Below are 60,948 nucleotides of genomic sequence, written 5' to 3'. Positions count from 1 at the left end.
AGTAAATAAAAACACTCTTAAATATTACACTTCCGTAAATTTATTTCTTATACGTAAGTGTGAAAACTTGGAGTATTTGTTAATTTTTGTATGAAAAATGTCACGTTATCTCATAAATATCAATACAAGTGTTTGCAGAAATATGAAAGAAATTGTTTCATTAATAAGGAATTGACGTGAAATTGTTTTTCTCTTCCTTCTTAGCTGATATCCACTACATAGTTTTCTTCCATGTTTCTGAATTATTTTCATCTGCTTGATTTTACTGATTTTTCTTCTTTCTCATTTATTTTGGTTGGATATGCTCATGTTTTTTTTTTGTTGTAATTATTGGTACTTTTGTTTAGAAATTTGTCATTTGTTTTGGTTAGCTTTGTACAAATTGATTTTTTAGTCTTCATCATATTCTTTGTAGAGTAGGGATTTTTGGATAAGTGGAAAAAGGGGAGTTATAGGAAGAGAATTGATAACTGTATTTAGTTAGAAAAAGAAAAGAAAAAAGAGGACTTATGAGGTTTTGTTCTTTGCCTCTTTTTTTATTTGATTTGTTGGATATATTGAAGCTATTTAATCATAGATGAAATCAACACGGATAACACTGATAACTATACATTTTATTTCTACCTTTAGAGTGTTGGAATTCTCTTCTCAAGATTATTTCGAAGTGACATTGGATAATCCGGGATTGAGATTGTGACTTTGTAGATAAAAAATTATGGTGACTTTAATGTATTTTAAAGTGTTTTATAAGAGAGAAAAATGAAAGAGAAATGATAAGAAAGATGAGAGAGAGAGTAATATAGAAGAGGGACAAGGTTTGTCTTTATTTTGGGTGACTGTTTTTCCACAAAATCACACAATCCCAATCCTTATAGAGATTAGAGAAATATGTTTGTTTAGTTTCCTTATCTAGAAAATGTTGGTGTTTGGCTTTGATATGTGTTGGGAGTTGGCGAGTGGTGATAATATCGACCGGGTTTATGATGTTCTTTTCAACTCTATAGATTAATTGAAAGCCTAAGTGCAATGTTTGTAAATGTAACTTCATTAAGAATTTGCTATCTATAACTTGCATTTCTTTGCTTTAAGACTTACATTTTTTTTACCGTGTATCGAAAATTTGAAAGAGTATTCGCTTACATTCTTCCTCCATTTTTGATGCACTATATACTAGTTCTTTGTGTATGTTGATGTCTAATTTAAGATATAATTCATTACGAGTCATTCAGACTTATGATTTATTTTGATGTTTGTAATAAACATGTATTAGACTTCTCTATTAAATAAGTATGGCATACTGAGACTGCATAATGCATCTTTTTATACCCAAGAATCTAATACAATGCCTTCCCGTTGATGTAAAACAATAAAAACATTCAACCAACATTCATTCTAAAAAAGGAAAAATTGGTTGCTTCAATCTAATGTAATTGTAAGTTGAAATATATTGAAGCTTTAACTCATGACACCTATACACCAGTATGCATTATAGGACATTGGCACAATCAAGAACTTGGTAAAAATTTCCAGTAAATCTCCATTGAGTCAGTTCAAAAAGAGATATCACCTCGCCCAGTTCCAAGTTCCATACTTTCATTCGTCTTGGCATCAGATCCTTGCTAGCAAGACCCTTTCCTAGGTATTCATTCTGCAGCGGTGTTTTGACAAATTGGACCATTAAGAGGTTCGATCGCTTCTATGTTGAGTTGCTATAACATGGATGATAGTATTTGTGAAAATGCATACCTTTTGCAGTAAACATACAATAATGCAACTCTTCCATGCGAACGAAACTCGAATTGCTGTCAGACTGGTGACCTAGTTTGATACGAATTGTGAAATTCAGCTCAAATACAACTTCAGATAAGGGATTGTATGTCATCTTTATGTGTACATTTATTTTGAAATGTGACGCTAGTAATGCTAGATGTTATGTGGAATCGAATACCTTGTCATGTTAAAGTCACTGATGTTGACTGCCTAATCTAAGCCAATTTGGTGAATGTGTCGTCGAGTTGTTTGATATAAAATTATTGGCTCACAGTATATTCTGCATTCAACCGTGTGATGCAGTTACAACAGTGAATCTGGATATTTTATTGTAAGCAATCAACACTACAAAAGTACAAATACTTGATTATTTATGCTAATTATTATTCTGAATCTTCCCAATAAGAGGTATTGTAAATTGAATTCTATTATAGCTAGGTAGGTAACAATGAAATTGAAATACACAAACTTCCCAAATCTAATTGTTATGCAAATAAATGTCCTAAAGAATTCTACAACAGTGGCATTTGTGGCAATATAGATTCAGCTTTCTAATATATTTCTACATAAAGTGGAAGGGAATTATCAACCGTTGCTGTAGGAAAGGGGCTATGCCTTACGCTCCTTTTGGTCTGGCAGATCAATCTGAGTACATCCTGCCATCTCTCTGTTAGAATTTTAGGATAGATTTGTGTAAAGTTGCTACAAATATTTAATCCTACGTTTACGTCCTCTGGTTTTTTTGAAAGCTAAAACTTTTGGTGTAAATACGCACAAGTTTGCTTGTTTGAACTTTGGATATGCTAAATTGTTATAACTATTTAGGATGCCATTTAGAATAGGAAAGTTACAGCTCTTCCACCATGCTCGAAATCATCTTGTAGCCATTGATTCACTACTACATATATAAGATTTAGTAACACTTCAAAATTGTAACTAAATCAAAAACAACTGTTACTATTTAGATCTTGTAACATTTGACAAATGTTAGGTAAAGCCCGTGTTACTAAATGATTTCAGTAACATTTGAGAGTAAAACTTGCAGCACCTAAAAATTGTTACTCATTTAGTAGCTAATTAGTAGCAAATTTGTAGCCAATCTATAGCTAACAGTTTAGGTTGCAATTGCAGAAATTCTGTTACATAAATGTTACTAATTTGAAGCTAATTGGTAGCCAATCTGTAGCTAACAGTTTTAATTGGAATCGCTGAAAATTCTGTTGCATAAATGTTACTTAATAGTGAAGACTGGGTAGATCAATCAGTAAAACACAAACAATTGATTCAATCTCAAATTCTTATTAATATTAAGATCACTATACATAAATTGAAATCAATTCCTAATATAGACAAACTGTAGTTAAAAGCACCAAAAGTATCAAGGAGAAATTCATCTATCAAATCATCTGCAGCAACAAGCACATCTTTGAGCCTTGTAACCCAGTTTTGTACACAAAGACTTTTCTCTTGTTTGTTCTCAGCATCAAGGAGCGCAGCTCTGATGGATTCAACTGTCTTCGTAAGACTTTCTAATTCATCTTTCACATTATTAATCCTTCCAAATTCACGTAAGGCAACAGAAGCCAACCTATGAAAAGAAAAATGTCAGCAAACAAGCTTGTATTATATATATCATTGGTTTAACTAGTTTAACTTTAAAAGAAGAAAAAAATTGATAAAGGGTTGAAAATGAATTAACCCGTTAATGAGGCTTTGAGCAACACCGTGTGGAATTTGTTCAGCCATCCTTCAAAAACGTAACACAAGGAAATTAGGCTCAAAAGCCAGCAATGCAAGACATTTTTTATTCTAGTAACTAATTGAATCAATATCATATTTTTTATTCTAGTAACTAATTGAATCAATATCATGGTTATTACCCCACTAAGCAACTTTGAAATAATGAGCTCTATAGCTGTCAGCTCTTAGTACTTCATTTGATTGCACCAGATACCATGATAATCCGATCGATGGTTCCAGGGAAGAATACATATTCTGATATTGTGCTATGTTAATTAATGCTCACAAAATAAGTATAGACAGACTATGAAAAATTACAGATATAGATATATCAAATCATGAACTCGGGAAACAGTCTAAATGGTTCTACAAATTCAGAAAACCAATAATTTTTGTAGCAGGAATGTTATAAAAGTTTACCTCCAAATCGCCAATGTTCAGCTCATCAACTAATTAAGTCAAAATTCTAACAACCTCAAAATCCTTAATGGCAGTCTGGCTTAAAAAGCAGAAATCTAGATTCATGAACAACTTGTTTCACTTATAGAGAAAAAAATGTTGAAAAATTTCATTTATTTGAATGCTGTAAAAAAATATTTCTCCCAAATATTCTTAAAACAACTTAAGTAGTTAAGAAGTAAATAACCGATAAAACCTTATCAGCAATATCATAAACCAACTTTATTTCTCCATATTTTCCTATGAGAGCTTCTCTCAATTCAAAGACAGGTGTATGCAAGGTTGTGGCGCCATGTCTCTCAAAAACTTCTACCATTACTGAAAATGCTTTCTTTCTAATAGTCATTTGTTCTTTAGCGAAATCATGTGTCCCCTAAATAATTAGAACTTACAATGATCTATGTTACTGTGAAGTGTCAAGCAAGCTATTTTCTTGTAATAGACTCAAGCTGATAAATAGAATAAACTCATTAATAATTATTCATGTGACAGAGTGGATCAAATATAATACTCACAAGTAACTTTGATGGTAGGAATAGGGAAACATCTATTGATATATCTTCCCAACGCAGGACATGCCAAAATCACATATACTTTCACCAAATAGATGACTTGTACCTCTTTTTCTGAATCCTGCAAAAAACTAGCAGACATATTAGTAAGTAATAGCAATATATTAAACTAAAGCATAGGAAAACTCAAGAAAAACAACATGTAAAAATTAATGAACTAAGGGAGGGAGAGAAAAATGTCATGACAGTTGTAGTCTAAGGAAGGGAAGAATGGTACCTCTAGGCTACAAAACAAGTCCCTGGCAGAAAGGACTCAAACAAGCATTGATTCACAAAGAATGCAGTATCTCATTTCATTGGCTTAGCGACACCAAGACTGAGATTGAAATTGAACTGTTTTATCAATCACTTCATGACAATGGAACATTAACATTTGCAATATTTGCAAATAACTTGGAAAGAAAGATGAGCATTGGACCATGCACATAGTAAAAGGAATCATTTTAAAACCAATCAAAGTGGAAGTTTATACCTCAGATGCCACTGTTCCCATCTTGGTGCAAGCCATCAATCACGCTTGAAGTCATTGGCAGATCTGCAAATAATTCAAAAACAAAGATTAAGCCACCTAATATGGTAGATTAAATGGTAAACAACAAAACACAATAGTCTCAAAAGGCAAAACATAATTTAGGAACAAATAGCTTCCTTAGGCATCATAATCCCAATTGAGAAATCTATAAATAAGTAAATAAGCATATGTTTTTACAAAAAGTTCTACTTCTACCATCCAGTCCTCTTTCCTAAATAAGCACACAATTGCAAAACATAGTCAAATTTCATTGCGTCAAATTATCGAACACCTGATAGGCAGCACAATAATACCTTGCTAAAGAATAATGAACAAGCTTCAACTGCAATTGGAAGTTCAATGTCGCTGCATTCTTGATGCTCTGATGGCGGTGGTTACCGAATTCGATAAAATCTCAATTACATCAAAAATCAGAATCAACTTAACTTAGAAAATGTCAACTGCATCAAATCAGAATCAACTTAACCTAGAAAAGTAAATTTCTTAACCAAAGTTAATAATCAACTTAAAATCAAATCAAATCAAATAAACCTAGAAATATCAAGTTATAAATTGGATTTATTATCACATCACCTTAACTTAAACATCAAAAATTACCTCATCAAATCAGAAGAATTAACCCAAAAAATCCAAATTCTTACTCAGCGATTGGAACAGAATGAGATTGCGATGAAGAAGTTAACCAGAACAATTTCGATGAAGGGATTGCGAAGAGGAGCGATTGTGATGAAGATGTGAGTGTGATTGAAATGAAACTGATGAGGAGATGTCATGAAGAGATTTTGATTAAGCAATTTTGACAAAGCGATTTTGGGATAAAGTGATTCTATGAGAGAGATATCTGAAATGAAAAATAAAGTTCTATAAATCTATAAAAGTTAAACTAATTAAATAGTATTAAAAAACCTTTTTCGGGTGAAATAAATCTGAAGTTTAAATGTTATTTTTATAATATTGAAAAATAATTGTTGTAGTGATGTAACACTTTTTAAAAAATGTCACATATAAGATGTTGCAAAAGGTCATATGTGTAGTAGTGATTATGGGAACTCGTCCTCATCTCATTTGTCCTTCTTTAGAATTTGATTAGGAAAATGGCTCAGGCATAGGATGCATGTTTGTGAGTGTGTATTCTACTTTGATTAGGGACCGAGGGAGTAATTAATCTGGTCTCTTGTTCGTCCACCGGCACATGTTCATTGTGGACAGAAACGATCATAAAAACCCTTTGATTACCAAGCTTATCCTCATCTATGTTTTTCTTTTGAATTTGAATTAGCACATGGAACATGGCATTGGATGCTTGTTTGTGAGTATGGTGCACATTCTATTTTTGATCCAGTCTCACTCACATTACCCAAAAAAAAAAATCATACATATCAATTTTGTTATGCTTGCTACAAAACAAACAAAAAATCAAAATCTCATTTTCTTCTCCATTCTCACCTAATCTCTGCCTCTCTTCTACTAACTTCTTCACCAAAAAGTGGTCTATAGTGTGAATAAGGAGTTGATTTGATATATTTGTTAGTTTGTTCCTAGAAATAAGGACATAAATCAAAAATTGATTTGTTTCCATTATATGTAATTATGTAGTGTAATTATATGTATAGCCTTGTAACCTCTATATATACACAAGGAATAACAATGAGAAAGGCATCAAGCCATTATTTGTGACATATAGCCTATAATTCTACTAGTATAAAAACACTTGTTCCTCTCAATACACCACCATATCAATAAAAGAACTCCACCACTTCAGCCAAAATAAAATCTTCATTCTATCTCTTCCTTCTTTGTTAGAAGATCAAAATATTTCTGTTTGCGGAGTGCATCATACTTCATTACTTTTCTCTTTGCTTAGTTACCAACTCAATTGTTCTAATAAAATCGTAATTTGTATTCCCATTTTTAGATCGGAAAATGTTGCAACTTCTGGACTCGTAGGGTTTCAAAATTTCTCCTTCGCAAATTTCAAACCTATGCATGCTTCTTTGGTCAAACAGAAAAGGACCTATACATGATGTAAAATGTTGTTGGCGGAGCCCAGACTCAACATGATAAAATTATTTTTTGAAAAACACCCTAAATGATAATTTGTTATGTTTGTTTCTTGACGTTCATATCAACTTTTTAGTGTTATTTATTGACTTTGAGAAACATTGGATTTGGATTAATAATTTTTTTTTTTGCACTGTTTATTACTCAACAATAACTTTAGTGAAAAGCTAAAATCCACTTTCGTGTGTGGGTTTTACTCACATTTTTAGAAGCTTCTAACTTTTAGAAATGTAAACTAACTTTTTTCCTACGTGAGGTGAGAATTGAGAATGGCATGACCAAAAATTATTCCACATAGGAATTGAACTCGGGTTCTCTTAAACGATTTATCCTTAATGAATTATCTCATTAACCACATGAGCTCATTCGCTTGGTTTGCAATGCAAACTATCTTTGGTTGCCTTGTGCTGTGTTGTTTTCTTGTTGTGCATTTTTTTATGGTTGATGCGTGAAGGATTTCTTTGGTGAAACATATTTGTCAAATACAATTAACTTTGATATGCATAGTCTACTTAGTGGAGTGTATGGGCAAGGTTTCCTCGATAAGCCTGAAAGAGATATAACTTTACAATACTACATTCGTCAACAAAAAATTTCACAATGTGCGACCGCTCATTCACGGTTAAAGCAGGTCGAAGATATTTTAGATGGACATAATGAGTGACTTTAATAATACTATACTTTCCAAAGTTGAAAAATTCTAGCTCTTCGAAGTTGAGAAAGCAAACAAAGCTTAGAATCTTATCCACATTGTCAACTATGTATTTCGTTGTTGAATTATCCTGATACAAAAGTGGTTGTTTTTCGTGCGGGCTCATGATTTATCGTGATTAGAGTAGTTCTAGCAACACTCTATTTTCAACACTTTCTCTACCACTCACTTTTTTAATGGCTTAAATCATGACGAGTCGCATGCTTTGGGAATGGATTCCACTCAAAGTGGTGGGTCATACAATGGTTTCATGCAATAAGAGAATGAATGTTGAAGAGAGTGTTCCTATCATTCCTCTTTTGATTAAGTGAAAAGAGGGAAGTTATAGGAAGACAATTGAGAATTGGATTTAGTTAGAAAATTAATGCATATTGAGACACCATAATGTTTCTTTCAATACTAAGAATCTAATGCATTGCGTCCCCATTCATGTAACAAATAAAATACTAAAGAAATTATAAACCATTCTTCGGTCAAATGAGCATTACTCAACCAAATACATTGTGCATTGGAGTATATTGAAGCTTCAACTAATGACATTTTTACACTAGTATGTCTACAATTAAATTTCTCCAACATAATTCTTTATCTATCTACTGCTATCATAAGAAATGTAATGCTATAAGCTTAGACTCGCATCCAATTATTGATTTTAGTAAATATCTAATGTCAAGTTTGAAATTTTTGAAGAATGATTGGGAGTTTAGAAGGGAGGAGAAGAAATGGCTTTGGGGGACTTAAATATTTTGGTGGACACAATTTCATTGTGGACTGAAGCTATCACAATAACCCTTTGATTAGGAAAACTCATTCTCATCTCATTTGTCCTTCTTTTTAATTTCATTAGGCACATGTATGACTCATGACATTGGATGCTTGTTTATGAGTATGCAAATTCTATTTTTGAACCGTTTTTCTTATACTTTCCCTCACACTCATATATTACCAAAGAAAATCATGCCTATCACATGTGTTCTGCTCGCAACCAAACAAACACTTCATAAAAAAAAAAACTCATTTTTTTGTTCCCAGTACAGTTAGTTGGCATTTTCTTCATAAAAATGTGGCATATAAACTCTAGACTTCTACATCTACTGATATAAAAATAGGAGAGGGAAGGAAGGGTAGAGAAGAATAGTAGCAAAAAGAACAACAGTTGTTCATCTAAAACACCACATCGATAAAAAAAAAAAAACAGAGACTCCACCGCTTAAATTGTGGATCCTCCTTGTTTAGCCGCACACCGCCACCGTCAAAGAATCCAACGACCTCCATGTCCATTGTCTTTCTTTTTCCTTCGTTCTCCAGTTTGCTTTCTCTACATCTTGGGTTTTATTTCTTACCTTTTCTCTTTGACAAAATTACACAATTTGTATTTTAATTTAGTTGCAATAACCCTGTATAAAATGTCAACAACAATATCCTTCTTTATAATTTTTTTATAAAATTAAATAAAATAAAAAATCATCAAACTCATAAACACACTCAACTATTCATCTTGCAAACATAGGAACTCATGTTTTATTGAAAAAATCACATAAAAAATGATACAATATCGACATTTTATAATACAAGAAATAAAAAAAAACATATATTTTCATTACGAGCATTAAAGTTAGTTAGCACACTTTTGATACCCTTTTTTTTTTTTTTTTTTTTTTTTAAAGTTTTTGTATCTCTATTTTAATATTTATCTTTGTAATCTTCTATTTCATCCTTTTCTAACTCTTGATCATCGCTACATTTTATAGTCAACTTTAATTATGTCTCTAAATTATTAATGATGTGTTAGAGCATATGTAGACAAGTCACTAATTTAATATGTCCACATGTTTTCTGTCACACCATTAATAATTTAGACACATGATCAAAATTGACCTTTCTATGGAGTGTGAATCAAAAGTTAAAAAAGATTGAAATAGGAGATGAAAAAGCTAAACTCTTATATGGGAATCAAAACTTCATAAAGACTAATAAAAGACTGTTGCATAACATTACATGAATTATATAAAAAAATAAATACATTTATAATGTTGTGAAATGTTTAAATATATTAAATAAAATATATCAACATTAATGTAGTATTTTTATTAAATATTTGTTTATTTTATATGCATAAACCCGTTATATATTTACATCGCGCCACCTGTGGAATTTAAGTATTTATATATGCGGAAACAAATTTTTATACCACAATTTGAGAAAGTCGATAATATGAAATTTTGAAAACTCATGAGTATTTTTTATCTCTCTACAACAACTTTCTCTTTCCCTTGTCTCATTTTTTATATTTTACTTCTTTGAAGAAATTAAAAGAAAAAAAAATCAACTTTTCTTCAAAATGTATGTAAGCATATAGTCAACATTTCATTTTTTTTTTATTATAAAATAACAATTACCAATTAACATATTATTTTCCTTAAAAAAAATTTAACATATTATTTAACAATTACAAATTGATATAATGATGCGATTTTTGATTTTTGTTCACCAAGAATGGTAGTTATTTCCAAATAACAAAGGGATACAAGAATAACACCTATATTCTCTTGTGGATGCATGAAATATGAACTTAGAGTATCAGTTTGGTAACCTTTATTCTTGGCAATAGAAACAACGTATCCACCATTAATGCTTTCAAAAGAACTTGCAATGGACATGTTGATTCAAAAAAGATGAAATTGTTGGATTATGTGGCTCTCATTCAATTACTTCATCTATAAGCTACTTGTAGTCAAGTCCTTAATTGTGAAGTTTCCTTTTGTGTCTTTACGGCTCCTTATCCCTTAGTGGTTAAGGTTTGTCTCCAAGCTTTACATGTCACATATGTTGCATGCTTCACACCTCCTACTTACTTGCATATGCTTTACACCTCCTACTTGCTTGCATATGCTACTTGCTTCACCATTAAGAATTGTGGAATGGAGGCTATATATACAGCAATCACATGTCGTGAATGATCATGAAAAAACCAATTACAAACACACTTTGTAACATACACTTGGGTGTATTTTTTGTGAGAATTCTTGTTCCATTTTAGAGAGTATTTTAGGAAATATTGAGTGAAAATATTATCCTTTGTCCTCATCACTATAAGAGGACTTGTTGTACTCTTTTCTTTTACATAGTGGAACTTTATTCGTGACCGTCCATGGTTTTTTACTTCTCATATTGAGGAGTTTTCAACGTAAATCTTGTGTGTTAATTTCTCTTGTTATTTTACTTACTTCTCTTTAATTCTCAATAGCATCGATCTTGTGCTTCCGCATTGCGTTGATACCTTAACAGAAATAACACAACCAGAAAAGAAAATTGGTGGAAGGAAGAAAAAACCATTAGAAAACACGTTTCTAACAGAAAATCAGAGAGAAAAGAAAATTAAGGATAAGAATAATAGAAAAACGAATTAATTGATAAATGAATTTGATAGAAATATAAAGAAAAAAGAGAAATTATGGAGATGATATACCATATCCGACTGGTATAGAATGTTAAGATGTAATCTCAAACAGTAAAAACTAAGATTGCAATGTGCATAGATTTAAAGAAGACAAAGAAAGTGTGAACAAGGAATTTCATTATTCAGAAAATGTAAGTATTATAAATTTACAATGAAACACCAGCTTTATATAGTGTAATCAAAAACTCTAACTAAATTACTGTTGCTAACTAACTAGACCTAAAAAATGAAACTAACTAATTATGTTACAACGATTAAGCTAGTTATGTTCTACAGTTACTTGCTACACAAGTAACAATTACATCTTTTTTTTTTTTTTTTTATAGTCTAGTAGTCCAGTGGCTAGAGCTCACACAATTAAAATGTGGAGAAATGGGATGTCCGAGGTTCGAACTCTGACCCCTGTATAAATTATGCAATGTCCATGCCAATTGAGCTAAACTCACGGGGACTCATCTCAAGTTAATTATCCTTTAAGAAAACTATTTGTTGCACTCTTATTGATGGATATTGAAATCATACAATACTTCGATATTACTTGACCCTTTTACCTGAAAACTCATTTTTTTTTCAAAAAAAAGAAATCTTGTCTATTGTCTATATCCCATGTGTTTTGTTCGCTAGCAGACAAACACTACATCAAAGACTCATTTTCTGTTTTGGTTTCGAAGTTAGCTCTACCTCTACCAAATACACGATACACATTTTATTTTGGCATTTTCTTCATTAAAAAGTGGTGTTCAACCTAGATATGTATATATTTATTAGTGAATGTCCATCTAACTTCCACTTCCACTAGTGAGTGGATTGTAATATGATCATTCATTTATATATATGTGTCCTATAAATAGAACCTATATTACAATGTAATGACACACTTATTAAGTAATAAAATATGCTATAATATTCTCTCTTTATTCCTTTCTCTGTATTCTTATATATTTTACAATATCTTGCAATACTTTAGATCAATTTCATAACACTAGATATTATTTACTAGTATAATAAAAGGTGCAATAAAATTTTGTATTGGGATTACTAGCCTATCTGATTGCATACATGACTGTTGCGTTTCCTGGCATGTTCCCTGCTTTCCAAGATTCTTTTTAGAATGTAAGTTATTGTTCCACAAATCGAGTGTTAACTTGTAAACTCGCACGAGTTTACGTTTTTAGATGACAAAAACGTGTTAACTCGGAGATAAACTCGGTTTTTGATGAAATCGGAAAGTTTGACGAGTTTGACCGAGTTAACACGTGTTAAACTCGTGTAAACTCGGAGTAAACTCGTCCGAGTTTACTTTTGAATTTTTTTACTTTTTATTTTGGTTATTTTTTTTGTCTCGTTTTCTTTCAAAATCTAATTCTTTTTTCAATGTCAAGGTGCTTGGTTATTTTGGTTAAAATAACTCATTTTTTCCATGCTTGTTATGTACAGAAGGTACGCCAATGCGTAACAATGACATACATTGAATTTTAGGGAATGCATTCAGAAGCTTGTTATTATTGATTGATTTGAAATCATTCAAACATATTACTTGCTCAAGTATTTAAATGAGAAAATGGAACAATTGAAGTTAAAAGTTACAACTGAAGATGAAACAGAGTTTAAATGTACAATAATTTTTATTTTTTATTGTTAGAGTTTATTATTTAAATGTGGTTCATTGATTATGTTTTGTTTAAAGGGTTAATTAAGTTTTTAGTCCCTATAAATATTCAGAATTTTGTTTTTAGTCCCCACAAAATAAAATCACACTTTTTAGTCCTTATAAAATTTTCCATCAATATTTTTAGTCCTTATAAAATTTTTCATAAGCATTTTTAGTCCCTATAAAATTTTTCCATCAGCATTTTTAGTCCCTAAAATGCTTAAGGAAAATGTCACAGGAACTAAAAAGTGTGATTTTATTTTATAAGGACTAAAAACAAAACTGTGAATATTTATAGGGACTAAAAACTTAATTAACCCTTGTTTAAATATTAGCTTACATATAATATATATATATATAATAAATTTTATATAATTTTAATTTTAGGTAAACTCGTACGAGTTTACGATTCGAGTTTACATAGCTAAAACGAGTTGAGGTAAACTCTCGAATTGGAAAAGTTTGGGAAATGCTTTGAAGCCTCTCAAAATCTGAAAGAAGCAGGTTATGATTTTATTAGTTTATTTGTCAATTTCAGCTAAACATGATTGAATCTCAAGATATCTGTGACCTTACTCCCCTTCATCATCCCCTCTGGAAAAAAAAGTAATATCAGCAAATTATTTTGAAACGGGACACTAGTAATGCTAGATGTTTTCTGGAAATGGATACACCGCAGTAATTGCATTTTTGACCGCCTGATCTTACTGATTTGGCAAAGGTGTAATCTAAGTTGTCTGATATCAAATCATTGATTATCTGATGGAGTTACAATAGTGAATTTAGATCATGTTATGTTAAGCAATCAACACTTAAAATATTTGATTATTTGTATTTGTTAATGCGACAACGGAGGGTTAGTACTTGTTAATTCATCATCACAAATATCAAAGCGAAGCATCGAAAGAAGAAGTTTTTATATTGGAACAAGTGAAATTAGACAAGGATTGCGAAACATGATAATAGTCTAGCAAACCTTGAGACAATAAAATTTCGTTCTTCAAGGATTCCAATAGCAATCAACCATGAGAATAGGCGTGGTTGCTAGAGGAAAACACTCACTGAAACCGAAAGGAGATGTGATAGGCTAAAGAGAAACTTGTCTTTAGAAAATAGGTCCAACATAAAATTCTAGGTTTAGGGTTTGGATTGTGAAGGATTTGTCACCATGACGAACCAATAATCTCAAGGCACCTTTTTATTATTATTGTTATTTCCCATTTAAAACAAAATCCAAACTTTTCAACTCAAACTCTTTTCTAATCATTGTTGAAAGTTAATTGAATTCATAACTCCATGTCGGAACGATATCTTTATTACTACATCAGTAAACCGTGCACTTGCGGATTTACTACATCACTATCATCCATGTTATAGCAACTCAACATAGAAGCGATCGAACCTCTTAATGGTCCGATTTGTCAAAACACCGCTGCAGAATGAATACCTAGGAAAGGGTCTTGCTAGCAAGGATCTGATGCCAAGACGAATGAAAGTATGGAACTTGGAACTGGGCGAGGTGATATCTCTTTTTGAACTGACTCAATGGAGATTTACTGGAAATTTTTACCAAGTTCTTGATTGTGCCAATGTCCTATAATTAGGCATACTGGTGTATAAGTGTCATGAGAATAATTCAGAAAGATGGAAGAAAACTATGTAGTGGATAAACTGGATATCAGCTAAGAAGGAAGAGAAAAACAATTTCACGTCAATTCCTTATTAGTGAAACAATTTCTTTCATATTTCTGCAAACACTTTTATTGATATTTATGAGATAACGTGACATTTTTTTATTCAAATTTTAACAAAATACTCCAAGTTTTCACACTTGCGTAAAGAAATACATTTACGGAAGAGTAAAATCTTATAGCATTTTTATTTACTGTGTTGATATTTATTACATGTCATCTATAAAACATTAAGAAATGATTCAAAAAAAATGAATACAGAAATTGTCGCCTTAAGAGAATTAGGATGATTTTATATGCGCACCTTGAAACAATATTTTGTAAGTTCTTGTCAAATAGTTCAAGGGTTTCTATGCAGTAGTTATAACATATTAGCTACCTATGAAAAACTGAATTCAAAACTTGTATGCAAGAAGAACGAAAACCATTAATTGCAGTAAATATTTAAAGCAAATAACTTTATTCATTATAACTTAATGTAACGTTGAAATTAAATCAAATTATTTTTTGTTGGAGACTGACTCTAAGCTAGTGGTGATGGTGGCATTTTCTAATGATTCTTTTGAACAAGCATTTTCTAACGATTCTATTGTACCTTACAATTTAAGTAACTGATAGTTTAATTGTAAAAAGTTACTTTTTTTTTTTTTGGTTTCCCATATCTATAGAAAGGGAAATCAACGTGCTGATTCCTTGCAAACATACTCCCTCCGTTTTTTAATATAACTAAAATTGACTTTTTAAGTTCATTCATTTAATGATGTATGTAGTCAATATTATGAACCACACATCATTAAATGAATAAACCTAAAAAATTAATTTTGCTTATATTTAAAAACGAAGGGAGTAAGTTTGTCATTGCAAACCATTTTGCTTATATTTAAAAACGAAGGGAGTAAGTTTGTCATTGCAAGGTTTGTTTGTTTGGGAAACAGTGCCTCATTTTCTTTCCAGTCAAGTTGTTAAGGAAAAGCTTAGTATGCCAAGCTTTAGGTTTGTTTTCTTATGAGAGTTTTAATAGGTTTAAAATCTCATCATACTTGTTTTATGAATGGTGTTGGAACCCAAGAAAGTGCTTGTGTAGGTAGTTTTTTGTAGGGTGTTGTGGTTGGGTTGTAGGCGTGTTAGCAGGCCCTGTAGGTGTGTTGCCTTCTGTTTTTGTTTTGCCTTGCCTCTTTGGTTTAAGGAATAGGTATTGGGAAAAGTCCAAGTCCCACATCGGATAGATAAGACTCTTGATAAGAGTTTATATCGAGGAGGCAATCCTCACTTTAGAAGCCGGTTTTGTAAGGATGAGTTAGACCCCAAATTTCAACAATAGGTGTTGCTTAGCTTGTCTTATGTATTTAGGTGGCTTTGCTGCCTGCTCCTGTTATGTTTTAATAGGTTTCTTGTACTGGTTTTAATATATTGGTTGTTCAGAAGAAGAAAAAAAATCTCGGGGCAAGTCTCACCTTACAAGCCGATTTTGTAAGGATGAGTTAATTAGACCCCAAATTTCAACAATAGGTGTTGTTTAGCTTGTCTTATGTCTTTAGGTGGCTTTGCTTCCTGCTCCTGTTATGTTTTAATAGGTTTTTTGTACTTGTTTTAATATATTGGTTGTTCAGAAGAAAAAAATAATCTCGGGGCAAGTCTCACACTAGTATGAAAAACTTGGAAGTCTCACCAGAAAACTGACGTGAAAAGAATTTCTCATAAACTAAATATTTTGATCACGTTAATTAAAACCACAAAAGATAAATCTCAAGGATATATATATTTTTATTACATCTCAACCGATCTTTTTTTATTACACCTCAACGGATCTTTTTAATCACAAGGAGCTTTTCACGTAATTGTACTTGACGGGCAAGAAAATAAAGGCCAAAAGATTAAATCTTAACGAGATCTTTGTGTTATATATACTAGCATGTTAGTTATTTGATTATATATATGTATCTTCCTCGTAAGTCTTAAATATCCTCTTACAAGACTTTGATCTTGTGTAGCTGGAAAAAAAAATCATCTTGTTCACTTTTTTTCTTCTTCCAGTTGCAAGTTTTTCTTTTTGTGTTAGAATTTTAAATTATTAGAGTTTGTTTCTACCGTTGACTTCAAACATTTTAGTGTGGAATATAAAAGGAATTTGTGGTGAAGGCAAATCCTCTATGATTAAAAATGTTCTCAAAGATACTAAATCGATTATCGTTGGTTTAGTCGAAACAAAATGTGGTCAAGACAACTTTGCTGAAACAAAACTTTATGAATGGTTGAAAAATTCTACCTCCATGGGATGTGAACATTTTCCAGCGACAATATCAGAAGTTAAGGGCCAAGGAAGAAGTGGAGGTTTTTGATATTAGCTTTGGACACTCGTTATTTCAAGAAATCAAAGTGCTTTATGGATGATAGGAGATATATCTTGGTTGATGGAGAGTTGTTTCTTGAAAAAAGTACAACGCCTATTCCTATATCTTTTTTGTTGATTTATGGATCAATGACTGTCGAGGAAACACAAATATTACGCAGCTTAAGAAGACAATTTCATCTCCTTTGATAATGTTCGATGATTTTAATGAAATTTTAAAACCCGAACAAAGAAAGAATAATAATGAAGGGATTACGATGAAAGATTTCAATTGTAAGCCCCCTCTTCTTGTATGTTTTTGTCTTTTAATTGAAGTTTAAAGGTCTATAGCCCCCTGTTACCTCTTTCTGTAAACAAAATGTGACGTTGAAATTCAACAAAAGAAATAGAATTTGAGAAATGCTAATTAGTACCCACTATACTCTTTAAAACATGTAATAATAAATTTTTATGAAAATTCGTGTATTCGATGCATTGTTAGTAGTAATATTTGACTATTTGAATGAATTTTTTTTAAATTTGGCATAATGCTATGAAGCACTCAGACCCATAAAATGTTATACAAAAATGAAGGCAATATTAAGCTATGAAAAATTAAAAATAGAGAGGGTAACAACAATAACATAGAATGAAACTATTTTAAATTATCAATAACGTGTGTGTATATATATATATATATAAATAAAAATGATAATTTCATTTTTACAATATAATTTAAATTATCAATAAATTAGTTAAATGTTATTAAAATAAGAAAAATCTGAATAATAGGAACAATATTAAACATTATGAAAATCCATTTTTGACTTTATATAAAAACATAGAAAAATGCTTGATAGCACGACAGAATAACATGCATGAATGCACACGACATATTTCAAACCATTTGATGAAATGTTTTTCATTTTATTAATTATTTATTCTATGCCATTTTGTTTGCCTTCCGCATGATTTGTGTGTCGTGTATTGTCGTGGGGATAAAGAGTCGTGTTGTATAGCACTTCTCAAAAACATATTGTATTTTAGTGTAACATTATTTTCCTTCCAATTTAACCATACTTTTATTTATGTTATCAATTATTATTATTTGTTAATAAAAACAATAAATTTGTTATGTCAACATTCGTCTTAACGCTAGTTCTAGGCTATTATTTTTCCAAAAAGTAAAGCTAGCATGTTATTTTTATTTTCCGATTTAATCATTTTTGTTCTAAAATGTCTATATTGTATCATTTTTTATAGTATTTTTTTCAATGAATCTGAGTTTTTAAGTGTGTATGATGAAGATTTGAGTTTGTTGATTTTTTTATTATTTTAGTTTTTTATTTTTTTTTTATAAAAAGGGATAACGATGTTTACATTTTATAACATAAGGATTGAATCGAAATAAACAAAAAAAGAACATAAGTGTGACATGCCATTATGTTAAACGACGAATTGTGTAATTTTGCCAAAAGGAAGAGGTAAGAAATAAAACTCAAAATGTACGTAGAGAAAGCAAACGTAAGAAAACAAAGGAAAAAGAAAGACAGTGGACGTGAAGATCGCTGGATCTTTGACTGTGGTGGTGCGCGGCTAAACAAGGAGGATTGGCAGTTTAAGTGGTAGAGTTTTTTTTTTTTTATTGATGTGGTGTTTGAGAGGAATAAGTGTGATTCTTTTTGCTACTCTTCTTCTCTACCCTTCCTTGCCTCTCCTATTTTTATATATATCAGTAGAATTCTAGAGTTTATGCCACATATTTATGAAGAAAATGCCAACTAACTGTGTTTGTTTGGTTGCGAGCAGAAGACATGTGATAGGCATTATTTTCTTGGGTGAGAAATGAGACGTAAGGGGAAGTATGAGAAAAACGGTTCAAAAATAGAATGCAATACTCACAAACAAGCCTCCAATGTCATGAGTCATGTGCCTATTCAAATTCAAAAGAAGGATAAATGAGATGAGAATGAGTTTTGCTAATCAAAGATTTATTGTGATAGCTCCAATCCACAGTTGACACGTGTTAATGGAAGGACTAATTTGAGACCTGTTAATTCCTTGGTTGCTAATTATAAATATTATTATTATTATTTCATCTATTTCAAAATAAGTGTTACTTGGAGATTAAGTCGGGTGCGAGCCCAAAACCTCACCTAAACCAAACCGCGGATGCTAGCATAAGGTCCAATTTCGTCGTCTTTACAAAATCAGTTTAATAATCAAGTGGTTTGTATGGCACACAACATAAACATAGCTTGATAAATAGATGGGATTAAAATTTGATAAATTATACTCCCTCCGTCCCAAATTGTATCAACTATCTTAATAATTACTATGTACTACTAAGTTCAATAGTACCATACACAAATCAACTTTGGATAGCTTATGATATTCCCATAATTCAGATTACACATAACCAATCAACCTGGTCATGGATAGAACTTCAAAGTTCAAACATGAAAAATTGTGGTTATTTTTTAATTTAAAATCATTTTTTGTTAATAAAAAAAATCAACATGAAGAGTATATGGTCAACATTCAGTCAATATTTGTTTGGGGACTACAAAATTAAAAACCGGGTAAATTAAGAGGGTCAAAATCACACATTTGAAACAATGAGGCTTAAAATTGCACCATTGGTAAACTAAGGGGTTAAAATGTATTTAAGTCTATTATTTTTGTAATATTATTTAAATTATTAATAAATTGGATAAACCTCATTAAAATAGAAAAAATCAGAACAATAGGAACAATATTAAGAATTATGAAAAACCTTTTTTGACCTCATATAAAAACATATTGTTTTTTAGCGTAACATTTTTTCTTTCAATTTAACCACACATTTCTTTAATTATTTTTGTTATCATATTGTACTTATTTGTTATTTAAAGGCTTGTCTTAATGCTAGTCCTATGTTATATCCGTTGCTCTTTATATTTTAATAATAATACATAAAAATATATTAAATTAATAACATCAAATCCTTATATTATAAACACTTAAATATAAATTAATATAAATTTTGCTATAAATTATGGCCCCACACCCGACTGAATGTCCAAGTTACACTTATTTTAAAATAGATGAAATAATAATAACATTTATAATTATCAATCGAGGAATTAAGGGGTGTCCTTCCATTAACACGTGTCCACTGTGGATTGGAGCTATCACAATAACCCTTTGATTAGCAAAACTCATTCTCATCTCATTTGTCCTTCATTTGAATTTGAATAGGCACATGACTCATGACATTGGAGGCTTGTTTGTCCTTCATTTTGAACCGTTTTTCTCATACTTCCCCTTACGTCTCATTTCTCACCCAAGAATATCATGCCTATCACATGTCTTCTGCTCGCAACCAAACAAACACATTTTTTGTTCTCAGCACACAGTTAGTTGGCATCTATATATACTACTATTAAAGTTGATGCCCTATAAATTTCCCATTTTGTCCCTAGGAGGGGTATTTTTGTAATTTTTTAATTGGTGGAATTGTGTTGTTGCCACCTCACCATTATATGGGTGCATTTCCCATTTTGCCCCTCACAATTTTTTAATTATTTTATAATTTTATATTTTTGATAACTTTAACTATTTTTCAATTTTTTATCCCAAATTCAGTTGCTTCTACATTGTCGTTGTAGAAGATTAAGGTATCGCTTGACCCGGTTTTTTTTTCAACTTTTCTACATTTTTAAGGAGAAGTTAGGTCAAACATAGTATCAATTAATTACTTACTAAAAAAAAGTAATTTTTTTGAATGCATAAAATTGAATGGAATGAGCTTTGGCCAAAAATTGTTGAATGTTACTTTAAAAACTACTTCTCGATAATTTATTTCACAAGCACCTCTTTTTAACTCACGCTGTTTACTTACTAAAAAAAAGTAATTTTTTTTGAATGCATAAAATTGAATTGAATGAGCTTTGGCCAAAAGTTGTTGAATGTTACTTTAAAAAAACTACTTCTCGACAATTTATTTCACAAACACCTCTTTTTAACTCACGCTGGGAACCTTTTCTTTTATTGTTTAATATTATATTTCAATATGTTTTTTTCCTTCCATTTAACTTTTTTTTGAACCGTTCAATTTAATTTTTTAAGGATGTTCCATTTAATTTTATTATCTTTTTATCGCTTATATATTTAATTTCAATATTGTTTAATCATCACAACTCTACAAATATTTTTATTCACGTTGTCATTAAATGATACCAAATATTTTATTTCCAATTTTTATGTTTTTAACTATTTTTCAATTTTTTGTCCCAAATTCAGTTGCTTCTACATTGCCGTTGTAGGAGAATAAGGTATCGTTTGACCCGGCTTTTTTCCAACTTTTCTACATTTTTAAGGAGAAGTTAGGTCAAACACAAACACAATATCAATTAAGTACTTACTACAAAAAGTAATTTTTTTTAATGCATAAAATTGAATGGAATGAGCTTTGACGAAAAGTTGTTGAATGTTACTTTAAAAAACTACTTCTCGACAATTTATTTCAAAAGCACATCTTTTCAACTCACACTGGGAACCTTTTCTTTTATTTTTTAATATTATATTTCAATATGATTTTTCGTTCCATTTAATTTTTTTTAAGGAGGTCCCATTTAATTTTATTACCCTTTTTTCAAAGGAATTTTATTATCTTTTTATCACTTATACATTTAAATTCAATATCGTTTAATCATCACAACCTCACAAATATTTTTATTCACGCTGTCATTTAATGATACCAAATATTTTTATTTTCTTTCTTCAACCTCGCAAATATATACGAACACACATATTAGCGCTTAGAGTAATACGTTATATGTGTCTGTTTTTTTGTTATGCTACTGCGTATAATTTTTTTTTGACGTTGCATAATGCGTATGATTATTTTTATTCTTATCTTCAAAAAAGGTCTAGATGCCTAGAAAAATTATACTTATATACATAGTTTTAAAACTCGGACCGGACCGGCCGGTTCGACCGGTTGAATCAGGAACCGGACCCCTAACCGGTCCGGTCTGAGTTTTGGATCGGTTGTGCAGGTAGCCCGGTGTGAACCGGTGCGACTCGGCCAGAACCGGTGAAAACCGGCGACCCAGCGGTTCTGTGAATCGGACCGGTTTCATTATCAAACAAATATTTTATTAAACAAGTTTTGTTAAAAAAGTGGCGCTTGTGAGGATCGAACAGGCAACCTTACATTTGATTCCCACATGCTTAACCACTGTAGCAGGCGCTTCATGTTGTTTAATTTTTCTTCTAAACATTCATATATGATAATCATATCATCTAATTAAAAGGTGGGTTGAACACATTAAATAGCAAAACGTTTTAGAGAAAACAAAATCTCATGTCATTTATATATCCCAAAAAAAAGTGTCATTTATATATCTCAGGAGGTTTTTTACTCCTTTAAAAAAATTAAATTTTTTAAGACATTTTTAATACTTATATAAAGTCGATAACCGGTCCGAATTTTAAAACTATGTTTACAGGGGTCATTATTTTAGTTTATAAAGTGACCGAGTCACCGATTCAATCCGAGTTAATCCGGTTAAATAACTATATAAATTTAATCTAAGGACCGAGTTATCTAACCGAGTCATCCGAGTGGTTCCGGTTCAGTCATGCGGTTCGACCAATGACTCAGTGGTTCGACCATTGACCCATTGACCCAGTACCCCCGCCGAGTCGATGACCGAGCCGAGTTTTAAAACTATGCTTATATATATATTTTGCACCCTTATATTGTAACAAACTATGCATATCTTTTTCTTATTCGAAAAAACTAAACATATAGGTTTCCATGGCACCAACAATGTAATAAATATAATATCATATAATATAAATTCTTATCTGTTTGAAAGACACCAAAATGTACACTAATAAGTAACATTGATAAATCATGATGATTGAATTTTAGCTCATGATAAGGTTTTGACACAATTGTTATTTTAGCTTCTGGTACTGTGGTTGAAAAAAAATTGATGTATGTGGGTTATTTTAGTTTTTGTGAGTAATCATAAAGCCATAACAATTTTCATATTTGATTTATTCTTTCCTATATGATTGAGCCGTACAAAAGTTGATTGGTGAAATTTGTTTTGGTCATATCATTGACGTCCAAAAAGTTGATGATTCAGAAATTTGTGCATTTAAGATCAGGTTGATTTGATGATACAAAAATTGATCACATAGGAATATGTTAGCTTCTTTCGATATCAGAATGAACAAAGGGAATAAAATTAAATGATGTATTATTGTATCTTTATATAGGACTTTCGATGTCGAGGGATTATGACTACATTAAGGATCTAAAAAATGATTTGGACATTTGGAAAATAGGATTTGGAGTGCTGGATTCTTGGATTGTAAATGGTAGTAATGAGAATCAACATATGAAGCTCATTATTTGTGATGCAAAGATTAGATGAGTTAGTTAAGATTTGTTGTAATTTCCTTTATGATTTATCAATGTTACTTATTAGTGTACATTTTGATTTATTTACATTTTTTGGTTTCTTTCTCGAATTTAGGGTGATCGAGTTCATGTAATAACTCGGTATAGAGAATTGGAGCATTGAAAGGCTTTGCTCGAGGAAAACAAGACTTATACTTTGTATAATTGTCATGTGTTTGATAATGACATTGTATTTAATCTCTTTAGGGTTGTTTTTGGTTCTTATACAAAGGTGCAGAAGTATGACAAGTTAACTAACGTTCTTACTCATAAATTTCGTTTTAAGTCATTTAAGAAAATTCAAGATGGAAAATTCAAATATGACATTTTATATGATATAGTTATGTGCTTTAATTTATTTCTTTGTTTTCTCCGATTATAATATTATTATAGATGTAATATTTTTTTTAAGAAATCATCGGGCTTCTTCATGAGATTGTCAAGACAACACCAATTGGGACTAGAAAGAAACCGTGTACGAACATTGTGTTGAAAGATAAAATGTATTATTTTTTAATTTGTCAACATCAGATGATAGAATTTTGTATAAGTTTGATAATGACCTGAAAGATGTCTTTCCTTATGCAGTGAGAATATAGTTGATGTAACACTATGGGAAAAATACTTCGTAGCTTGATCATTTACCATCTATTTACCTTGAGTTCTTCCATTTTATAGTCATTGACAACCCAAATATATGTAACAATTGGTCAGGTTCGAGGCTGCTCATCAACCTACATTATCCGGTTGTTGAGAAGTTTAAGACTTAGTAAGTTTGCATTATGATTTTAAAATATAGTATTAGAGTAACTTATTATTTCACAATCTGATTTGATTGTTTTTTGACCATGTTTCTTGAATTGTTGTCGTGACCTTAACACTTCTCAAGCTCAGAGTCAAAGTATCAGTCATAACTTAAGTTAGAGTTCGGCTTCTTCTCAACGTACTTTGCACAACGATTTTTTCAATCTGCCTCAGGTTAGGCCAATTACTGAATTTATAAACTTAGTCATGGTCTACTTTTTTTATGCACGAACATGCTTTGAGTTTTTTGATGCACAAGTTAAAAATACATATTGCATTATTCTTTATTTCATGTGCATAATTTGGGTTAGGAGACATACTTCATCACTATTTGGAAAACAACTAAATTCAATCCTAACCAGTTTGGATGGTATTATAAGAGTTGCACCAAATGTTCGAAGACATCAATGTTAAATGGTGCTGGCTATAGATGCACATGCAGGAGTGATGCTTAATTTCCATTTGTTTCAACAATGTTAATTGGTCAACGGGGTTCATATAATGCACATACATGTATTTATCTAGACTTTATAGGAAGATAATAGGAAGATAAATTAGAAGTCATGATACATTTTCTTTAGCTTAAATCAGTTAAGCTACCTTTATTTTATAAATTATATGTAACTATATTCGCATACAGAGAAAGTATAAGTGTCGCCTCATTATCGCCGAAAGAGCAAGCTATGAAAAATACTTGGGTGGGCTATGGATCAATTTCTGCAGAGAACGTGTGATGATAGAAGGTGGTAAGCTCATATTTGGTCTCGAAAAGTCACCGAAGAACTTGCACGTTCGAGTTGTTCTAAAGTAGATATTTGCTGCTGAACTATTTGAACTTCTACTATTTTGACGTATCGCTTTGGACTGTAATCGTAAACTATTTTGACTTTGGGATGTCATTTGTTCTTTTCATTTTGTCTGATGTAAATATTGACAAAAATCTATTTTTAGTTAGTCTTTGACACTTGGAGTCTCTTTTATAAACCTAACTATTATGTAACGTTAATCTGCACATTGTTGATTCCTTCATTGGTTCAAATTAGTATCATGTTAATTATAATGTTGTTTTCCTAATCTTTTGAACAAAATAGAACATGCCCTTTTTCTACAGCAGATCTTTATAATGCTTTGGAACCAGCCCATACATATTTTATGATGAATCATAATGTTCCGTCGTTTTAACATATCTTCTTTCGATTTTTTTTTTGTTTATCAAAAACGTTATTGAACCCGTGCGAAGCACGGGTTTGTAACTAGTTTTCTTCATAAAAATGTGGCATAAACTCTAGACTTCTACTGATATATAAAAATAGGATAGGCAAGATCGGGTAGAGAAGAAGAGTAACAAAATGAATAACACTTGTTCCTCTCAAACACCACATCAATAAAAAAAAAAACGCTACCACTTAAACTGCCAATCCTCCTAGTTGAGGTGCACACCACCACCGTCAAAGATCCAGTGATCTCCACGTCCACGATCTTTCTTTTTCCTTCGTTCTCTTAAGTTTGCTTTCACTACATAGGGTTTTTTTTCTTATCTTTTTTTTTTTTTGGCAAAATTACACAATTCATCTTTTAACATAATTGTAAATAACACTTACGTCCTTTATTTTATTTTATTTTTTCGATTTAATCCTTATGTTAAAAAATTTCAACATCATTATCCATTTTTATAAAAAAAAAAACTCAAAAAATAAAATAAACATATTCAATTCTTCATCCTACAAACTTAGAAACTCAAATTTCATTGAAAAATCCTTTAAAAAAGAATACAATATAGACATTTTATATCATGAATGATTAAATCGGGGTAAAAAATATAAAGGACAAAAAAACCTATTTTTATTTTGAACATTAAAGTTGGTTAGTAAATTTTTTATACCCTATTTTTATTTTATATTTTATAGTTTTTGTATCTCTATTTTAAAATTCACCTTAACAATCTGAGTTTCAATTTTCTCTAACTTTTGATAATCACTCTAATGTGGAGTCAACTTTGATCACGCGTCCAATTTATTGATGACATGACAGATCACATGTGGACAAGTCACTAATTTAATATGCTTACATGTTCTCTCTACATCATTAGTAACTTGGACACATCATTAAAGTTGACTTTAACAAGGATTAGAGATTAAAAAAATAAGAAAAATTTGGAATAAGAGGTTGAAAAGATAAATTTTAAAATAAAAAACTTCATAAAAATGAAAATAGTGTAGAAAAAAAATGCAAAGAGTGACTTGTATTGTATACGGCTGAGTTTTTCAAATTAATTAACTGCAAGTTGGTCGTGGTATATCTGCTCAAAGGGATCCACATTGTGAAGTTCTGATCAAGGTTTGAGCTAAGGGATAACGTATTGTTGGTTGATAGCTTCAAATCTGATCGACTGAGTTTTTTTTTTTTTTAAGGAAACCTGACAGACCGATTGGGTAAATAATAATCCTTTGGAACTAGTCTTTCCACCCGTGCTACCGCACGGGTCATATATAGTTGAGAACACTATTACTTGAAGAAATAAATAATCATCCCTTATTTAAAGTGGTATAAAGATCATCATAAATAAACAATAACCAATATGTTTATTGTGAAGCTAACACGGTATATTTAACGTAACCGTATATATTTATTGAGAAGCTAAAAGTATATATTTAAAATACGTTCAATAACTACGTAGATTAAACCACGAAATTGGATACAAAACTTGTCAATATTGCACGTGAATAATTACAATAACTAAATACGGCGATTAATAATTGTAATTACAATAATTACAATATACATTTCCATCATCCAATGCCTATGCACATTTCATGTTCACTACCATTTGACAGATTACAATTTCATAATATCTGCTTCCTCTACTTCTAACAATGATGATCAAATTAAAGTCATGTAAATAACTTTCCAATTCATCTGCAATACAACAGCAACAAAAGCAAAACCCAATTAGAGGCAATTCAGACTGCAAAAACATACTTAATTAACCGTTGACAGTAACATGCTATCGTATGCAATCTGACGGTTATCCTTGAAACCAACAATAAGTAATATGACACTCAATATCTAATATTAGACTTGGCATAAGGTACCGTACATAACTGATTCTGAATGACGCACAAATAGCCAATAGCCTTCTGCTGCATATTGAACTTAACCTTCACAAACATATCAGATGCTAAAGTTATTATCTGCAGGATTGATCAAAAACATTAAAAATGTCAAAAGAGGCAGTTGCATCGATTCTTGACAATTACCTATCAAAGTAGCATCACAATCATACAGCAGGATTGACTACAGATTACGGAATACTTCTTTATACACAACATTTGATGTAGTATTCATACAGTTACCATCTTCATGTGCCAATAGAATTTTCAATCCTTTTCTTGAGGTAACTCTAGAAACCGCAACATAAAGTTTTCCATTGGAAAAAAACTGATTGCAAATACCATGAAACAGATTGCAAATTCATTTGAAAAACACACAAAAATACAGATAAGTGAATTCATAATGCATTTTCAATACCATGAAACAGATTGCAAATACATATATTGTGGGAACTGTCTTGTAACAACAATAGCATGAAAGTCCTGTTAATTAGTTTCCAATTCACCTGCAATCCAACAAAAACACAAACAGTAAGAGAGGTTAGAGTGTCTACTCCTACTAACCATTAAAATGTTCTCAACTATATATGACCCGTGCGGTAGCAACTTGTTTTAACGACTGCCCTTGACTTTTTGTTGATCGATTTACATCGAAAAAACTGACCATTTACATCAAAAAAAAATCAGCGCTTTAAAGATCAATGATTCTCCATAAATTAATGTCAAAAAATCAGATGCAAACTTTAAAGGACCCTTAATCAACTTATAACTAAAAAAGAACATTCAATAGATATCGTTTAGTAGATACAAATATAATATGGAAATCATTTAGTAGATACAAATAGATATCAAAAGCTTCTCCTTCATCAATCAGATGAACTTAAAATTCATTCAAAAAATAGAAATCACTCAAATGTAATGGAGAGCATCTAGCTTCACCACAGGCTCATCTTTAGTTAAAGGCCATTGAAGATCTTCTCCTACTTTTATAACTGTAGCAAGAGACACATATTCCTCCAAGGTTTTGATGACCATGAAATGGCATTGAGCTAGTTCAAAAGCTTCTCCTTCATCCATCAGATAACTTAAAATTCATTCAACACATAGAAATCACTCAAACGAATAGCACAAATTGAGAATGGCAATATTCAACTTGAACAATGGAGAATGACAATTATTGAACTTGAACAATCAAAAAAATAAATTAGCTCAAATTGAAAGGGCATAAAGTAGGAGATGATGCAAAGTGCAGCATACCTTCATGAATCAAAACTAATATCATATATTTCCTCCCGCAAATCAAAGTCTCTTCAACTAAGCAAGTAACAACCTACAAAATAGAAACAATACAGATTAAACTTTGGCAGCAAAAGTGAAAGATTGAGAAAGAAATAGAGACTTGTAATATTGGAAACAATACTTACACATGACTTTAAGAGAAAATGATCCAATCATAGTAAAAAATAAAGAAATTGGTAATTTTATAAAACTAATGTACCAATTTAATTAGATCTTATCACTCAAAACCAAATACAATATATGTATAGAGAAAAAGGGCTTGAGGAAACTCCTAGCACAAATTGGGACAACAACGGGGAGTAAACAGTGACAAAATTCATATGGTAGTTGTTATACCCTGTTTTTGGACCTAAAAATACTGGGCCCAATTTCATTTCAAACTTTGTCAATTATCAAATTTCAACTGCACAGTTCAAATTGTCTCTGCCTCGCAGTATTTTCAATCACAATTTTACCTATGTTTTTCTTGCATAAAACCTTTCGAAATCTCTTTACTTGTCTTGTAAGTCATTCAAAAGTGTCTCTGAATCATTACATTGATTTTTCTACAGTTTATTTCAAAATTTGCAAAAAGTCGTACAGAAGGGTATTTTGGTCATTTCCTGCAGTGGGACCCATTTTCATCCTTGTGACTGTCTCTGAGTCTTTTCAGATTGATTTTTAACATTTCATCAGTAAACCTTGTTAAATTCATTTCAAACTTGCATCTGAATCAGTGTCGAGTCAATTTGAATATGTTTAGGTCATTTTTAGCCCTAGGGGCATTTTGGTCATTTCACACAAAATTTTGGCATAGAGAGGTTACTTTGAAGTACCTCATTTAAGCCATTGGTTCGTTTTAGTCCGTTTTGTCAATTTTATTTTTGTTTCGCTTTACGTTTTGTCAGGTTACCAATTTTATTTTCAATTTTATTTTTATTTTTTGCATTTTGGTCCTCAAAGGGGTCCAAAATTGCTTTTCAGTCCAGAACCTTTTATTTTTTACATTTCAGTCCTTTTGGGTTAATTGCAGTTTAGTCCTTAAAGTTTTTGTTTTTGCAGAAAAGTCCAAAATTCATTTCAGGTCCAAGGCCGTGCCATTTTCTTTCCAAGTCCAGGTGTCATTTTCTCATTGGTTCAGAAGCACACATGGCAGCCTATAAAAGGCGCATTTACTGTACAAGTCAGGATCAGAAGCAATAATCACACGCCAACTCATAAACACAAAACCAATTCTTTCTCTCTCAGCAATTGAATCTAAACAGAAATTTCCCCAGAATTCCTCAAGAACACCAAGAACACAAAACCCTAACTGTTTCCAGAAATCAAAAAGTTCATCAGAAATTAACGAATCTCACATCAATCCTCAGAGATTCGTGTGAATCTTCATCACTGGATTGAAGAATTCTCCTACAATTCAAAGTGCGAGCTCACATTGAAGCAAGCTCAAGCACTGATCATAGGGATTTTCTCACGCAGATCTAAGAAGCATTGAAGCAAGCTCAAGCACGTAATCACAGAGAGAGAAGTAGAGAAAGAATCGGAGAAGATGAAGAAACAGAACCGGTAAACCGATTTATTTTCGGTCCAAGAAGATCAAAGATTCATCAAAGAACATTCAAGTTTTTCCGAAGATTTTCTCTATCAAAAGTTTCAACCAAAACTTCAGGTAAAACTCAGAATTTCTTTTCAAAAAACAATATCATAGTTTAACCTGCAAAATCACATGAATAAACAAAAAAAATTTCCAGAATCACAAAGAAAACCATAACCGTAAACACAAAACCTAGATCCATAAGGATCCAAGTTTTGAAAGCAAGAACAAGCACCAGAGAAGTAATAAACGACGAAACGATGTAGATCCTTAAAGATCTAAAAGTTTTCTTTCAAAAATCAAAAAAATCAGTTTCAAAACCGTACGAAGTTTTTTCAGATCTACGTCGTTTCAAGCTGTGTTTGAAAAAACCTTTGCTGGATTCGTGTTTAGGGTTAAAGGACGAATCAAGAGATGTAAAAATCTTTGAATTCTGGAAAGTTAGGTCACCGGAAGTTCATAGGCTCGCCGGAGAAGATGAAGTTTTCGGCGGACCTTCAAGGTCTCCGCCGTAGCTTCATCCTCACCGGCGGTGAGTTTAGAGAGAGGTGAGAGATGAGAGAAGAGAGAAGAGTTTAGAGAGAGAAAGGAGAGTGACAAATGAGTAAACCGGCGCACTAGGGTTTTATATAGGGCGCTAGACCGGACCGGTTCAAGACCGGTCCAATCCCCTGCGTTGTGAGCCCTTAGATCTAGGGTTTGGGACCTTGGATCAATCCAACGGTCCCTGAGTATCCCTGTGAGATCCGTTTCCTTTGGTTTTGGGCTGGGCCTTCTTCTGTACGTTTTCTTTTTTTTTGTGTGCTATTTACACCGTTTTTTTGCTATCTGAACCTGTTGCTTGCTCACTTTTTTTTTTCACAAAAAAATCCTAAAAATCCTAGTTGTTTCTTGATATGTTTTTGGTATTTCTATGGTGTTTTGCATAAAAAAAAATTGGTAAAATGGCATGAATTGATTTCTATGTGTTTTTACATTTTTTGGTATTCTTTTGGTTATGTTTTTGTTCTTGACACTTTGATATGTGACATGGATAAATGATGCCTAATATTGTGATGAATATGCCTCTGATCATGTGCCTTTTTTGCTGTTTTTGGATATGATTTTGTGAATTTCTTGTTTTGCAAGCAACAAGTGTTGGTCTTAAGGAATAAAGTGTCAAATTTCTCTATGAATTTGGTGTGATACTCTGCTTGCATGTGTCTCTATTAATTTCATGTCATGGCTTGAAACAAAATCTCTTACAAAATTGCCATGATGTGATAATATGGGTCACAAGCACCTTTAGGTATCATATCAAATTTTTTAGGTTTTACCACTTTATTACCTTCTTTTTGCCATTCTTATGCTTTCCTTTTTGTTTATTTCCTACTATTTCGTGCTTTATGATTACTAACCATTTCATCTCATGTGACATACATTTCATAGCATTCCACTATCTCCTCCACTTTCTTTAGCTTAGCATTTTTTTTTTTTTTGCAAGTTTTAATTCATTTTGTGATGTAATTTGTTATCATCGGTTTGTAGCTTGGCAAAGAGGCCATAGAATGTATTTAGGCAATTTTTGTAATATGGACTATGGACACTATGACGCACCGGCACGCACACACTCACCCTAGATGTATGCCTAGGATTGCATGTGTAGATGTATGGCTAGGATTGCATGGTTAGATGAATGCTTAGGTTTAAACACTTAGAGAAAATCCAATTTTTTTTCCAAAAAATATGCAAACAAATTCGCTTCAAATATTTTTCATAAAAATGGAGTCAAAACTCCAACAATTTTTCACCTTTTATTTTCTTAAAATTCTCAAATAAATCTAATCATTTAGACTTTTTTGCAAAATCACTAAACAAACCCCCACTTTTTCATACTCTAATGCTCATGAAGCCTCTCAATCCCCTTCTTCAAAATCATTTTCAAAATTTAAAATCAAACAATTAAAACAAAAAAAACAACAAGTCTTTTTAGCAAGAACTACGCCGGTTTTGATCCCGTAAAACGGTACGTAGGCAAGGGACTTTAACCCCTCCAAGCCGAAATAAAATCAAATTCTACTTCTTCTCACCCCCATTCTTCACTAATCACACCTTCTTTTTTTACAAATAGTCTCTAAAAGTAAAGCGTAGAAATAAGCTTAGGAGAACGGTTCTTATGGAATACCATAATCGCTCCGGGTGCCTAACACCTTCCCGTAGCGAAAACGACCCCCGAATTCGGAAAATTAAGGGTTTTTTCTCAATTTTGCCCTTCCCAAGAAAAAATAGAGAATATCAAAGATTGAAAGGTTCAAGCCAAATTAATGACTTGACACTCGAAAATCACGATGACAGTAGTCTCATAAGAAGCAGTTCTGCAGTCATTAATGTGATCACTAAACATAAAACATAAAATTAAACAATTTCAAAATTCAAAATCAATTAACTATTCAGTAACCCAGTTAGAGAAAGTAGTGAAAAAGAAATTTTGGACTTTGGTTGAGAGGGAGGCCACAACAGGGGAAACCCAAATATATCAAACATTTATTTTTCAAAATTTCGAAGTACCAAAAATGTGCTTATAGGCAATGTCACCATACTCAATATTTTTGGATAAAAATGTGCTTATGGAAACAGCTTATGATAAATTATGTTCTGTTTAGATAAATTGCTTAATTAGGTTTGAACAATCAATTCAATTAAGAGAATGCAAATTAAAAGTTCAAAGGATAAACAATTAAAAACTAAAACTTTACTTGTGAAAATTAGAGTCTATAAGGAAAAAGTAAAGTATCATCACCAAAGAGGATGAAAGTTTAGACCTGGCATATTCAACGACCGGACCTGGCATATTCAACGACCGGACCTCATACATTCATCCACAAAGATGCATATAGCTGCACCACCGTTAGAATTTCAATTGCAAAAGTTACGGGGCCACTGAGCCATCACTTGAAAAAAGAAAAATTACTTTGATTTAGTAAATCCCTAACATAATAATCCCTAAATTGACAAAAAAAAAAAAACCAAACTCCAACAATTAGTTTCTCTCAAATTCACACAGAATGATATAATACCATATGATATGCACATCTAATAATTACCTCAACGGTGGAAATTGAATCGTCACCGGAATGCTTCCCAAGTCGTAAAAGAATTGTGTGTCGTATTTGGTTGCCTCACTGTGACTGTCGCGCTCAGAGCCATTGATCGACCACCGGGAAACGGAAGAGGCAACTGGACGGAGAGAGCTAGAGAGGAGGCCGCAGGAGAAAATCCACCGCTGACGGTGGTGGTCGAGTCGACGACGGCGAAAGATGAGAAGAGAAATACGACTGTGAAAGTGGAAAAGACATGGAAGAGAGTGAAGAGAGAAAGCGTAGGAGCAAGCGGGGTGGACTGAGGGAGAGTAAGTGTGGAAGAGAGAAAGCTGGACAAAAAGATATGAACTAATAATAAAAAAAAGGGCCCATGCAAATCTTTAGTGAAGGTAGTTAAATGACTCATGGAAAACATAATACAATTAATTGTGGATGGGAAGTTCAATAATCATTTTAAACCAATGTCCTTTAATCAAGGTAGTCTAGGAGGGAATAGAGGATTTCAAATTTCAAATTAAAATGATCTAACGGTTGATGTGCTAATTTTCCTAATTACAATGATCTAACGGCCAGGATAAAATGGAGCCAAAAAAGTAAGGTTAGAGGTTGGCAATTAGGGTTTGCATGTTTGCAACCATTAGATATAAAGGATATGATTAGGAACATGAGTCATGCATATGATGCTTGTTTGTGAGTGTGTATACTCTTTTTTGACTAGGGATCGAGGAAGTAATTAATTATATGGTCTCTTGTCCTTCCATTGGCACATGTTACATGTTCATTGTGGACCGAAACTATCACCATAACCCTTTGATTACCAACCTTAACTGGATGCTTGTTTGGGAATATGTTTTTTTATTCTCGCTATAAAACAAACACTAAATAAAATCTCATTTTCGTATCTCTGTTCTCACCTAATCTCTGCCTCTCCTCTACTAATATGTGAGAAGTATGATTCTTCATTTACACAATACTCATTTAATTTTGGCATTTTCTTTATCAAAAAGTGTCTATATAACCTAGAGTTCTACTAGTATACAAACAGGGTATAGAGGAGAAGAAGAGTAGCAAAAAAACACTTGTTCCTATCAATACACCACCATATCAATTAAAAACTCCACCACATCAACCAAAAATAAAAACTTCATTCTATCTTGTCCTTCTTCAACCGTTGCCCTCGCATACACACACCCACTTTTACTCTTTCTTTGTTAGAATATCAAGATATCCCGCTTTTTCATTTTATTATTTTTCCCATATTTTTAAGATATTTCACTTTCTTTGTTTTTATTAATTACATCCTAAGTTCCTAAGTACTTACTTTTTCTTCTAGCCTAAATGTTTTCTATGGTGGTCGACTTCGCCACTTTCTTCTGTTTGGAGTGTGCGTTATAATTCATTACTTTTCTCTTTTGTCTTTGCTCAGTGCTTAGTTACCAACTCAATTGTTCTAATAAATTCCTAATTTGTGTTCTCATTTGTAGATTGGAAATTGTTGCAACTCTATAGTTTTTGACTCATATGTTTGCAAATTTTCTCCCTTTTATTCAGTGTTGTTGGGGGAGCCCAGACAGACCCGGCTTGATAATTTGTTATGTTTTTTTTTTTAGGAAAGAATTTGTTATGTTTGTTTATTGACATTCATATCAATTTTTTAGTGTTATTTATTGACTTTCGAAAACATTAGATTTGGATTAATAAATTTGTTTTGCGTTGTTTTCTCAGCAATAACTTTAGGTTGTGACTAACTGAATGTTAATTAGGGAAAAAGATCAAATCCACTTTCGTGTGAGTTTTAATCAATACAGTGTTTCTCACATGTTTTAGAAGCTTATAACTTTTATTTCCTTGTTTTTTCTTTTGATTTACTTGTTAGCAATGCAAACTATCTTTGGTTGCTTGTGCTGTGTTGTTTTCATGTTGAGCATTTTTTTTTATTGTTGATGCCAATTGAATGGTAAGGGATTTCCTTTGTCAAATACAATTAACATTGACATGCATAGTCTACATAGTGGAGTGCAATATGGGGTTTCCTTTATAAACTTGAAAGAGCTAGAACTTCACATTGTTGATTATTTGCACCAGATATACCATAACACGGTTGGAAATAGTTGATTACGAAAGCACAAAATTATTAAAAAGTCACTTTTTTCTTCATTTAAAATTTATTATATCTGCTTTAGTGCTGAAATGACTTTCGAAACATGTTGAGATTTCTGTTTTTAGATGTGGTTTTATGAGAAATAATATATTAAGGTACAACAATTCAAATACACACAATGACATGACTAATTAAAAATTTGATTTAACTTTTTATAAAGATTTTGAAGTTTTATCCATTTGTATGCACCTTGCAATTTCTGCTCTTATGATCTAGCATTAGAGTAGAAATTGTGAAGTGTGTGAAAACGGTATAATGTCAAAGTCTTTAAAGAAATAAATTCAAGAATTTTGTTGGGCATGTCACATTGTGAACTATTGTCTCTTAGCACAATTTCTTTGATAGTACCACATTTGTCAACATAAATTTTCACAATGTACGAAAGTCCGTACATATATAAGATTATTTTAGTTGGACATAATTAGTGACTTTAATAATACTAAGCTTTCCAAATGAAATAACCGCAGCGGACATGTCATACCTACTAAAATTTAATATTGAAAAATTCTAACTTTTAAAAGTTGAGAATGCAAACAAAGCTTAGAATCTTATCAACATTGTCAACTATGTATTTCATTGTTGAATTATCTTTGATATAAAAGTGTGTGCGCTCTTCGCGCGGGCGTGCATTTGCCTTTGCTAAGCCTTGTATGTCGCTTGTCCTTGATCCGTTCAGTCACGTCTTTTTAGGTACATTGTTGTTTTTCTTTTTTCTTAGTATATAAGCACACCATATTTTCTACCATGTTTCTCAATTAACTTCTGCTTGATTTTACAAATTTTTCTTCCTTTTCTTGCACTTTGGTTGGATATGCTCATGATTTATTGTGATTATTGGACTTTTGTGTTAGAAATTTGTGCATCTTTTTTCTTAACTTTGTACAAATTGGTTTTTTAATCTTCATTAAGTTTTATGTAGAATGTTATTTTTTTCTTACAATCCTAGTGATTTAAACGAGTCCAGGTATGCTCCATTTAGTATTAGCTCCATTTAGTCCATTTAGGGTTTGGATGCAAGACATGTGTCAAAAAAATAATGAAGGGCTGAGATTTCAAATTTTAAAAAGTATAATTTTAATAAAAAAAATATACAATTTCTCTTCATTCAGCTCCCCCCCTCTTCCCGTTACTGCGTTCTTCTTCTCCTCTCCACAAAGAAAAGCATCACCGCTGCATGTTATGGGAAGGTATTATCGGTGAACTATTTCATTTATGAAATTTCTGTTTACAGTTTGAAAACAATAACCAAAAGGAAACCACAAGATGAGAAAAAAATCCAGGTTTTGAAGAAATTAAGCACTCTTGTAGCTTCATTGTTCACTTAATAACATCATGATTGATTGAGAAGAGGCGGCGGACGTCGGAGGGGGATGACGGTGGGCGGTGATGAGAGAAGAGGAGAAAGAGATAGAGATCTGGTAACAAGAGGGAGGGGAAGGTGAATGAGCTAGGTGAGAGAATTTTTTATTTTTATTGAATAAATACTTTTTTTTTTTAATTTAAAATCTCAGCCCTTCATTATTTTTTTGAGACATGTCTTGCATCCAATCCTTAAATTGACTAAATGGAGCATACCCGAAATCGATTTAAACGTGAAGGGATTTTCAGTTAAGTCAAGTGGAAAGAGGGAAGTTATAGGAAGACAATTGAGAATTGAATTTAGTTAGAAAATTAATGCATATTAAGACTCCATAATGTTTCTTTCGATACCCAAGAATCTAATGCATTGCCTTCCCATGTAAAACAAATAAATAAACAAAATACTCAAAAAATAAACCATTCTTGGGATCAAATGAGCATTACCTTTGGTTTACTTGTTAGCAATGCAAACTATCATTGGGTTCTTGTGCTGTGTTGTTATCTTGTTGAACATTTTTTTTTATTGTTGATGCCCATTGAATGGCAAAGGATTTCCTTTGATGAAGATTTAAATTTGATTTAGCTCTTACAATTACTTGAAAGAGCTAGAACTTGACATTATTGATTATTTGCAATACAAGCCTTGTGAATCTTCTGAAAAGGTGTTCATTATATCTATATATATTGTGAATAATGAAGGAAAAGAATTTACATTTTTATGTAAATTGCATTTCCTGACATGTTCCCTGCTTTTCAAGATGCTTTTTAAAATGCAAGTTTTTCTTCCAATGGAAATGCTTTGAAGCCTCTCAAAATATGAAACAAGCAGGTTATGATTGTATATGTACATTTGTCAATTTCAGTTAAACTTGATGGCCAAGTTATATACATTGAAACACAATTGTAATATCAGCAAATTATTTTGAAATGGGACACTTGTAATGCTAGATGTTATGTGGAATTGGATACATTGTGGTAATTGCTAAGTTGTGAAGATTTTTGCGAATATGATGCTTCCTCGAATCAGCAACTAAATTTTGGTTTGGTCCGTCGGAGCAATCTGACGCTCTAGAAGGAGTAATAGACCTATCTTGAAATCTCTGTGTGTGAGTACGTTTTTCTCTCTCTGTTGGAATCAAGGAAATATTTGTGTAAAATTACATGAATTATTGCTTCCTATTCCTTTGGTTTATTTGAACAGATTGCTATGACTATTGAAAGTTGTATGTATGCACAATTTTTCATGTTTGAGACCATAGTACCTTTTTGGTATAATGTCCATTCAGAATTAAGAATGGTTTTAAGAGCATAATCTCTTCGATATTTTTATGTCCTTTAAGAATAAATAATATTTTAAGATCATAGTCCCATTTTCGGTATGATGTCCCTTTTATGTTATTTTCAATTTTGTCATTTCTATATATTGTTCATTTATATTTCTATACCATATTTTGATATATCTTAATTGAGTCTTTTAATCAAATTTAATGAATTAATCATTTATCTTTCTATTATATTATTTTCATAATCTGTTAAATAATTAAACTGATGTCTTCATTTAGAATCATAAATGACAACCACATAACAAAATTAATTATTACAATCAAACTTATTAGATTATTGATTTATCTTTCTATTGTATTATTTAAATCGACATGTTAACAATTTAAACCTTAATTTTCGTTCATAATCATAAATGCGTATGTAATAAACGAAGTGCCTCATAAACCTCTTCATAACCGCGCAGCGCAGCTGCGCAACCCGTGCTCAGCACTGGTCTCACAACTAGTTTTCACAATAAACCACCAAAAAGAAAATGAAAATTATATAAAATTTATTTTATTTATTTTAGTTCCATGATACAATAGAACTCATTAGCCAGAACAACAACAATTCTCCCTCTTAAGAGTAAAAACAACAACAAATCCCCCTCTTAACATAAGTATCCACGCATCGACCTCTCTTAAATCCTTTATCACGACAATCTTTAGTGCAATTTTTATCGCAAGGTATGGTACATACAGTACTTGGAGGGTTCACCACACTAGTAGCCAATCCTATATAATTTCAAAGTCAAAATTAGATATAATACATATGTATCGTTAATTCTATTTTCAAAATATAATTTATATCCAATATTATTTGTGATCATGATCTGACTAAACAACTTACTATGATCCACATAAAAACTTTTTTCTTTTGAAATCAAGATTCACATAAAATAATTACTATTTAATTTTTAAAATATTCAAATAAACAATACAACTTCATTTGAGTGTTTGAGTGATACCGATTTAATAAACCGATTTTTTTTTAATCTGCAGACTATGAACACAATATAATAATTTGAGAAGTAATTTGTATATCAAAAATACAGTTCAAAAGTTAAAATAATTTTTGTCATTACCTGAACTGATGATAAAAAAAATGCAAAAAATACCAAATAGATAAGATTGATTGGTGTAAGAGGCCATTTTGTACGATATCACCTTATATTTTATTTCTTGTAATATCTAACACTAACATCCTTCTATTATATACACATTGAAAATGTATTATAAAATAATTTTAGTTTTACTATTTTTTTCTATGAAAATTTTTTCTTTATTAAATATCATTAATTTTCATTTGACTGTTAATTATATATATGAACACGTTTATATTCTATATATATATATATATTGATTATACTATTATTATCATATGAAAACATTAATAATAGGTCAGATTCAAAAAGTTAAAGTAATCAATAGCGTAAATACTATAAATATAAAATGATATTTCCTTTAAAAAAAAATAGAATTTCACTTTAAAATTTAAAATTAAATGTATGATTTTTAAAATATTAAAAGACAATAACAATATGAAATTGAGAAAAAGACATTATTTCACTTTATTGAATATTAGTGGAAAGACGACTACTAATATGATTTTCTAATTATATATATGAACATGTTTATATTCCATATATATATTGATTTTACTATTATTATCATATGAAAACATTAATAATTGGTCAGGTTCAAATAGTTATCAATAGTGTAAATATTATAAATATAAAATGATATTCCCTTTTAAAAATAGTGGAAAAAGGTATATAAAATGTTATCCCTATTTAATAGCGTAAAATTACATTTTTTTTAAGAAATAAAAAATATATCAATTATTCAAATTTATTAAAATTAAATGTATGATTTATAAAATAGTAAAAGACAATAAGAATATGAAATTGTAAAAAAGACACTTTCCCTTTATTGAATGTTAGCGGAAATACAAGTACTAGTATGATTTTCTCATGCACTTAATTGTATAAAGAATGATATATCAATTTTGATATCTTATTATCAAATATTTTTTGGCAAATGAGGAAAATAACAATATCTAACTAATGTTGTAATGTTGTTTTCTGTCCAAGAGAAAAAGGAAAAAAAAAAACTATCTGCTCCACAAAATACCTTAAAAAATTAAAAGATAAATAATTAAAATGTTTTGATATAAAATAAGATTTTTTAATCAAGTTTAATAAGCATTATCTTTAACGGTCATATATGCATTTTTAACCTAATATCTTGGGTATTGACATGAGTTTAGTTGAGTTTATGATAAGAGTTGTAGATTTTCTTCTCTATCACTTTTAGGTTTTATTGATTTACTTTTAATAAAATAAATAATTAATAAGCTTAATTGTCATTTTGGAATTTTTCAATTTGATGAAAATGATAAATGTTGATGGGATGGAGAAGATGAAGAACATGTGTTTTACATTTATACTTTTACCGAAAGTTAATTAAATAATATAATTTTTCATACTTAGGTGCCACATAAGCATTTTAAAAGTGTTGGATGAAAAAGGTAAAGGTGCAATATTGTAAGGTTTAAGGGACGAACTTGATACAAAAGAAATCTAAAATGACTAACTCGTTATAAATATCTAACTCGAAGGAACTTATGTTGTATTTTACCATTAAAATACTATACTAGTTATATTTTCTCTCTAATATTCCTTTCTAAAATAAGCTAATCTTGCTTGTTGCTTATTACAGAATGACACTATTATAAAATTGATTTCATAAAATCAACTTCGCCCATTTAATCACAATAATGTTTTCATACGGTGTTTAATAATCTGAAACTAGATCTTCTTCAACTCTTTGTTCCTTACCTAATTTTTTTTATAAAAAAAAAAAATTAGAATTAATTTTCCTTCCTAAAAATGCAAAATAGAACCCTATGTGGAGGTTGTGTTTGAGTGTTTTTTTTTTTGTTACAAGTGTAAAAACAAAAAGAAAGGGAAAAGAACATGAACAAAAAGGAAACAACTAGTTACTAAGGAAAAAAAGTCCTCATTTGGTCCGTCCTAAGCAACCGTATAAAGCCTTCAGGAGGCAAGGGATGGACTGTCAATTCAACATATGTTGAAGCTGCTAGTTTCGCCATAAAGTCCGCACATTGGTTACCCTCTATGAGCGAGTGATGAAGCGAGTAATTTCTTGATTCCAACATGTCCTTAATATTCTGGATGAGCACAGCATAGACATGGTACCGGGGTGCGTCACCATTGGTGAGATTAACTGCTAGAAGCGAATCAGAATAACAAACCATCTCCTCTATATTCAACGATACCGCAATTTTAAGACCCTCAAACAGTGATGTCAGCTCTGCAAACAGAATGTCATTCGGTCTGTTTATGAAACCCGAGAAGCCAGTAACAAAGTTTCGTAAGTAGTTTCGGACTGGGGTTCCGATGCAGCTTCTATCGACATTTAGAATAAAACAAACATGGTTATCATTGTTCCAATGAACCAGCCTTGCTGGTGGAGAAGAGCTTGAGTGTTAATGCGCATAATGATTTTAATGTGTAAATGATGTTCCAATGAACCAGCCTCACTATAATGCGCATTTATCATTTTCGCATAATGATTTTAAAGTGTAAATGATGGACTTTAATTTGCAACAGATTGATTACCATGAAATACATTTTCCACTTTGATGAGAAAAAACAACACATTTTATTTTTTTCACGATTATATATATACAACCAAAAAGGCTCCTCATATGAATGTTTTTTGGGAGATATACAAACCAACCAAAAACCAATTTTTATCAAGAGATACACAACTTTGGATTCTCATCTTCCTGTTAATATTTATTATTGTTAGTTCTGCACCCTGATTTTATATCAAGAAGGATCCATTAAATCATGGGGATTAGCGTATAATTACGCGAAAAATCATTAAGGACAGTGTGATCAGCACGTCTTATAATACTTTCACTATTTGTTCATTTTGCAGTTCTATTATTGAATTGATGAATAGAGATGGTGATTGATGAGTTATGCCGGTGGTCAATTTAACACAATCTAAAAAAAAAAAGTTTATTGATCTCTATCTTGTTTATGTTTAATTGATTTGATATTTATATATTGATTACTATTTGTAGAGATATTTTTATCTCTAATTTTACAACAATTATGGGGGATTAGCGTATAATTACGCGGAAAATTCTTAAGGACAGTGCGATCAGCACGTCTTATAATACTTTCACTATTTGTTCATTTTGCAGTTCTCTTATTGAATTGATGAATAGAGATGATGATTGATGAGTTATGTCGGTGGTCAATTTAACACAATCTCAAAAAAAAAGTTTATTGATCTCTATCTTGTTTATGTTTAATTGATTTGATATTTATATATTGATTATTATTTGTAGAGATATTTTTACCCCTAATTTTACAACAATCTTAAGGATTTTCTTATTTACTAGTTACAAATCCGTGCTTCGCACGGGTTGAATAACGTATTTCAAAATTTAGCTCAGAAGGAGAAATTTTATAAATTACGGAAAATTATTGTCCTTTATAAATGTGAAAATCAAAGCTGCGTAAACCAAAATTTTGCAACACAGAGCCTAAAGTACTACATAAAAAATAACATAACAACTATTGTAATCTCTTATTCCCTAAAGTTAACTCGAACGCAAAATTTTGCCCTAGATTTAACCTAACTTATTTGTTTAATTTTATTGTATTAACCCTATTTAATTAACACTATTTAATTTAATCAAAATGTTAACGTTAATTGTTAGGGAAATCAAAATAAACAAATCGCTCATAATTTTTCTCCTTAATTTTACTAAACAAATTATATTAACCCTAGATTTAATTTATGCAAAATGTCATCTCTTATCTCTTATTTATAAACGTTAACCCGTGACGCAATATTAACCCTAGATTTAACCTAATTTTTTTGTGTGACTTTACTATATTAACTCTAGATTTAGTTTATGCAAAATGTCATCTCTTATTTATAAATGATAACCCGTGAAGCAATATTAACCCTAGATTTAACCTATTTTTTTGCGTGACTTTACTATATTAACCCTAGATTTAATTTGTGCAAAATGTCATCTCTAATTTTAACCTAATATTTTCCTCCACACTTTTGCATTTAATGTTTATCTAAAAAGAGTTTTGTTGTTGTAGAGTTATCAAAAAAGGATTGATACACATATTTACATCAGATGAAATCAAGCAAAAAAGTAGCATCGGTGAGTGAAGATAATCTTGTCTATGATTAGAGTTAAGGTGATCTATTGAAAGTGCGGATCATGAACACCAAATCTTTATTTGGGAACGACTTGAACGTGCATATTTTTAGGTGGCTTCTCTAGATAAAAAATTAGCTTATCACCTACCTCTAACATATGTTCTCGACAAAAGTTTAACCATTGACCGCCTAAGTATTTTTCGTAACTTGTTCTCTTTGTCGTTATCAAGCGACACTTATACCTTTTTTTGAGTTTGTTTGTCGATGAATGTGATTTTTTCCCCTGTTCCTTTTAGAAATGTCCTTGATATCTCATTTGGGAAGTGCTTGGTACAAAACAAATTGCAGTGTTAATTAGATGTTATATATATAAGTACATTTCTAAAACATTTACCAAAACATTATAAAGATTTGTTGTAGGAAAAGAACATGTTCTATTTTGTTCAAGAGATTAGGAAAACAACATTATAATTAACTTGATACTAATTGGAATCAATGAAGGAATCAACAATGTGCAGATTAACATTACATAATAGTTAGGTTTATAAAAAAGACTGCAAGTGTCATAGACTAACCAAAAAGGGATTTTTGTCAATATGTACATCAGACAAAATGAAAAGAACAAATGACATCCCAAAGTCAAGATTGTTTACGATTACAGTCCAAAGCGATGCGTCAAAATAGTAGAAGTTGCAAAGATCTACTTTGGAACAACTCGAACATGCAAGTTCTTCGGTGAATTTTCGAGATCAAAGATGAACTTACCACTTTCTTCCATCACACGTTCTTTGCAGAAATTGAACCACTGCCCACCCAAATATTTTTCATAGCTTTCTCTTTCGACGGTAATGAGGCGACACTCTCCCTCTACCAAACACACAACACTTGCTTCATTAAAAATAAGGAGTTCAACCTAGATATCTACTAGTATAAAAACAAGGTAGAGGAGAAGAAGAGTGGCAAAAAAAACTTGCTCCTCTCAATACACCATCACTTGCTTTCTCATGGATTTTTTTTTCTCTTATCCAGAGTTTCCTCTTTTCCTTTTATCATTTTTACCATCTTTGTTTTCTTTTATTAATTAGTTTGTTAAGTTTTTTTTTTTTTTTGTTGGTCAAGTGTTAAGTTTTATTTTAAAATACGGGCAAACTAGCTTGTGATGCTTATGTGCTTTTTGGTTCACGATTGAATTAAATGGCCTTCAATTATTGACTTAACCACTCTGTTGTGTTTCTCCTTCTAAATATGGGGTGTTTCTTTTTGAAAAATTTGTGTTATTTTTATTTGGAGTTCGTTTTTATTATTTGAGCAGAGCCTCCGGTTTAATTGGGTCGGTCCTAATTGAGCTTAAGGCTAAACCCAAGATGATACTTTGTTACTTTTTTTTTTTACATTCATATATTTTTTAACGTGCTACTTGTTGAATTTGAGAAACTTTAGATTTGAAGCATTATAATTTTTTTTGAACTGTTTCTCTTAAAACAATAACTATTTTGATACCGCATTTTTTAAAGCCAACTTTTTGGTACCCGTGTTTAGAAAGTCAACGAATTTTTTTTGTCCACCTCCTATTTGATGATGTGGCTCCCTCGTTCGTGACGTGCACCCTACATAGCATTGCCTACTTGATCAAGATTCGTTAAGAATAGGTATAGATTCTCCCGTGCCTATGCACCACCTAGACCCACCACGCACAATAAACTGAGCTTTCAAATTACTTCTCCAAACATAACTCGGATTATGTCCCAAATTTGCAGTCAAGTAGTTACAATTAGGAAAATATCTCGCTTTGAAAATGCGAGAAACCAAAGAGTTTGGTTCAGACATGAATTTCCACCCTTGCTTTCCGAGCATAGCTAAATTGAAAGCAAACAAGTTGTTGTGAATTCGTTGAGAAAACCACACCAATAAAAACTTGATGCGTGGAGCAAATTAATACCAAGTAATCAAATCAAGCGGGTAGCAAATAGTCCAAAACAAAAGTAAACAGCAAGAGATAAAAGGAAGAGAGAGAAAGAACACAAGAATTTGTTTACCCAGTTCGGTCTAATGATGACCTAGTCTGGGGGAGAGAGCAGCTCTCCGTTCCACTATAATGATATGAGTTTCTTTACAAAGAGATATTGAGTTTCAAGAATCAGTCTTCAAACCTAATTCTACCCAAGTCCCAGCCTCTTCCCGTGACCAAGAGACTCAATCCTAATAGTGCTTTGTTCAAGGTGAATCAAAACAATCCCAACCCTAGTGGTGTTGCCAAGAGAAATTCTCTATAAACCCTAGTTTGTATGTTGGTTTCTAAACCCTATTTTTCTACACACTTTATGATCTGATACAAAGCTTATATTTATAGTGGAAAGTATACCCTTAAAAAACTGAAACAAATCTAACTGAAAATATGTTTTAAAAATATCTTCAATCGCACCATCGTGGCACGATGCGGCTTCATCGTGGCACGATTTTTCCAGTAGCTTCCTCAGAATCTTGCTTCAACAATCGTGGCGCGATGCTTCTCCATCGTGACACGATTCTCCAGAAATCTGATTTTAAGTTAACTCTCACACAAGTCTTTAAAACCCATTCCTCCGTGCGTCTTGTGCATAGAAATTTTCTCCCACGATAACCAATGAATGCCTCTATTCGCGGCACCACCGGTCCCCCACTAGAACGAATTCATCATCTTCTCTATAGTAGATATTAAGGATGTTGGCAACAGAAAAATACTCATTACGTACGAGGGAATAGCTTGCAACACGGATTTGATCATCACTTCCCGCTCTACTTTTGAAAGACATCTGCTACCCCATGAATTAATTTTATGCCATACACGGTCTTTGATATAAGAGAAAATAGCATTTCGATCTCTTCCCACCATTGACGGGAGGCCAAGGTATTTACTTGTACCCAAAACAGCTTGAACACCCATTATAGAAGTGATCTCATCTCTCTGATCCTCAGGTACATTACGACTATAAAATATTTCAGATTTGGGAAGACTGATGACTTGACCTGATGCTGTTTCATACATTGTAAGGATATCTTTCATAATTCTAGCCTGACACGCTTCAGCGTTGAAAAAAAGAAAGTAGTCATCTGCAAATAGGAGATGAGAAACCGGAGGAGCACTTCTACGACAGACGTACCACGAAGGTCTCCCCTTGCTTCAGCCCGCTTGATAAGACATGAGAGTCCTTCTGCACACATAATAAACAGATAAGGGGAGAGAGGGTCCCCTTGTCTCAGTCCTCGTCCCGGAATAATAGGACACCACTTCATTATTAACAAGCACCGAGTAATAGGACCCACCACTTCATTATTAGCCTCTTTTAACATACGCTTTTTATCCTTAAAGTTGATAATACTCTTGAAAAAGTCTCCCCTTACTGTCGTCCAAAGGTCTTTCGAAATGAGGATTGATATTTGTCGCAAACCATACTTCCACAAAGGCATCATGAATGCGTTTTGTAACAACACAAGGAACTGCATTTAAAAATCCTAAGGAAAATTAGCTTTGTGTACAATTTACAATTTAGTGAAGAAAATGTCCAGTTTGCTTATGAAAATCATAGTGGTTTGTGTACAACTCCATCGCTATCTTCTTTAATGTTAGATTTGCTACCGAGCAAAAAGAGAGAACTACTGGTTTGTATAAAATACCACCACAAATCAAATTGCAATAAGTGTTTACAAAAATATTTGTAGCCATTGCCATTGAAGAATTTAAAAAGACGTTCTATAATTTTAAGAACCTCGCCTCCGCCAACAATTAGATTGAGTTTCACCATTCATATTCCTAATTCGAAATTGTCGACATGCTTGGGAAATACAACTCCAAGAATAAGACGAATAATGAGGCTGAGCAGTTGTTTGATATATATTAGCCTGAAAACGAACATGTAGGTGGGAAGAGATTAAAACTAGATTAAAATTAACAAACTATTCCAATTTTGCTCTCCTTCCTTAGCTTTGTTGCTTTTACTTGATTTGAGTTTTCATATGATTTAATTAATGTAGTTTCTTTCATTCATAGCTGTTGATTTTAAGATCAAAACGACCATTGTAGGTGGGAAGAGATTAAAACTTACAATTTGGGTTACATGCATAAATATTATAGTCAAATCTTGTGCTTCACCTCCTTCATGAAATTAAGTGTATACATTGACTATATTATCTCAGTATGTTAACTTGTTATTGACTATTTTACAAAGCTCATTTTAAGAAGTTATCTAAAGATATTTAAGAGCTTAGGCTTCAAGAGGAAGAGAGTTATGCCATTAATATGCTCTATGAAGACTGGTTAACCATACCGAAACGATTGTTACATATGTTTGTTGCCAATTGAATGGTGAAAAAATTCCTTTGGTGAAACATCTTTGTCATTAACAATGAAATACACAATCAAGTATATGTATTTACCTTTGGTGAAAAAATTCCTTTGGTGTATATAAGAATTTGAACTAAATTTTCTTTCTCAAATTAAAAAAAAAAGTTAGGTATTTACGATGTTGATCACTAGCATCAAGTATATGTCATGGTCCGCTTGCACTGAATTCATTGGAAAAGCTTAGTATTTTAAAAGTGTTGTGCTCATTTAAAATACATTGTATTCGTTTCAATGGTTAAATAACTTTCAAAGTCTATGAATTTATTTATTTTTTACACGTGGTTTTTGAAGGAGTGTAACTATTATACAAGAAGTGCATTTTGTGACATGACTAATAATAAAATGAATTTTTTTATAGTGAAATCATTTTCACACACTTTAAAGTGTGTAAGAAAAGAAATTCAATTTTTAGATAAGCCATGATACTATCTACACTTGAACAACAGTCTTACAGTACAAACTTTTTAGTGTCATATCTCTGAACATAGATTTTCACAAATTTTAAAAGTCCTTCTAATCATTAAAGCTTTTAAATCGGATATAACGAGTGACTTTTACAAGACCGACTTTTTCAAACAAATTGTCTGAAAGTAGGTCATGTCATATTTGTTGAAAGTGATCTACCTTGTGAAATCTAACTCTTCTAAGTTGTGAAATCAAACCCTATTCCAAATGAGGACTTATATTTTGATATTTTATTCTTGAGGATTAATTACACTTTTAGTTTTCTGATTTTATCACATTCTTGAAGAGTACTCAAATATCATATATGTTTCACCTTTGGTTCGGTTCAAACATATATTTTTCGCCCAACAAATGGTAGTTTTTGGTACTTTTGAAGTAAAAATCACCCCAGAAATCTAGTTTCAACAAAATTACTACAATGTGATATTTTCAAGACCAAAATCCAATTTTAAAGAGATAACTATTTTCGTGGGGTAGCATATGTTCAATTAAAACTTTTTTGTTAAGATAGCATTTATCATTAGTGGAGTATTTATAATTTGGTCCCAAATATATTTGTCTTTCGATTGGCACATGTGTATTGTCTATCACATGTGTTCTGTTCTGGTTTTTTAACTACTCTGTCTGTCCTCTCAAAAAAATGAAAAAACTAACGTGTGAAGAAACAAAACTCTCCCTTGACATAATAGTTCAACTTAGATATCAACTAGTATAAAAACGGGAAAGAGGAGCAAAAAACACACTTGTTCCTCTCAATACACCACCACATCAATAAATAAAAACTTCACCTCTTTCTTTATGCATCTTGGATTTTTTTATTTTTAATAACTTTTAAACTTCCTTCATATCATTGTTCAATGTTCATATGCTCCATAAGAAATTGCTTTTAATCTCTTTCTTTAGGTCACTACTAGATTACTCTTAATTAAGTATATATTTAATTCTAACTTTTCATATACCAAGACAAATTGATAGTATTAATAAGGGGTATATTTGCAAAAAAGCAATCAATGAAGGGAGTAAGTCATTTCTTATACTAAAACTTTTTGTAAATTAATCCTATAAAAAGGGATGGAGGGAGTAAGTCATTTCTTATATTTCTCGGTATACTAACTCGTTATGGGTTATTTTACAAAGCTCATTTCAATAAGTTACTCCCTCCGTCCCATAATAAATGACCTGTTTGAAAATATGCAATTTTGACCTAACTTACTTTGATCATATTTTTCTACTAATATACAAGGATAAATAATATCATATAAGATGTCGTTAGATTCGTCTCGATGGGTATTTTCAAAATATCAAATTTTCATAATTTTTTCTAATATATTATTCAAGATATTTAAACTCAAAATTACGCATTGGTATGCGTAATTGGGTCAACCGTGTCACTTATTCAGGGACGGAGGGAGTATCTAACAATTTTTAAGATATTATGCTTCAAGAGAAAGAGAGTTATGACATTAATTATATGCCTCATGAAGATCCTAACCGTGCTAAAGATGAGTGTTACGAATGGCGTTGCCAATTGAATGGTGAAGGATTTCCTTTGGTGAAACATCTTTATCGTTAACAATAAAATACACAATCGACTCTATAGAAGAATCCGAACTAATATTTTTTTTCAACTTAAAAGAATTAGTTGTTCAAGATGTTTGATAACTTGGAAAAAATATGTCATGGAAAAGCTCACTATTATAAAAGTCATTGTAGTGTTCATTTAAAATACATTCTATCTTGCTTAATAGTTAAATGATTTTCAAAGTTTATGAATATATATGTTTCCAACTGTGGTTTTAGAATGAGTATATATACTGATGTGCAACAAGTGAATATAGTGATATGATTGACGAAAAAGTGAGCTTATTTTATGTATGCATTAAAGTTAAAAATCATTTTGCACACTTTATAGTTTATGTTCTTACGATTTTGGAATAAGAGTATAAATTATGAAATGTGTAGAAATGGTCTAACTTGGAAGTGTGCAATTAAAGAAGTTCAATTTTTCCATCAGGCATGTCACTATCTGCACTTGGACAACAATCACTTTTCGAGATTTTCAAAACTTTTGAAAGTCCTTTAATCATTAACGCTTTTCAATTGAACACAACAAGGGACTTTTATGAGACTGAGTTACTCAAATGAATTGTCTGGAAGTGAGTTCTGGCATATCTGGTCAAAGTGATCACTGTTGTGATATTCTAACTCTTCTAAATTGAGAAAGCAAACATAGTCTGAATTCCTCTCAATACAGTCAATGGTGTATTTCATCATTAACTCTTCTATGTAGTTTTTCGTGGCTGTTGATTTTAAAGATCAAAACGATCGAAGAGATTTTAAAACTTACAATTTGGGTTACATTACACACATACTCCAGACAATATATAGACTACCTAGGTTATATTCATGTATTATATTTCTCGTTATGTTAACTCGTTGTTGACATAGCTCATTTTAAGAAGTTAGCTAAAGATATTTAAGAGCTTAGACTTCAAGAGAAAGAGAGTTATTATGACATTAATATGCTCCATGAAGATCCTAACCGTGCCGAAGATGAGTGTTGCCGATGGTCCTTGCCAATTGAATGATGAAAAAATTCTTTTGGTGAAACATCTTTTTCATTAACAATTAAATACACAATCAACTCTATATAAGAATTTGAACTAGATTTTATTTCTCAAACTATGAAAAGTTAGTTATTTACAATATTTATCACTAGAGTCATGTATGGCTTGGTAATTCATTGAAAAAGCTTAATATTATAAAAGTGTTGTGTTCATTTAAAATACTATATTTGGTTAAATTGTTAAATAACTTTCAAAGTTTGTAGAGATTTATGTTTGCACATGGTTTTTGAAGGAGTATGAACTAACTAATCTACAACAAGTGCATTAAGTGACAAGACTAATAATAAAATGAATTCATTTATGCACATTTCAAATGAAATCATTTTCAAACACACTTAAAAGTGCGAGAAAAAAGAAATTCAATTTTTCGATAAGCCATGCTATTATTTGCACTTGACCAACAGTCTCTCAGTACAAAATCTTTTAGTGATATCCGTAAACATAGATTTTCATAAATTTTGAAAGTTCTTTTAATCATTAAAGTTTTAAATTGGACACAACGAGTGACTTTTATAAGACTAAGTTTTTCAAACGAATTGTCTGAAAGTGGGTCATGTCATATTTGTTCAAAGTGATATACTGTATGAAATCTAACTCTAAGTTGAGAAATCAAGCCTAGTCAAAATTTCTCTCTATAAAGTCCATTGTGTATTTCATCGTTAATTATCTTTGATACATGTGCATTGTTTTTGGTACACTCTTTTTATGTTGAATGAAGTTGTTTTTCTCTTCATTCTCATTTCATAACCTCCTGATAGTATCTTCCATGTTTCTCTATTAATCTATTCTGTTAGATTTTACCATTTTTCCTTTTCTATTTTGGTTGGAAATGCTCGTGGTTTATGGTAATTAGTGATTCTTTTGGTGTTTTTGTTTAGAAATTTGTGATTCATTTTCCTGAATTCTAAACAGAATGGGTTTTTTCAATCTTCATCAAGCTTTTGTATAATGGTTTTTTTGTTTTGTATAATTCTTGTGATTTAATACGAAATGAAGGGATTTTTTTGGTTAAGTGGAGAGAAGGGAATAATAGGAAGAGAATTAAGATTTGGATGTAGTCACAGAAAAAGGAAAAGAGGAATTGAGTTGTTTTATTTTCCTCCTTTTTTACTTGGTTGTTTTATTTGGATGCTTACAATAAACATGTATTATGAAAAAGTTTGTATTACTAATGCTGACTAATCCAATTAATACAACTAATCTTAAACTATACAGAAGTATGATTTCCCATATATACATCATGGCATTTGCTAGTCCTTTAACTATGCTAAAAAATCCAAATTTATTACTAAACTCGCTATGAAAACTATCAAATGTGTGGGTGTGTGTGTGCATAAAATTTAATAAGCAGAGGACTCAAGTATACAAAGGTGTTATAACGATAACGATATAAAAGGGTTCTTGAAGAGAGATCACTTGACAGACGATTTGTTATGTAAGTCTCCCTTACATCGAATGGCAATGTGGTGTCATTATGTGACATTAAGCATCGACATCGGGCCCTGGATAGGCTGGTAAACTCATTATACGCTTGTCCAAGACGGGAGCTCCAACAGTAAAATGATATAGACTCTGGAAAGTAGACCCTTTTAACCCAAGTAACTGATGCACTGCAAAAGAACACAATATTTTTTATTATTAAACTAATGCAAGAATACAGGTACAATATACGTAAAATATTTACATTTACATTTGCCTTTTTAAGAGTATAATAAGAATTCTATGCTAAAAACTCTGCAATCAAAAATTTTCTATAATATTTTTAGGATTTTGGCCATCTTCAATCATAGAAAGACCAAATAGAAAAAATTGCATGAACTGTTATGGAAAATTAACTCATAGGTGGCAAATTCTAGAAGCCAACACATGGAGAACAAACTACTGAAGAAGTTAGGAGACTATAATGATCCAATGTTGCTATCATTAGCAATATTTGTGTACATAAAGCAGTATTGACGGCCATGGCGACATGGCTGATTTTTCGACAACCGCCAAAGGCACTTTGTGAAGGGATACCTGCCACGGCATTGCCATAGGCTGCAATAGCGGATTTTTGGCCTTCCGCCATCGTCCACTGACATAAATTTTACTCCAGTTATCATCAAATCAAGCAGGGTTGTTACTTCAACATTTTGTATCTACATTTTATAGCACCATTCCCTCAACTAGAAACTAAGTGAATTATACCTGATGTTTAAATTATTATTAGTTGTTAAAAAGTAAGAGTATAATAGCTAAACTCTAATGCTTGTCATCGTGATGGGACATGAAAGTATGATGCCAAATTATCGATGTTCAATTGATGAAAGTGCAGTTTCCTTAATGATGATTAGAAGTTAACTATTCACATACAGAGCTCGGTATTGGTAATTCGTAATAATCACCTTTCTATGAACTCGGCAAAACAGCACACAGTGACAGGACACCAAGGTCCAACACGTTAGCTGGCCCAATCTCTAGGCCGACTTTACATGAGCCTCTTTCTAAAAGATTATAGAAGCATATGGAATGGAGTGAGTTAGCTCTTTCCTTGATTTTAGGGAATACTCTGTTATAGAAGGGATGGAAGGGTATTGAGCAAGTCATTGAGAAATATTGTAGTTGGTTAGGAGTGTTCACACTCTGGTTTATCTCTTCCTGTTCAGATTTCCACTATTGTAGAGCCTTGAGCTCGTCACTTTTCACCAAATAACATACAATTTCTGTGTCTCTATTTTACGGGTTCCATCACACGGTTACCAACAAAAAATTGCCACTAGACAGAAAATGTCAAAACAAATGGTACGAAAAAAGAATCATACCAGGGTCATCAAAGAAGCAGCCAATTCCGGTTGCTGAGATTCCAACTGCATGAGATTCCAAGTACAACACCTGTCCAAGGACTCCAGTCTCCCAAAATAACCGTGGATACATCCAGACATCCTTCTCACGCAAAGTAGACTCCATGCGGGCCAACATACCAAGGCTAAAGCAGCCATCACTTGCAATGTCCTGCAAGTAGATGTCACATTCAAAACATGAGATACACTTAAGATTGAATATATATTTAGACTGTAGTTAGAAATAGGACTGCAATCCAATGAATGGAGCATAGTCATTTTACATTACGGACAATGTTGTCAATCGCAGAAAATAGAGGTTTGATCAAATTCCGCTACGTAACAATGCTATAGCACCACTATTTGACAACATTTTGTACCAAATAGTATCTATTGCGTAACAATAACTATTTGTTCAAATACCGCTATGCTAGCGCCGCTGTTTAACAACAATGATTAGAGATGTTTTTTAACAGTAGGAATTGAACTCTGCCCCAGGGTTTACAGCACTCACTCAAACTCCGCACCAACCACTTGTGCTACACCCCAGTGGTATTGACTATTGACTAGATATTAATAGACGGAATAGATCACAAATCCCAATTATTTCTATCCTTCAAAAGTCAAAACCGATCGCTCTCAAGAAATTAGGATAACAAAAGCAAGAAAATAACAAAGTTTTGATACCCTCATTCAAGTTCCATACTTTTATGCTATTAAGATCAAACAGCAGCTTATTCACTAATTGTTAACAGCAAGAAATAGGACTATAATATGCGAATTATGACATGGTTAAATATTACTAAGGAAAAATACACTCATCTCCCGCAAGGTTTGTCTAAATGTAACACCCACCACCTTTATTTTCTCAGAAAGCACAAACCTCCCTTATTTATTTAATAAACATCTCTATAGAACCTTGCTTCTGATATCCATCTATTGACAGTCTCATCCGTCGTTACTTTTCTTTCTTTTTTTTGACCAAAATTACTTTTCTTTCTTCATCAATAATACTTATCCCTTTGTGTTTCGTCTAGTTCCATTTCCAATTTTTATATGTCGCTCAGCCATGTCATCATCACAAGATAATCTCTTCCTCTGTAACTACACAGCATCATCTTATTTCCACTCCGTCTATCTTTTCTGTAAATAAAACCCGAAGGCAAAAGTACCAAATGAACCCAAATATGTCATACAAATAAAAATCTGCAAATCAGAATTAGTAGTACCAAATTGGGAAATTGGCAATGACAATGAGCATCCTCATCAAATTTCCCCAAAACTTTAAATGAAAATTTCCCCAAAACCATGTACATCAGCATAAACAATAGAAGACTCTATAAAATGGACTTCGATGTTTCACTCTCTTTAAAACCTTCAATAAGCAGTCAGTCTCATGAGCAACTTGTCAATTTCGTGAGAATGAAGTTAACGCAGCAAACGAGTATGGCAGAGACAAGGTTAAACCAACCCAACGAACACCAAACACCCAAGGAGATGAAAATGAAATTAACCAAAGAAATGAGAATCAAAGATCAAATTCAGAACACCTAATCTAACTATTTTAAAAGCAATCGGTGAAAATCATCAACGCTGTGATAATAAAGTTTAGGGCCTAAACAAAGGGTGAAATTTTTAATCTTCTCAATACCATTGTGTCTCACAGTCACAATTCAACTACAAGTTTGATGCTATAGTGACAACATAACTTCCACCGACTTTAAGAAACTCCATAACACAATGCAGAAATTCTAAAAAGCGCAAAGACAATCACAACTAGTCGCATACCTGGTGGCACGAAAGTTGTTTGGCAAGCCGCCGACAATCTGATCTAAGGAGTTCATACAGAGGAAGATCATCAGGGCAACCCTCTGGTTTGGTCCAGACAAAGTCAGGATTCATAGCTTTCTTCAACTCGCCATAATGATCGTCATTCCTCACAAGGAAATATAATCCCTGAGGTAACCCCTCCACTCTATGAACAAACAAAGCAGCATGAACCTCAGCATCCCAAGGAAGTGCTCGGAACGGCAAGGAAAGTTGTTTCCTTTGCTTCTTTCCAGCTTCACAGCCAGAAGGAAGACAATGTGACAAAACCTGATAAAATGTTTCCCTCTCCATTGTTGTAACTCCGTCCATATCAACCGCACTTCTACGCTTCCTAACAACTTCGCTCACAGTTAAACCCTTGTAAACACTTTCACTAATAATTCCACTACTTTGAAATGGATCAACCACTAACCTATCTCCTAAAGTTAAAGGCTTTTTCACAATCTCAGAAGTTCTATAAATAATATCCCAACAAACATGTTCTTTGCTAAGAGAATTAGGCTTCCCTATCCAATCCAACTTCGAAAACTCTAATATAGCATTACTCAACTCAGTATAATCCAAATCAAACCCAGTAACACCACTTGGAAAAACAAGCATAACACAATCAGGATGTTCAAACTCAATCTCAGGAATCTTACCTTTAACAGCCCTCGTCGGTGTTTCAAATTCAGGAAAAACATCAAGTCCCATAAGAAACTTCAACTCTTCACACCCTAATGAATCCAAAAGCTTCACATCCCAACCAAGACTAGCAGCAGCCATTGAAATAGCACCAATAGCATGACCAACATCATGATTACAATACCGAAAACCACGTTCACCATACTTCCAACTTTCACGCCAAAAAATGGAAGAAAACCCAACAAGAAAAGAATTAGGTGGAAAAAATTTATCAAAAAACCCAGATGGGATTTTTGCTCTAAGTTCCAAAGAATGTTCCTTTGGAGCATAATGAGCAACAAAAGGTGAATCTGAAAGAGATTCAATAGAAGGGGCAATGATATAAGCTTCCGTGGGATGCAAGTTACCACTACTAGGATTAACCCTTAACGACCATGTTGAAAAGGAAGTACTTTTCCAAGCTGAAAGTGCAAGAGAATGATAGAGGAAGTGAGAAATAGTGGATTTGGAAATGGGTTTTGGAGATGGAAGAGAATTGAAGAGAGAAGGGTAAAAGGGTGATTGTTGTTCTTGTTGAGGGGTAAAATGGGGAAGAGGAATAAGAGGTGAATTGAGAAACCTGCGAAATGGGTTTGGTTGGTTTGCCCAATCAAGACCATGTGGTCCTCTTGCGTAGTTGTTGAAATTGTGTTTGGTTTGGTTGTGGTATTTGAGAACATGGGTGAGTTTGTTTTGTTGTTGGTTTTGTTCTTGTTCAATGTTTGGATTTTGAGGTTGTTGTTGTTTTTGTTGTGTGGGGTTGTTGGATTTAGAAGAAGAAGAGGACATGGATTGTGATTTTTTGGTTATTAGAGGAAAAAAGTGATTATTGTTGAAAGTTGTTGTAGGAAGGAAATGGAAGAATGGGAATTGGTTATAGTTGCGGAGAGGAAGTGAAGAAGATGATGGCATGTTTGATTTTGAAAAGAGAAAAAAAGTGATTATTGATGCTCTAAAGTTTGCGTCTCCATGGACCAGGGAATGGATTCTTCTGGAAACGAAACTCTGCTGCTATGGTGTCATGTCATGTGTTGTCTGTCTCTCCAAACACATAATTTATTTACTTTAAAATATATATTTTTTAATTTGACATTAAGCAAGGTGCTACAACACATTAAGATGGTGGGGAGCAGCCACCCCTTTCTTCTTCCTTCTATTCTAATTGAATAAGTGATTTTACATATTTTCTGTTTTCTTTCGTTTGTTTTTGTGATTTCGCCGTCTCTGAACGACTTTGTTTGTTTTGATTTCTCGTCTTTATGAGGTGTGTGTTTTATTTCCCGTCTTAGTGTGGTGTTTATTTGATTTAGGTTGAAAGATTAGTTTTGAGCAAGTGCAGATCCGAATGACAATGACTTTTGTGTCGTCAACATTGCAGATCTGGAGACATAAGTATTTCGGAGACATGAATATAGTCATATTAGTCATATTTATAAGCATAGGTACTTTGCTGTTTTATGCTATTAACATGGATATTGTTAGTTTGTTCACAAATTCATCCTTTTTGTTTTTAGCGAATTTGGATTTGTATTGTATCAATGTACTCTATCAATTTGAATGAATGAATATCGTTTATTTTTGTGAAAGAAAAAAAATCAAGATGGTGGGGTTTAGCGTAGGAGATGAGAGTTGTTTTTCACCATGGGTAAGTTTTATTTTAAGCATTGAATCAAATGAGGAATATATTTTAGTTTCTGATTGGTTCAGTTTTAGATAAAAGGCTTAATACATACTTTGGTCCCTTAACTTATTTTTGAATTTCAATTTGGTCCCTTAACTTTAAATTGTCTCAATTTGGTCCCTTAACTTTAAATTGTCTCAATTTGGTCCCTTAACTATACCTCCGTTTACGTAATAGGTCCCTTCTGTTAGTTTTTTTCCAAAAAACGTTAACTTTGGCCAGGTAAGCTTTCCACGTGGACCTATCATTAGACTACATGGCAAACCTTGTCAGCAATATAAAAGAGGAAAGATTGGTGAAAATTAGGGTTTTTTTTTCCTCTTTCCACCATTCCTCTTCTTCTCCATCGTGAGCCTCATCTCCTTCTTCCACCATTCTTTTTCCTCCTCATTTCTCCATATTTACAGCCAGAATTTCGAACCACACAACACCTTCACCTGAAATGTCGAACCAGACATCAAAAAATCAATGGGTTCATGAACAATCATATGCATCTGGATCTGTTGGGTCTAATTTGAGAAGAAGGGTAGTACCAAATTGTGGGTGTGGAGAAACAGTTGTAATTCGAACTATGACTGATGCATTTAATCGTAATTTTGGGAAAAAATTCTGGGGTTGTAGAAACTACAGGAATTCGAGTGACAAAGGATGCAGCTACTTTAAGTTAGTTGATGAAGATGATGTTATGGATGAAAGGGATTTGTTGATTGAAAAACAGAAATTGAAGATTGAAAAACAGAAGAAAAAGAAAAACAAGTTCAAGTTTGAGTTATCAAGAACAAGGCTATGGTTGATCATGGCGTTATTTTTTGGATTTTTATGCTTTAGGATTGTGTTGATCTTAGGAACAATCTTAGTTTGCAAAACCACATCCATTTTGAGTGGATTTTATTTGAAATAGGAACAATGATGTATTTTGAATTCTAGGAACAAGTTTGTAATTTGAGTGGATGAATGAATTAGTTGGTTTTGTTATGAATGTAATGTTTAGCACTACTAAAAACATAGCGTTTTCGGACGGAATTTTCGGACGGATGAATTTTTGTCTGAATTTTTCGGACGGATTTGAGACGGTTTGTAAGGAGCGTAATTTTCATCCCAAATCCGTCCCAAAATCGTGTGAACTTTTTATGACATGTTCAAAAAGGTTTTTTTCCCACGAATTTCGCACGGATTTCGTTAAAAATACAAATCCGTCCCAAATCCGTGTGAAATATTGAGACGGTTTTTGGACGGCCAATATTTTTATTTTTATTTATATAATTATTAAACCTACAAAGTTTGAAGAACAATTTCATATGAGCAGATGAATTTCCCCCTTTGATATTTTCATCAAAATTGAAAGCAAAAAATTTCCCCCTCCAATGAATTTCCCTCTTCATCTTTTCATACAAAATTAAACCCTAATATTATCCCTTTTTCCTCTTTTTCCCTCTTTTCACTTGAACTCAAAAGAACACTAACCCTAAACCCAACAACAAAATTTCCCCTTTTCATTGAAATCAAAATCAAAATCAAAATCAATTGAAATCGAATCAATCAATCATGAAATGGAACCTCATTCGTGAAGTTCTAGCTGTTCTGTTCTCATTGTGCTGTTTCTGTTCTTGTTCTCATCGTACGTAGGTGTTGCTGCTGTTCCAGTTCCATAAATCGAATCTCACTGTTATTGTTTTCATCTCATCAGGTTTGTTCCTCATCTCATTTGTTCTTTGAATCCCTCATCGAACCATTTATGTGCATATGGGTCGTTTTTATTTCTATGAAAATTTGAGATTAAGAATAATGAAAACAATTTTCTGGATAATAACCATGACTGTATGTGTTTGATTGGAACAATGTTTAGTGTTAGCTCATGAAATTGTTTTTTTTTTTTTTTTGGATAAATTGGTTTGGTTTTTTTAGATTTAAGTTGGATTTGAATCAACTAAAATTGAACCCCATTAGTTAAGTTTCATCTTTTTTGTTCACATGTTTTTACTCATGTTGTTTTGTTCTCTGAATTGCTTTTGTTCTCAAATGGGTCGCTTTTGAAACCATGTTTGTTCATATTCTTTTATTTTCTTGTTTCTATTATGTGTTTTGGTTTCTTTGAATCCATAATTGAATCCAATAGTGAAGAAAGGTGAACCACGCGACGAAGAATCAGCCGCGACTTTGTTGTCTTCCAATCTCGGTGGTCTTGCGATCTACACTCTTGGGTGTCTTAAGGTTTGTTCATTTTGTTGTTATCAACAACTAGATAGGATTTAAGTGTTTAATTTCATTATCTAAATACGGGTCTTTCAAATTTTTGCATATATTTAAGTTGGTTGTTGATTGGTTATAATATATGTGCTCGGCCTAGAGTCTTTAGTGTAACTTTGTCTTTAAAAAAACAATTGATTAAAGGATAGGTGCTCAGATTATTGTGGCAGTGTATTTGTTCAGCACAGGGGTTTACACAGGGTAGGGACACTGCTATTTGTTTAGGCGTGTCTTGTTTTTCTGGTATAGGCTTTAAGCTTTATGTTGTTTCAGTTTTAGTGGTGGGGGACTGGTATGCCAATTGCTTTGCCTGCTCTTAGAAGCTTGCTAGTTGTATTTTGTACTATCCAAAAAATAGTTTGATTTCTTTTTATCATTTAATAAAGGGAAAATTACACTAACCTCCCTTGAGATATGTCAAAATGTCGCTCACACCCCCTTTAGTTTTCTAAAAACACTCATCTCTCCTCATTTTAACATTCTAAAGTTTCCATTTGAGAAATAACGAAGAACATGGATGCTCTTGCTAGTTCACAGACTTTTAGAGATGCAAAAGAGATTTGTCTCCACACAACCATGAACTTTTTTTTTGCTTGTTTTCATGATTTTTTATTCAGCTGGTATGTTCAAACGTGTTATGTTTTGATGATAAAAACATAGCACTGGGCATATTAAACATGGTATATAACATATTCTGTTTTTATTTTTTTTGAAACCATACCATATATTCTATTATCATATCCATATAAATGCTAGGCATAAAGCATGTGTGAATACTTTAATATATTCACGAATACTATCATATATCCAGGCATGTTGTGTTTTTCAGCCCCTGGTAGTTGTATCTTGCACTGTCATGCGTGTGCT

The 60,948-nt window shown here is 31.9% G+C and overlaps 1 protein-coding gene and 2 long non-coding RNA genes across 11 annotated transcripts; all 3 read right to left on the bottom strand.

Annotated features, from left to right (window-relative positions):
- Nucleotides 1-3,027: 3,027 nt before the first annotated feature.
- Nucleotides 3,028-5,944, bottom strand: LOC25491612 (uncharacterized). Of its 5 annotated transcripts, none has more exons than XR_003011734.2 (8): nucleotides 5,367-5,944; nucleotides 5,014-5,076; nucleotides 4,759-4,857; nucleotides 4,485-4,602; nucleotides 3,931-4,025; nucleotides 3,651-3,765; nucleotides 3,470-3,517; nucleotides 3,028-3,358 (listed from the first exon to the last, which is right to left on the bottom strand). It is a non-coding gene; the product is annotated as an uncharacterized lncRNA (long non-coding RNA). The 5 variants fall into 5 exon arrangements; XR_003011733.2 differs by having other exon boundaries at nucleotides 3,651-4,025; nucleotides 5,367-5,539; nucleotides 5,671-5,941; XR_003011732.2 differs by having other exon boundaries at nucleotides 3,651-4,025; nucleotides 4,485-4,612; nucleotides 5,367-5,942.
- Nucleotides 5,945-26,945: 21,001 nt separating this feature from the next.
- On the bottom strand, nucleotides 26,946-33,650 carry LOC120580040 (uncharacterized). 5 transcript variants are annotated; one of them, XR_005645675.1, is made up of 6 exons: nucleotides 33,307-33,650; nucleotides 33,047-33,153; nucleotides 27,770-28,681; nucleotides 27,499-27,679; nucleotides 27,339-27,399; nucleotides 26,946-27,157 (listed from the first exon to the last, which is right to left on the bottom strand). It is a non-coding gene; the product is annotated as an uncharacterized lncRNA (long non-coding RNA). The 5 variants fall into 5 exon arrangements; XR_005645676.1 differs by having other exon boundaries at nucleotides 27,499-28,435; nucleotides 28,609-28,681; XR_005645673.1 differs by having other exon boundaries at nucleotides 26,948-27,157; nucleotides 27,499-27,857; nucleotides 28,609-28,681.
- An 18,337-nt stretch (nucleotides 33,651-51,987) lies between these two features.
- Nucleotides 51,988-57,197, bottom strand: LOC11431155 (uncharacterized). Its single transcript, XM_003605132.4, has 3 exons — nucleotides 55,449-57,197; nucleotides 53,643-53,832; nucleotides 51,988-52,451 (listed from the first exon to the last, which is right to left on the bottom strand). The coding sequence occupies exons 1-3, from the start codon at nucleotides 57,063-57,065 to the stop codon at nucleotides 52,324-52,326; spliced, it is 1,935 nt and encodes a 644-aa protein (XP_003605180.2). The 5' UTR covers nucleotides 57,066-57,197; the 3' UTR covers nucleotides 51,988-52,323.
- Nucleotides 57,198-60,948: the final 3,751 nt, after the last annotated feature.

The sequence above is a fragment of the Medicago truncatula genome, chromosome 4 (genome assembly GCF_003473485.1).
Source record: "Medicago truncatula cultivar Jemalong A17 chromosome 4, MtrunA17r5.0-ANR, whole genome shotgun sequence".
In the NCBI taxonomy this organism is placed as follows: Eukaryota; Viridiplantae; Streptophyta; class Magnoliopsida; order Fabales; family Fabaceae; genus Medicago; species Medicago truncatula.
Note: the sequence above shows the minus strand (reverse complement) of the source record. Positions and strands in the feature narration are given on the sequence as shown.

Excerpts from the sequence above, each read along its gene's own strand:
- LOC11431155 (XM_003605132.4), bottom strand. The coding sequence starts at position 57,065 with ATGCCATCATCTTCTTCACTTCCTCTCCGCAACTATAACCAATTCCCA. Across the intron at positions 53,833-55,448 it reads AACAACTTTCGTGCCACCAG|GACATTGCAAGTGATGGCTG; the intron begins GTATGCGACTAG and ends ATCTACTTGCAG. Across the intron at positions 52,452-53,642 it reads CTGCTTCTTTGATGACCCTG|TGCATCAGTTACTTGGGTTA; the intron begins GTATGATTCTTT and ends GTTCTTTTGCAG.